The following is a 72,089-nucleotide window of genomic DNA, read 5'->3' on the forward strand; positions in this document are numbered from 1 at the left end:
CCTGAATCCTAATCACCTGTCGCTTGAAATACTCCCACATGTCTGATGTTGATTTACAATCCAACAGACGCACCCAATCCAAATTCTTCAATTCCTGTCTAATGTTATCGTAATTTGCCTTTCCCCAGTTTAGCACCTTAACGAGAGGGTTGCCCTCACCCCTGTCCAAAAGTGCCCTAAATCTTACGGAATTGTGGTCACTACTCCCAAAATGTTCACCTACTGAAACCTCAACCACATGTCCAGGCTCATTCCCCAATGCCAGATCCAGTACTGCCCCTTCCGTAGTTGGACTATCCACATATTGCATCAAGAAGGCTTCCTGGATACACCTTACAAATTCTGCCCCATCCAAACCCCTAGCACTAAGTGAGTCCCAGTCAATAAAATCCCCGATCACAACAACCCTGTTACTTTTGCACCTATCCAAAATCTCTCTACCTATCTGCTCCTCTCTCTCTCACTGGCAGTTAGGGGGCCTGTAATAAACACCCAACATTGTGATTGCCCCCTTCCTGTTCCTGAGCTCTACCCAGATTGCCTCATTGTATGAGCCCTCCAAGGTATTGTCCCGCAGTACGGCTATAATATTCTCCTTAACCAGTAATGCAACTCCCCCACCCCTTTTACATCCCCCTCTATCTCTCCTGAAGCATCTATATCCTCTAACGTTCAGCTGCCAATCCTGCCCTTCCTTTAACCATGTTTCTGTCATAGCCACAATATCGTAATTTAAAGTACTAATAAGTGCTCTAAGTTCATCTACCTTACCCGCTATACTTCTGCCGTTGAAACAAATACACTTCAAACCATTGCGTTTGAGCAGACAGGGTGATGTTGTTCTCGTATTTTTGTTCTCTATTTCCCCTTCAGTTATTACACCTTCTAAGCTAGCGCACTGGTTCCCACCCCCCTTGCCATGCTAGTTTAAATCCTCCCGAGTGACTCTAGCAAACCTCCCACCCAGGATATTGGTGCCCCTCCAGTTTAGATCCAACTTGTCCTTCTTGTACAGGTCACACCTGCCCTGGAAGAGATCCCAGTGGTCCAGAAATTTGAAACCCTCCCTCCTACACCACTAATTTAGCCACATACTTAGCTGCACTACCTTCCTATTTCTAGCCTCACTTGCACGGGGAGTTATCCTGAGATTACAACCCTAGAGGTCCTGCTTTTTTGCTTACTGCCTAACTCTCTGAACTCCTTCTGCAGGACCTGATCACTCTTTCTGCCTATATCGTTCGTACCTATGTGTACTGCGACCTCTGGCTGGTCACCCTCCCACTTCAGGATGTCCTGTGTTCGTTCAGAGACATCCTGGACCCTGGCACCAGCGAGGCAACACACCATCCTGGAGTCTATTCCCCATCCACAGAAGCACCTATCTGTGCCCCTTACTATAGAGTCTGCCTTTCTGAAATAATAAGGGAGATTTCCAACCACGTTCGCCATCAGAGAGAACGGCAACATGGGCGGAAAATCTGGAGAGAATCGGGAAACATGATATTGAAAGACAATAGTGCTGCCCAAAAATCACAACACGAGTGAAACAAAATAGTGAGGGAGCCAAACAACGACAAGGTAAATTTTATGCAAATAAGCATGAAGGACCACAGAAGGGAAAAACAAGTGGTAACAGTGATGAACAAGGTTGAAAAAGGTCCTGGATCCTTATTGTAATTAACTTTTGACATGCCAAACAGCACATCAGCAGGATATCTCAGATTTACAGTATCCACGGTTTTTGCACCAGTAGCAGCCAACATGGTGCCATAGAGCCATAGAAAAGTTACCAGGCAGAAAGAGGCCATTCAGCCCATCATGTCTGCGCCAGCCCCCCCCCCCCCCCCCCCCCCCCGCAAAGAAAACCCACTAGTCTCTCATTTTAATTCCACTTTCCAGCACCTGGTCTCGTGGCCTTGCAGTTTAGAGCACTTCAGATGCAGATCCAGGTGCCTTTTAAATGAGTTGAGTGTTTCAGCCTCAACCACCAACTTAGGCAGTGAATTCCAGTCGCCCACCACCCTCTGGGTGAAAAGAGATTTCCTCATGTCCCCTCTAATCCGCCTACCCATCACCTTAAATCTACGCCCCCTGATAATTGGCCCCTCAGCTAGGGAAAACAAGTCTTTCCTGTTTGCCCTGTCTAGGCCCCTCATAGTTTTGTACACCTCTATTAGGTCACCCCTTAGCCTCCTCTGTTCTAAGGAAAACAACTGTGGCCTATCCACTCTCTCCTCATAGCTGCAATTTTCATGCCCTGCAACATTCTTGTAAATGTTTGCAACAGGTAATTGATGTAATTAGAAAGTTACTTAGAATGGGCAGAGGTGCAAATCACAATTCCAAACATGTTTGTCTGAGTGAAACAGGCTCCCTCAACATTTGTCATACCATGTTTTTATCGAGCTGTCTTCCACAACCTGTTTTTCTTCAAGCGATTTTATTGATGGACTAGAGACCTTTGAGTAAGGCCACATTAACAGTAGTAAATTACCATTCTGATGATGTCTGCTACAGGAATTTGATTGTATATATCCAAAGATAGCTACATTTCCCACTCTGCTAGGCCACTCCAATGACATCAAAAGTAGAACTGGCTTGTTCATCCAAGGGTGGCACCATTGCAGACAGACAGTGGAAGGAAGGAAAGAAGGAAGGAGATTTCAAGAAGTTTGGATAAAATAGAAGTTTGATAATGATTCAGCTCCTCTTAGGGATTTTTGATTTGTAACTTAGCTTGGCAGCTGGGCAGCTAGAGATTCACGTAAGTGAAGTGGAGAACAATAGAGTATAGAATTGTAGGTGTTAAAACTACAGGAGGTGAGGATTCAAAGTGGAGACATAAGAATGTACATCACACATGCCTTCTGCATGTCACATGCATGACTTCTGAGAAGAGTTGTTTAGATAGGAGAAGATCGAAAAGGATAAACGATATGTCACTGGCAGGGTTGATTGTGTACTGCAGAGAGAAGTGCAGCTGATGAGCAATTAAGATCATAGCCACCCTCAGTTGCAAGAAGCATCTCTCCTGAAAGCAGGCTTCCAGATTGCAAAGCTGCTGTTATGAAAACCTCAAAGTTCCTGCGCTGAACGAGAAGAAGACTTCCTGAAATAAAAGATAAAAATTCTGCGTGGTAAGTATTTGTTGGATTTGGCTTGTAACATCAAACCTTTGGAGATGTTGTTTTAGGTAAAGGGAGTTTCTCGGAGTTTAGGAATGTTGATAGATGTGAAATAGGTTTAATTCAAATATACCGTGTGTGTGACCATTACTATAGTTTAGTATGTTTTGTACTGTGGCCTTTCTCATGTGTTTTACAGTTTAATAAACATTCTTTGCTTTGAATGATTACAAGACTGGACCTTTTCTCACTGGTTTGGTGGCCTTGCCTCACGTTACATCAGATTGAAAAATAAAGAATTAAGATTCGGTATTCCAAGTTCCCCTTCTGAGTTTGGGATGCCCTCATGCCTAACAGCAGCGGAGGTGGTGGGAAGGGAAGGGAAGAAAGGAAGGAATATTTGAGAGACAAATGTTAGCATGGACAAAGGGAATGACTCCCTTTATTGATTGAATGGTACCATGCAATCTTTACTGGTCACAAGGGAGGACAGGCAACATCAGTTTAATGTTTCAGTTGGAAGATGGCACCTCTGACAGTGCAGCATTTCCTCAGTGTTGCACATGAATGTCAGCATAAATGATAAAGTTCTTAAGTCTCTGTGATGTGAACTTCAACCCATAACCCTCTGATTGAGACAATTTTTCTATGAGCAGTAGTCTTTGCACCAAAACATATTCACCTTGAAGCTGCTCCCCTTTTAATTTAAAGAAAAAAAAGGAACTGTCAATAACGATTAAATGCTGATCCTAATACTACTGGATAGAAAAATCTTCTACCTTATTAAATTTGTTTTTGTAAGCTACAACTGATTCTCTTGGTACTTGATTTGCCACATAACAAAATTGAATCTGATAACAAAGTATGACTGGCAACATAATCCTCTTATTGTGTTCGACCAAGTCTTTGACACATGCAATGTTTCTATGTTGCAGACATCCAGAGAAATTACCTTAATTCCCATCTGGATAGAGATTTATTCTTCATCGATCCTTTTAATCCTGACCCTCTCTGCAAATTATTAAGGAAAGCTCAAGATCTTTACAGAACTCTAATCATGTACACTAACCTTGATGATTCATTATGGCAGGGTTTCGCAAACTTTTCCAGCCGCGGAACCCCTCATGACCTTCCAAGAGCATCGGGGAACCAAAGTGTTCCTATAATGTCAAGAACACATTTTAGACCCCCCTGATTTCCCTGCGAAAGCCCCCCCCCCCCCCAGTGAATCCCCTCCCAAAGTACCCACGTGAATCTCCTCCCAACGCCCCCCCCAAATAAATCCCCTGCCAGAGCCCCCCCCCATGAGTCCCCTCCCAAAGTCCCCCAATTAATCCCCTCCCAAAGCAGCCAGCCCATCCTTACACAGCATTTTGTTTATTTGTCAGGATTTACATTTTTTTTCTTGTTTTCTCAGGATGTGGCAGGTAACAATTGGTAACAAGGTAACACTGTAAAGATAACAATTTATCTTACTGAGTAAGTGTACTTACCTCCGCTGCAGCCACCGCTCCTTTGCCATACAGGCCGCTGCTCCGTTAGCTCAGGGGGAGGCGGTAGAGTAGAGGTATTGTCACTGGACTAGTAATCCAGAGACACAGGATAGTGCTCTGGGAACTGGGTTCGAATCCCACCATGGCAGATGGCAAAACTGGAATTCAATAACAATCTGGAATTAAAAGTCCAATGATGACCATGCAACCATTGCCGATTGTTGTAAAAACCCATCGGTTCACTAATGTCCTTCAGGGTTGGGAAATCTGCTGTCCTTACCCAGTCTGGTGTACAAGTGATGCCAGACCCTCACAGCGATATTGTTGACTCTTAAATGTCCTCCACTGAAATGGCCGTGAAAGTCACTCAGTTCAAGGGCAACTAGTGATGGGCAACAAATGCTGGCACAGCCAGCGACGCCCACATCTGAAAAACAATTTTTTTTTTAAAGCCGCTTTTCTGCCCAGCAATAGGAAAAAAACAAGAAATCTAATTGGCCAATCAGAGCTCTGCCTCGCCAAGCATTGGCTACTGATAGGCTCACTAGTTAGCCTATCAGAAGCCAGTGCTCAGAGAGGGCTGGTTTTGATTGGCCAATTTTAATTTTTGATCTAGTTTTGATTTGCAACATTGTTGTTTCATGTGTATTTTAGTTTACACACTTTTTTTGTGGTTTTCTAAACAAAAAGGCCTTCTCGCCATCTGGCTACCGGAACTTCCACGGACCCCCTGGGGGCCTCGAACAGAACACGGGGGGGGGGGGGGGGCGGGGGGGTTCTGCGGACCCCAGTTTGGGAACCCCTGCATTATGGCGGGACAAATATCATTGTGAACAAGATCCCCAAAAGTGAGGTAATTCCTATAACCTCTTAGCCATCTGCAAAGTAGGATTAGCCAGAGGGTGGGATTCCCGCCGACATCTGTAGCGTTTTGCGTGGCTCGCCAATCCTGTCGCTGGGGAGCCTGCTGTGGGAGGGGTAGGTGGGGGTCGCCTTCAGCGGGAGGTGAAGATCCTGCTGGCTGGAAGGACTGGAAAATTCCATCCTATAGTTCATGAAGGACCATTGACATCTGTGTCCATTGGAGAGAGTTAATAGCTTGTTATATAGCTTGAGGGACGTCACTCCACATAAAGCATGGGGCAAGGTGGGGAGGCAGGCCTCACTGAACTATCACAGTACAGGGCGAACCTGCATTGTTGGCGTCCCTCTGCCCCACACTCTGGGATGCATTTACCTTGTGCCCCAATGTCCCATGTCCCTTTTCCAAGAGTAGCTTTGTGAGATTGATTCACAATGTGGTGACCAAAATAAGACAACAAAAAGAGCAACAACTTATATTCCTGTGGCAAGCATGAATCACATATCCTGCACCTCCAGCAGAATGGAAACAACACAACCAGTCAAACTGTACACTGACATGTTAAACTGAAAAACATCATGGGAATGAGTAACATTGCACTGTTTCTATCTACTGCACAAACCACTTTTCACTAAAAGTAAAATATAAACATTAATCATATGAGATTAATGCCAAATCCAAAACCCATGTATCTGAGAATATGTTATTTTACAATTCGTGCAGAGCAGTGATGTAAAACGTAGTAATTTGCCATGTAGCACTGTTGTCCCAGAAGAAGCCGCCTAATTGTGGGGATGTGAGTTAAGTGTAATGCAGTTTTGATTAAAAGCTTTTGCCCTTTTCCCTGATGAAACCGGAAGGATGCTCCATTCTGTTACAGCAGCTTGAGTGCTACTTCTTCAAAGTCACAGGAGCTAATTTGAATAATGCAGTTTGTACCTTTAGCCTATTGACTGGGAGGGGGGCACATGGGGGCTTGTCAGTAATCAGAAGTTGCTGTAATGCGGTTTTGTTCGAGTCAGTGAGCGATGTTGCACATTAGCTGACTCCCGGGGCTCCTGGTTTCCATCATTCCCTTGATTTTGCTGTAATGCACAATACGTACCAGAGGCTTTGATGAAGTAAATAGGGAGGTACTGCATCCAGTAGCAGAAGGGTCAGTAACCTGTGGGTGATTTGTGTGTCACTTTGAGCTGGCACGACCCCGTGGCGGGGTGACGTTGCCATTATAGTCAACGAGTTGACAGTTGGATGGAAGAATAGGTGGTTTAACCTTCAGGGTCTGGAATGCTGACCATGCGAGGAGATTGGCGGAGGCACCAGTGTCCAGGCGGAATGTGATCTGGGATCGGTTGACCGTCAGGGTGGCACACCACTCGTCGTCAAGATCAATGCTGTGCACTGACAGCGACTGGTGCATTCGACTCGGGGACAGCTTGTTCTTGTTGATGACATCAACGCGGAAGGGCTCCCTGTCCTCAGTGTCATTGGTCTGTGTGACGTCAGGATCGGACTCGGTGAACGTGGGTTGAATTGCCCGAATGTTTCTGCGAGGCTGGTTAAACGGGTACGAGTTGGCAGGGTGAGCTGCTCGACAGCAGGCAGCGTAGTGGCCCAATCTGCCACAGCGTAGGCTTTGTCGTGCTTTGGCAGGACATTGCCGCTTTAAATGGGCGGAGCCACAGTTGCCACACATCGTGACGTCAGTGCGTTTCTGGCGCCACCGCGCATGTGTGGTGCAGTCTTGTGTACGTTCCTCTGCGTCAGCGTCCCCTCTTTAGGCGCGTACAAGCGCGGGAGTCCTCGGAAAGCGCGCAAAATGGCCGGCCTCCTCCAGGCCACAGACCGGGAGGTACTCGATCGTCTGGACTCGCTCCGCCTCGTGGGGCCCGTGCCCGCTCCGTTCCGGCCGCCTGGATGTGTGAGTACCGGCTGGTGGCGTTCTCATGGAGGTCTCGACGGCAGTGGCGAGTGTGAGTTGCTTGACCCGAAGGAGCTGCTGGCGCAGGGTGTCCGACATGACCCCGAAAATTATCTGGTCACGTATCATGGAGTCAGAGGTGGTCCCATAACCACAGGACTTCGCGAGGATGCGGAGGTGTGTTAAATAAGACTGGAAAGGTTTGTCCTTACCCTGCAGGCGCTGCTGGAACAGGTACCTCTCGAAGCTCGTGTTTACTTCAATGCTGAAGTGTTCGTCAAACTTCAGGAGCACCGTCTTGTATTTGGTTTTGTCCTCGTCGTCCGTAAATGTAAGGGAGTTAAAGATGTGGATGGCTTGTTGCCCCGCCATGGAGAGAAGAAGGGCAATCTTCCTGATGTCCGATGCATTCTCCCTGTCTGTGGCCTCGAGGAAGAGTTGGAAGTGCCCAATTGACCCCGAGATTGCCAGCGATTCGGAGCAGCGGCGGCGGGTTGATGTTCTCCATAGTGCAGGACGGCGGATTGATGATGCATTGCAGGTAGGTCTCACAGGCGCTGGCTTGCGTCCACTTCTGGTATCATGTCGTTTTGGGTGTTCTGGTGTACAAACGATCCAACATGGCTGGAGATGGTGTAACTCAATTTTATTTACTAATTAACTATAACAGCACACTGCTAACTTGGGTACGTGCATTACCAGCTAATCTGTGGACCCTGTCCTATCACTATCTGGGTGAGGCACTCAGCACATGGTGAATGTCTGAGTGGCAGGCTCTGAGCTCGGTGCTCTGAGCTGGCTGCTGCTGGAATCCCTGGGAACTGTAGTGTCCCCTGTTTTTATAGTGCGTGTGCTCTCACTGGTGATTGGCTGCGCTGTTGTGTGTGTGCTGGTTGGTCCTACTGCATGTCCAACAGTGTGTGTTTGATTGCACCATGATATGCTGATCTAAATATCATGACAGGTATAATTTTACATTCAGGTGGTTAAATCAGATAATTGCATTGATGTCGTGGAGTCTATTGCAGGGGTGCCTTCTTCGTACTTGTGCATTGGGCATCAAGTTGTTGAATGTTCCGTGGTCTATTCTAGGTGACCACAGTCACAACTTGGATCGTTTTTAATTTTCAATTGTTACATCAGGTATGCACATCTGTCATGGTGTGTGAGGATGTGGTAGAGGATTGCCTGTGAGTTTCATGGAGGATCGATGTCAGGAATCATCTCCTGGTGAGTAAGCTACAGCAGGATTTAGATTGTTTGGAGACTTGGGCGGAGAGATGGCAGATGGAGTTTAATCCGGGCAAATGTGAGGTAATGCATTTTGGAAGGTCTAATGCAGGTAGGGAATATACAATGAATGGTAGAACCCTCAAGAGTATTGGCAGTCAGAGAGATCTAGGTGTACAGGTCCGCAGGTCACTGAATGGGGCAACACAGGTGGAGAAGGTAGTCAAGAAGGCATATGGCATGCTTGCCTTCATTGGCCGGGGCATTGATTATAAAAATTGGCAAGTCATGTTGCAGCTGTATAGAACCTTAGTTAGGCCACACTTGGAGTATAGTGTTCAATTCTGGTCACCACACTACCAGAAGGAAGTGGAGGCTTTACAGAGGGTGCAGAAGAGATTTACCAGAATGTTGCCTGGTATGGAGGCCATTAGCTATGAGGAACGGTTGAATAAACTCGGTTTGTTCTCACTCGAATGACGGAGGTTGAGGGGCGACCTGATCGAGGTCTACAAAATTATGAGGGGCATAGACAGAGTGGATAATCAGAGACTTTTTCCCAGGGTGGAGGGGTCAATTACTAGGGGGCATTGGTTTAAGGTGCGAGTGGCAAGATTTAGAGGAGATGTATGAAGCAAGTTTTTTTATACAGAGGGTAGTGGGGGCTACCGGAGGAGGTGGTGGAAGCAGGGATGATAGTGACGTTTAGGGGCATCTTGACAAAAACATGAATAGGATGGGAATAGAGGGATAGGGACCCCAGAAGTGTAGAAGATTTTAGTTAAGACAGGCAGCATGGTCGGCGCAGGCTTAGGGGGCCAAAGGGCCTGTTCCTGTGCTGTACTTTTCTTTGTTCTTTGAACAAATTACAATATGAGATATTTGATAAAAGTCTATTTTTGAATCATAGAATTTACTGTGCAGAAGGAGGCCATTCGGCCCATTAAGTCTGCATCAGCTCCTGGAAAGAGCACCCTACTTAAGCCCACGCCTCCACCCTATCCCCATAACCCAGTAACCCCAGCTCACCTTTTTGGACACTAAGGGCAATTTATCATGGCCGATCTACCTAACCTGCACATCTTTGGACTGTGGGAGGAAACTGGAGCACCCGGAGGAAACCCACGCAGACATGGTGAGAACGTGCAGACTCCGCACAGACAGTGACCCTAGCCGGGAATCGAACCTGGGACCCTGGAGCTCTGAAGCAACTGTGCTACCGTGCTGCCCATTTTCAGCAGGAATATACATTAAACTCACAGCATTTTACTATTTGGAAGAGCAACAGAGATATCTTTTGCTTCAAATCTTTTCAATTGATGATAAAAGTGAGTTTCAGAGTACAATGTTTTCCTGGCTCAGTAATTGGAAATGCGACTTGCCACACAGCAACTGGTCGGGTCTGTCCCTATGCATGCCTTAATACCCAAACATATTTCTGTAAGTTGAGAAGTGGAAACAAAGTGGAGAAGACCCATCAGCTGTTTATCCTGACTATCCGTGACCCTCCAAGACCAATTCTCCTGTTTGCCTACTGTCCTTCGCGGAACAAGCCATTGTTGATTTTCAGCCATGTTGAAGTTTTCAGTTCAGTCCAAATCAAATACCTTTTTAACTAAATATGCCTTTGAGTTGGCCGTCCCGATACCTGCATTATGGCAGTGACGATACTTCAAAACCACTTCACTGGCCCCAAAGGACTTTCAGGCATTCTGAGGTATTGAAAGGTTCTGTACAAATGCAAGAGAGGAGACTGGGAGAACCATGACGGATCATTTGGGCTGTCACCCCTGGATTCACAGGTTGACTGGAAGTACCTCTGACACCCTATTCAACCACCTTTAAATCAACACGTTTTGCAACAGAAAGTATCGAAAGCACAGAACAGTTTCTCGCCTCCTTTCAATTCCAAGGAGAATAGTATTGGCCACGTTGCCTGTTGAGCCTATTGAAAGACTCTGTTCAAAGCTGCAGTAAACCCAAATTGTGCTCTATCGACATCGTGTTGTGCTTCAAAGCCAAATCTGCTCATTTCCAGGTGGCACTTAATGGCATAGAAATTCCCCCCTCTCTATCCTTATTGGAAATCTACCTGGTGCACAAACACAAGGCTCCAAGGAGCCCCAGATATTAGGCACCGGATTTCAGGAGATTAAGAAGGAGAGTATAGAATCATAGAATCCCTACAGTGCAGAAGCAGACCATTCAGCCCATCGAGTCTGCAAGAGCACCCCAACTAGGCCCACTTCCCCGCCCCATTCCCGTAACACATCCAGCCTTTGGACGCTAAGGGGCAATTTAGCATGGCCGATCCATCTAGCCTGCACATCTTTGGATTGTGGGAGGAAACCGGAGCACCCGGAGGAAACCCACACAGACATGGGGGGAATGTGCAAACTGACAGTCACCCGAGGCTGGAATTGAACCCGCGTCCCTGGCGCTGTAAGGCAGCAGTGCTAACCACTGTGCCACCATGCCGCCGCAGTGGAAGAACAGCACACAGGTAAGTGATGGTCTCAGAGGCAGAGCTGTGGATCTCATGTCAGAGGTGCGGAGGGATGGAGATTAAGGGTTGAGGCTGTAAAAATTATTGAAAAAGTTACACCTTGTTAAGTGAGGTGTAATTGGGTTTTTAACAACATACTAAGCTCACAATTACTGCTAAACAATGTTCACTGGTCCTAAACAAATCACTCCCTGGAGCGTCAAATTTCTCCATTATGATAGATAAATTCAGGCATTTTAAAATAATATATTGTTATGGGCCAGGGTTTAGAGAACCCCAAAGTGTATCATGGAGTTCACCTGATCCACAACTTTTAATAGATTGTGGTATGGGGAGCACACGGCCCACTCTACAGGTGTGGAACAGCAGAAATGGAAAAGTATTTTTTAAAGCAAAAGAATGTTTATTCTATGATCTCAAGTTAACCTTTTTGAAAACATACAGTGAACATCTTAGCAACCATCAATTCAAATACAACCCCAAAAGACTACAACACTAAGTAAACCTTTAAGCTTTCCTTTTAACATCCATACGACTTAAAAACAAAACCTTTATCAGAAGCACATCACGGGCAGCACGGTAGCACAAGTGGATAGCACTGTGGCTTCACAGTGCCAGGGTCCCAGGTTCGATTCCCCTGGGTCACTGTCTGTCACGTTCTCCCCGTGTCTGCGTGGGTTTCCTCCGGGTGCTCCGGTTTCCTCCCACAGTCCAAAGATGTGCAGGTTAGGTGGATTGGCCATGATAAATTGCTCTGAGTGACCAAAAAGGTCAGGAGGGGTTGTTGGGTTACGGGGATAGGGTGGAAGAGAGGGCGAAAGTGGGTCGATGCAGACTCGATGGGCCGAATGGCCTCCTTCTGCACTGTATGTTGTATGTTCTAAAGTCACTACTGAGAACATTTATAATTCTGAATTCACCAAATGATCCAGAGACAGTCTTTTCATGGCAGAGAGATCAACAGTACACCTGCTCTGTCTGGCTTCAGCTCCAACACTGAAAATAAAAATAAAACACACTCTGCAGCAAACAGCCTAAAATGAAAGTAAAAAGCTTACAGACAGCCCAGCTCCACCCACACTCTGACATCGCTGATAAACACCCATTTCTTAAAGGTACATTTCTTAAGCACCCATTTCTTAAAGGTACGCTCACATGACAATATATATTTAAACATTTGTTAATGGCATTTTGAGGGGTGGTTATGTCGGATAGCTAGACAGCTAGCATGTGAGCCAGAATGATGCCAACAGAGCTGGGTTTTGACCCCCATTGTGGCTGAGGTAGACTCAGGGACCATCTCCTTACCCTTCCTGTAGTAGTCGTGTCATAAGCTACATTTCGGCAACCTGTGAGTAATAAAGCGTGCTACCTGAGGAAGAGGAACAGTATTTCAGCATTTATCGTAATTCCATGCATTTGGTCCACTCACTTATTTCATTCTTTGTGAAATCTTAAATAAATTGAAAAATTCAGTGCGTTTTGCTTCCTGGTTTGCTGCCTGTGAGAATACTTTGACGCGATAGGCTGCTCAGCCTGTTGATGAGATTTTTCTTTCTGGATGCCTGGGAGAACCCATTGAGTTGGCAGCAGATTCAAACTGATGCAAGGATAGAAGAAATCCATGCCTCAGAGATCTGTGGGCAACTTTCCCTGAGGTCAGAGCCGAGTCTGTGGCCTTGCCACCTGCTGTAAAATCTGGGCCTATGTGCCCGGACCCTGGGAATTTGAAGGTCAGGAGTCAGGGATATCCGACCTGCAGTGGGGTGGGGATTGGTGACGATCAAGACAGAGGTTCAATGTACGGTTATCCTTGTCTGTAGCAGGAGGTCGGGTCAGTTGGCTTCCCTGGGTGCAGCTCTTGACAAATGCTTTTCATTTTTGCCAATTGACATGTGTTTCATTATCTGCCACCTATGTGATAATGCAGAACCTTAACCCCAAACGCAGAACACGATTAAAGTAACTGTCACAGCAAGAGTGCAGAGTTTCCACTTCCGTCTCTGTGACAGACGAGCACGAGAAGCTTGGTAATGGGCCAAAATGCCATTATAATCAGCAAACGATCAGCAGACGCATTGAAACAAGAGGGCACGAGTATTAATTTCTGACTAAACAGCACAAAGCAAACGTTTTCTGAATGAGAAACATGTTGAGCACCAGTCACTGAACATTTCAGAATCAACCGGTTTTAAACTGTAAACATTTCAGGCAAGAAACTGCTGTTGTATTAAATTTGCCACCTTGGTGTGCAATGACTCAAATGCAGATCGGGTCAGTGCTGCTGCATTCTCAGATCTGACTGGTGAAGAAGCACGATTCGATCCAGCAGATGTGGAAACGGTGCACTTGGTTCTGGATGTGAGGAAGCTTGCAGTGTCCTGCCAGTCTCAGTGAAGTGCTGGGTTGCTCCTCTCTCAACTGGACTCAACCCTTTATTTAAAAAGTCACAGCGTCAGAATAATACAGCACTGAAGGAGGCCATTTCACTCATTGTGCCTTGGTCAGTGTGGTATTATCATATCTGTAAGAACTACAGGGGTTAATAAAATCCCTAGAGTAGCCACTGGAGGGCGCTACAGATACAAGGCATATATAAGGTATTGATGCTAAGCCTTGTGGGGAGAGAGTAGTCCAGGAGTTAGCGAGAGACAGACATAAATATTGATAGTGTGAGTAAGAGCAGATCATAGTTTATAACAGTATTAAGTTTAGTTGTAGATGAGTGTAGTTTATATGTTAGCAATCAACTGTGAAGTATTTAGAAGTACATGTCGAATCCAAATTAGTAGTGTTAATAAATTTATAGCTTTGGTTAAGTTCAAGCTATTTTGTAGTCTTTGTGAACACTACGCCAACCATCCTGAAATAAGCAACACAAAGAACACCACAGCCAGCTCTTTGAAAGAGGTATGAAATTAGTCTCACTACCAGTGATCCATCTGTCCATTTAAATGCACAGTCCATTTCAATATGTTTTTTAGTCTAAAACCTCTACTTTTGATATCAATCACACACAACAACATGGATACCGACTTCCGGTGGCGGCCATGGTGTGAGGGTCGCACACAGAGGGCAGCTCCTGCTCGAAAGTATAGAAAAGAGCTTGTTTTACCCGAAAACGGGAGAAAATCCAATGGAAAGGTGGAGCTGAAGGTCGGAGGAGAAGCCCCCCCCCCCCCCCCCCCCCCGGTGTGGCATGTCTGCTGGTTCCAAACACAGAAGAAGAAGGTGAAAGACATGGCCAAAAGGTTGGAAGTGGCCTGTGGCGCAGCAGCTATTGGAAAGATGGCAGGTGGGGAAGGGTCAGTGCAAGTTGGAAGGCCCCAGATGGAACAGTTGATGGCTTTCATTAGGGAAGAGTTAAATCAACAAAGGAAAGAGATGTAGGAGGACAGATCAAAAGCCATCAAAGGGGCTGTGACACCCCTGAAGGGCTTGATGCAAAGGGTCGAAAAGTGTGGAGACACAGGGGTCACAGATCCGAGAGATGGAAAGGGTGATGTTGGACCACAGCGATCGGGTGGTGGCATTGTAAGCGGAGGTTTGCAAGATGTTGAGAGCAAAGATGGAAGAACAAGAGAATAAGTCGAGAAGGCAGAACCTGCGCACCGTCGGCCTGCCTGATGGAGTGGAAGGGACGAGTGCCACGAGGTACGTCTCGAGGATGTTGGCAGGGCTGGTGGTGGTGGTGGTGGGGGGCTGTACTAGACAAGGCCCCAGAGTTGGACAGAGCGCACATGTCTCTGAGGCAGAAGCCAAGAGCGGGGAACCACCACGGGTCGGGAAGGGAGGGAAATGCAACGGGGCAGGGTTGGAGGAGAAACGTGTTCAGGGGCAGATAAAAGGGCCATCTTGGATGGGCCCGGTACAGGCCGAAATTAGAGGGGCAGAGCGGATAGAGGAGGATAGCAGACGGTAGAGGGGAATGGAGGCGCAAGTCTCCGGTAAGGCTCAGTGATATGCATATCACAACAGAAACTCCAGTCCAAACCCAAACCTTCCCAGGACCTAAAACAGATATCACCTCTCCACCCGGTCAAATGCCTTCTCTGCATCCATGGGCACCACTAATAACAATAATGATAATAATAATAATCTTTATTGTCAATATCTGGATTCAATATCTGGATTTTGTTTATTGTCACATGTACCGAGGTACAGTGAAAAGTATTATTCTGCGAGCAGCTCAACAAATCATTAAGTCCATGAAAAGAAAAGAAAATACATAATAGGACAACACAAGCTACACCATGTAACTACATAGAAACTGGCATCGAGTGGAGCATACAGGGGTGTAGTGTTAATGCAGTTGTCACAAGTAGGCTTACATGAACACTGCAATGAAGTTACTGTGAAAAGCCCCTAGTCGCCACATTCCGGCACCTGTTCAGGTACACAGAGGGAGAATGAAGAATACCCAATTCACCTAACGGCACGTCTTTTGGGACTTGTGGGAGGAAACCGGAGCACCCGGAGGAAACCCACACAGACACGGGGAGAACGTGCAGACTCCACACAGACAGTGACCCAAGCCGGGAATCAAATCTGGCGCTGTGAAGCAACAGTGCTAACCACTGTGCTACCGTGCTGCCCTGGTACCCCTTGTACCCGTCCTGCCATCGGGGTAATATGCATAGTGGTATGCAGAAGCAATTGTACATGTAAATATGTTTGACCTTTTGATTTGATTTATTATTGTCACATGTATTAGTATACAGTGAAAAGTATTGTTTCTTGCATGCTGTACAAACAATGTATACCGTACATAGGGAAGGAAGGAGAGACTGCAGAATATAATGTTACAGTTATAGCAAGGTGTACAACGAGAGTAAAAGATAGAATTAGAGGGTATGCTGGGCACAGCTCGCTCCGCTCGCTCGCTCCGCTCCGGTCCAGTCGCCTCGCTCCGGAGCCATCTTTCTTTGACCACGAGGAGGCACACAAGATATACCATGTGGCAATGCAACCTAGGGGTGTCTGCAGGAGAAGTCGTTGTGGTTAGCTGTGTTTATGATTGTTCCAGTTTGTTAGTATTAGTTTCAATCCACAGCTTGATATGCAATAATGAATTTGACCGTCCCGAACTAGATAATAATAATAATAATCGCTTATTGTCACAAGTAGGCTTCAATGAACTTTGATCCCTTGTCGCCACATTCCTGCGCCTGTTTGGGGAGGCTGGTACAGGAATTGAACCCGCGCTGCTGTCATTGTTCTGCATTACAAGCCAGCTGTTTAGCCCACTGTGCTAAACTAGCCTCTGACTCAATCATTGTCCATGCACTAGAACATAACATGGTACCAGTACTGCTGATCTACAAACTGATGATCTGAACTGTGAACATTTGAAAGACACAGGGTGGGTTTCACCGTTTCCCAAAGTCGAATCCCTTCTGACGGCGAAATCGGGGTCAGCACCTGTTTGACGCAGGTTTTGTATCCTTCACCCCCTCCGAAATGGCATCATCGCATTAGCGTGTCACCTGAAGGCCCTCCCCGATGAGCTGAGTTCCCGACCGTGCGGTTGACATGTGCCACAGTTGGGAGGGAGCCATGCTGCTGGGCGGGGGCACTTCCGCGAGGGCTAGGGGGCTGGTGGGGGGGGTGGGCAGGATGTGGCTGGGGGCACTCTCTGGCAGATCGGGTCCGCGCACGGCTGGTGGCATGTCTTACGGAGCGACCGCTGCAGGTCGTCGGCGCGCACCGTGCGCATGCGCGGCCACAGACCATTCTCCGGCCATTTATGTCGTGGGAGCTGGGAGTTTTACTGCTGCTGCTAGCCCTTCACCTGTTGCAGGAACGGTGTGGGGTCGGCTCCCATTTTTTGGATGTAAAACGCCGCAGTTCCTCCGCACTTAGTCTCAAAAACGGTGAGTCCAGCTCACAGTCTTCAAATTCGGAAACGGTGCTAAAAAAACAAACAAATGTGGAACATCGAAAGAAATCTCTCAGAATACTAAACTGATAAAAGAAGAAGATGGAAAGTTCAAAAATGCCTCCGTATCTTCGAGTAACTGGTAATGTAGATAGCAATTGGCGCGCATTTAAGCAACAGTTCACGTTGTATGTGGCAGCCTTAGGATTACAAATGCAGCCAGATGAACAAAAAATAGCATTATTGTAACAGGTTCCTAGCCGATGGAGATTTACAACAGATTTGGTTTTGAACGGGAGAAAGATGTCAAAAGCTTCGAGGTCATTATTAAGAAATTTGATGATCATTGTACTCCGAAAAAGAATGAAACTTTTGAGCGGTACATATTTACAACGCACACGCAGAAGACGGGTGAGTCCTTTGATAGCTTTCTTACCGACCTCCAGTTGAAAGCACATACTTGTAACTTTGCAACTTTAAAATCCTCGATGAACCGAGATCAGATTAACTTCAGAATTAATAATGATAAAGGGCGTCATTCTCCGCCGGCGGGAGTCTCCGTTTTGCCGGCGCCCGGGGCTTTCCGACGGTGCGGGGCTGCCCCACAATGGGAAACCCCATTGACCGGCCGGTGTAACGGAGCATCCCGCCGGCGGGTCGGGGCAGAAATGTGGCGGGGCGGGATGGAGAATTTCGCCAAGGTGCGTAGAAGATGCAATTAAGATTTACCATGCAAGTGAATTCGCTGCGCAGCATATAAATACATTGAATGTAGGGAGTTTTGGCGTGAAAATTGGGAGCAATGCTGACACCATTGATGTTGTGTGTCACTTGAAACTAAACCGTGGTCTCAGCAGTGGCAGCCATTTTAAACGGTTGCCAGAAGCCACCATGTGTAAAAGATGTGGAAAACAGGCACCTACTGAGGCAATGTCCAGCAAATGGAAAAGTTTGCACCAAGTGCAAAGGCAAAAAACATTTTGCCAAACAATGTTTTACAAACAAGAAAGTTAATCCAGAAAAGTCTATTGATGATATTAACTTACAGGGCACATTTTACATCGATGCAGTCTCGAATGAAGACAGGGCCAGCGAAGACAAACAGAGTAAAATGTCGCCTCTACAAAGAAAAAGTTATAAAAATGATATTTCGATGGAAAACAAAAGATAACTGGACAGTTTCATTGTTAATAAATTAATCATTCATCAATGTTAAATTAGACACAGGAGCGAGAGTGAATCTCATCAGCATCAATGATGTTGAAGTTATTAAAATAAAACCCAGGGGGCAGCATGATGGCACAGTGGGTTAGCCCTGTTGCCTCATGGCGCCGAGGTCCCAGGTTCAATCCTGGCTCTGTGTCACTCTCCGTGTGGAGTTTGCACATTCTCCCCGTGTTTGGGTGGGTTTTGCCCCCACAACCCAAAGAACATAGAACATTACAGCACAGTACAGGCCCTTCGGCCCTCGATGTTGCGCCGACCTATGAAACCACTCTAAAGCTCATCTGCACTCTTCCCTTATCGTACATATGTCTATCCAATGACCATTTGAATACTCTTAGTGTTGGCGAGTCCACTACTGTTGTAGGCAGGGAATTCCACACCCTTACTACTCTCTGAGTAAAGAACTTACCTCTGACATCTGTCCTATATCTATCTCCCCTCAATTTGAAGCTATGTCCCTTCGTGCTAGACATCACCATCCGAGGAAAAAGGTTCTCACTGTCCACCCTATCCAATCCTCTGATCATCTTGTATGCCTCAATTAAGTCACCTCTTAACCTTCTTCTCCCTAACGAAAACAGCCTCAAGTCCCTCAGCCTTTCCTCATAAGATCTTCCCTCCATACCAGGCAACATTCTGGTAAATCTCCTCTGCACCCTTTCCAATGCTTCCACATCCTTCCTATAATGCGGCGACCAGAATTGCACGCAATACTCCAAATGCAGCCGCACCAGAGTTTTGTACAGCTGCAACATGACCTCATGGCTCCGAAACTCAATCCCTCTACCAATAAAAGCTAACACACCGTACGCCTTCTTAACAACCCTCTCAACCTGAGTGGCAACTGTCAGGGATCTATGTACATGGACACCGAGATCTCTCTGCTCATCCACACTGCCAAGAATCTTACCATTAGCCCAGTACTCTGTCTTCCTGTTATTCCTTCCAAAATGAATCACCTCACACTTTTCTGCATTAAACTCCATTTGCCACCTCTCAGCCCAGCACTGCAGCTTATCTATGTCCCTCTGTAACTTGTAACATCCTTCCGCACTGTCCACAACTCCACCAACTTTAGTGTCATCTGCAAATTTACTCACCCATCCTTCTACGCCCTCCTCCAGATAAATTATAAAAATGACAAACAGCAGTGGCCCCAAAACAGAACCTTCCGGTACACCACTAGTAACTGGACTCCAGTCTGAACACTCCCATCAACCACCACCCTTTGTCTTCTTCCACATAGCCAATTTCTGATCCAAACTGCTAAATCTCCCTGAATCCCATGCATCCGTATTTTCTGCAGTAGCCTACCGTGGGGAACCTTATCAAATGCTTTACTGAAATCCATATACACCACATCAACTGCTTTACCCTCATCCACCTGTTTGGTCACCTTCTCAAAGAACGCAATAAGGTTTGTGAGGCACGACCTACCCTTCACGAAACCGTGTTAGAACATAGAACATAGAACATTACAGCGCAGTACAGGCCCTTCGGCCCTCGATGTTGCGCCGACCTGTGAAACCACTCTAAAGCCCATCTACACTATTCCCTTAACGTCCATATGTCTATCCAATGACCATTTGAATGCCCTTAGTGTTGGCGGGTCCACTACTGTTGCAGGCAGGGCATTCGTGTTGACTATGATTAATCAAATTATTCCTTTCCAGATGATTATACACCCTATCTCTTATAAACCTTTCCAAGATTTTGCCCACAACAGAAGTAAGGCTCACTGGTCTATATTACTGGGCTTGTCTCTACTCCCCTTCTTGAACAAGGGGACAACATTTGCTATCCTCCAGTCTTCTGGCACTATTCCTGTTGACAAAGATGACTGAAAGATCAAAGCCAAAGGCTCAGCAATCTCCTCCCTAGCTTCCCAGAGAATTCTAGGATAAATCCCATCCAGCCCAGGGGACATATCTATTTTCACCCTTTCCAGAATTGTTAACACCTCCTCCTTATGAACCTCAAGCCCTTCTAGTCTAGTAGCCTGAATCTCAGTATTCTCCTCGACAACATTGTCTTTTTCCTGTGTGAATACTGACAAAAAATATTCATTTAGCACCTCTCCTATCTCCTCGGACTCCAAGCACAACTTCCCACGACTGTCCTTCACTGGCCCTACTCTTACCCTAGTCATTCTTTTATTCCTGACATATCTATAGAAAGCTTTAGGGTTATCCTTGATCCTACCTGCCAAAGACTTCTCATGTCCCCTCCTGGCTCTTCTTAGCTCTCTCTTTAGGTCCTTCCTAGCTAACTTGTAACTCTCGAGCGCCCTTACTGAACCTTCATGTCTCATCTTTACATAAGCCTCCTTCTTCCTCTTGACAAGTGTTTTGACTGCCTTAGTAAACCACGGTTCCCTTGCTCGACCACTTCCTCCCTGCCTGACAGGTATATACTTAGCAAGGACACGAAGTAGCTGTTCCATGAACAAACTCCACATTTCCATTGTGCCCATCCACTGCAGTTTTCCTCTCCATCTGATGCATCCTAAGTCTTGCCTCATTGCATCATAATTGCCTTTCCCCCAGACATAACTCTTGCCCTGAGGTATATACCTATCCCTCTCCATCACTAAAGTAAATGTAATCGAATTGTGGTCACTATCACCAAAGTGCTCACCTACCTCCAAATCTAACATCTGTCCCGGTTCATTACCCAGGACCAAATCCAATACGGCCTCGCCTCTCGTTGGCCTATCTACATACTGTGTCAGGAAACCCTCCTGCACACATTGGACAAGAACGGACCCATCTAAAGTACTCGAACTATAGTGTTTCCAGTCAATATTTGGAAAGTTAAAGTCCCCCATAACAACTACCCTGTTGCTTTTGCTCCTATCCGGAATCATCTTTGCAGTCCTTTCCTCTATATCTCTGGAACTTTTCGGAGGCCTATAGAAAACCCCTTACAGGGATACCTCTCCTTTCCTGTTTCTAACCTCAGCCCATACTACCTCAATCGACGAGTCCTCATCAAATGTCCTTTCTGCCACCGTAATACTGTCCTTGACAATGCCACCCCTCCCCCTCTTTTACCACCTTCCCTGAGCTTACTGAAATATCTAAACCCCGGCACCTGCAACAACCATTCCTGTCCCTGCTCTATCCATGTCTCCGAAATGGCCACAACATCAAAGTCCCAGGTAGCAACCCATGCCGCAAGTTCACCCACCTTATTCCGGATGCTCCTGGCATTGAAGAAGACACACTTTAAACCACCTTCCTGCCTGCTGGTACACTCCTGCAACTTTAAAACATTACTCATGACCTCGCTACTCTCAACCTCCTGTATACTGGAGCTACAATTCAGGTTCCCAAGCCCCAGCTGAACTAGTTTAAACCCTCCCGAAGAGCATTAGCAAATTTCCCCCCCAGGATATTGGTACCCCTCTGGTCCAGGTGTCGACCATCCCATTTGTAGAGGTCCCACCGATCCCAGAATGAGCCCCAATTATCCAGAAATCTGAAACCCTCCCTCCTGCACCATCCCTGTAGCCACGCGTTCAACTCCTTTCTTTCCCTATTCCTCGTCTCGCTATCACGTGGCACGGGTAACAACCCAGATATAATAACTCTGTCTTTCCTAGATCTAAGTTTCCACCCTAGCTCCCTGAATTCCTGCCTTACATCCCTATCCCTTTTCCTACCTATGTCGTTGGTACCTATGTGGACCACGACTTGGGGTTGTTCCCCTTAAGGATCGCGAAAACACGATCCGAGACATCGCGCACCCTGGCACCTGGGAGGCAACACACCAACCGCGAGTCTCTCTCATTCCCACAGAATCTCCTATCTATCCCCCTAGCTATGGAGTCTCCAATGACTAATGCTCTACTCCTCTCCCCCCTTCCCTTCTGAGCAACAGGGACAGACTCTGTGCCAGAGACCTGTACCCAATGGCTTACCCCTGGTAAGTTGTCCCCCCCAACAGTATCCAAAGCGGTATACTTGTTACTAAGGGGAACAACCACAGGGGATCCCTGCACTGACTCCTTCCTTCCAGCTCCTCTCACCCTCACCCATCTATCTTTATTCTTCGGAGTAACTACATCCCTGAAGCTTCTATCTATGACCACCTCTGCCTCCCGAATGATCCGAAGTACATCCAGCTCCAGCTCCAGTTCCCTAATGCGGTTTCTGAGGAGCTGGAGATGGGTGCACTTCCCACAGATGAAATCAGCAGGGACACTGTCGGCGTCCCTCACCTCAAACATTCTGCAGGAGGAGCATTGCACTACCTTCCCTGCCATCCCCTCTAGATAAAAAAAAAGAAAAAGAAAAAGAAAGAGCTTACCTGTTATTCACTCCTCTTCTCAGCAAGCACTCACTCAGCAACCTCTGCGCCCTGCACGATAACACCTGAGGGAAAATAAAAGAAAAACTACTTACCAGTCACCAGCCAATGCCTTGCCTGCAGGCTGTGGCATCACGGTTCAACTTCTTTCTACTTCTACCTGACCCCGAGCCTTCCTCTTGATCTTTACAGTGGTTGGGTTTTTTTGGTTAGAGGAGGGGGTAGGGAGGGAAACACTGAAGAAGTGTTTTGGGTTTAAGTGTCACTTGACAACAGCTCCTCCACAAATCACCTTCAAGTTAGGGTGACCACAATGGAGGTATACAAATTTCCCTTGCAACAGCCAATCAGCAGCTCCGCTCAACTGCCCTCTGCTGGATGCTTGTCTTCACTTGAACAGCTAGGGTCTCTAGCTCAGGTACACCTTCAAGTTAGGGTGACAACAACGGAGATATGCAAATTTCCCTTGCAACAGCCAATCAGCAGCTCCACTCTACTGCCCTCTGCTGGATGCTTGTCTTCACTCGAACAGCTAGGGTCTCTAGCTCAGGTACACCTTCAAGTTAGGGTGACCACAACGGAGGTATGAATATTTCCCTTGCAACAGCCAATCAGCAGCTCCGCTCTACTGCCCTCTGCTGGAAAGATGTGCAGGCGAGGTGAATTGGCCACGCTAAATTGTCCCTTAATTGGTAAAAATGAATTGGGCATTCTAAATTTATTTTTAAAAACCTAGAATAGTAAACAAGCCAGTCTTCTTGAAGGACTATGATGGTCAGAAAATTGACACATTAGGCAAGTGTGAACTCGAATTCCAAGTAAAAGTTCACAAAGTCAAATTCTCCATATGAAAATGAAAATGAAAATGAAATGAAATGAAATGAAAATGAAAATCGCTTATTGTCAAATGCAGTTACTGTGAAAAGCCCCTAGTCACCACATGGTTTGTTTTCAACTATGTTTTCAACCTCAAACAAACCATTGTTTGCAGCAAACTACCCAGCCTTCAGAACAGTGACCACGGCACCATACAACCCTGCCATGGCAATCTCTGCAAGACGTGCCAGATCATCGAAATGGATACCACCATTACACGTGAGAACACCACCCACCAGGTACGCGGTACATACTCGTGCGACTCGGCCAACGTTGTCTACCTCATACGCTGCAGGAAAGAATGTCCCGAAGCGTGGTACATTGGCGAGACCATGTAGATGCTGCGACAACTAATGAACGGACATCGCGCGACAATCACCAGGCAGGAATGTTCCCTTCCAGTCGGGGAACACTTCAGCAGTCAAGGGCATTCAGCCTCTGATCTCCGGGTAAGCGTTCTCCAAGGCGGCCTTCAGGACGCGCAACAACGCAGAATCGCCGAGCAGAAGCTTATAGCCAAGTTCCGCACACATGAGTGCGGCCTCAACCGGGACCTGGGATTCATGTCGCATTACATTCATCCCCCACCATCTGGCCTGCGAAATCCTACCAACTGTCCTGGCTTGACACAATTCACACCTCTTTAACCTGGGGTTACCCCATCTCTGGATCTGTAAAGATTTAATCACCTGCTAATGCTCGCATTCCAAGCATTGTCTGGCATCACGGGCAGCACGGGCAGCACGGTAGCCTTGTGGATAGCACAATAGCTTCACAGCTCCAGGGTCCCAGGTTCGATTCCAGCTTGGGTCACTGTCTGTGCGGAGTCTGCACGTCCTCCCCGTGTGTGCGTGGGTTTCCTCCGGGTGCTCCGGTTTCCTCCCACAGTCCAAAGATGTGCAGGTTAGGTGGATTGGCCATGATAAATTGTCCTTAGTGTCCAAAATTGCCCTTAGTGTTGGGTGGGGTAACTGGGTTATGGGGATAGGGTGGAGGTGTGGACCTTGGGTAGGGTGCTCTTTCCAAGAGCCAGTGCAGACTCGATGGGCCGAATGGCCTCCTTCTGCACTGTAAATTCTATGATAATCTATGATAATCTTTGAATTTGTCTATATATATGTTTCTGGAACATACCTCTTCATTCACCTGAGGAAGGAGCAGCGCTCCGAAAGCTAGTGACATTGAAACAAACCTGTTGGACTTTAACCTGGTGTTAACAAACAAAATAGTGATCTCAGGATATGCATGGATCCTAAAGACCTCACTGCAAACATAAAAAGGGAACACTATCCGATACCTAAGTGAATGGAGATCACATATTTCAGCAAACTTGATGCTTCACAAGGATTCTGGCAACTCAAATTAGACAAAGAGAGGACTGAGTGTTGTACGTTCAACACTCCGTTTGGTAGATTTGCTTTCTTTGGATCCCCTTTGGCATTATCTCAGCATCCAAAATTTTCCACAGTGCCACGGAACACATAGTTAAAGGCATTCAGGGTGTTTGAGTGTATGTCGATCACATCATCATTTGGGGTTCCACACAAGAGGAACACAATGAAAGGCTAATAAGAGTACTGTAGAATGTCAAGAAAAATGGGCTATGTTTTAACAAGGCCAAATGTTAATTTAGTGTGAAGGAAATAACGTTCTGAGGAGACAGGTTGCCTGCCCAAGGAGTAAAACCGGATGACATGAAAATACAAGCCATTATGAATATGCCTCGACCAACAGACAAAAAGAGAGTACTGAGAATACTAGGCATGATTATTTTTATTGGTAAATGTATTCCAAACCTCTCAGAGAAGACTGCATGTCTTAGAGAAGTTCTGAAAAGAGTGAATAACTTCACTCGGACAGACAAACATGAACAAGAGTGGATCACATTAAAATCAGCTCTAACGACAACTCCAGTTCCAACATTTTCCTCGACCCGACTAGGAACGCCAAGATTTTGACAGATGCATCGAAGAATGGTTTAGGTGAAGGTTTGCTAAAGCAGGAAAATGGTGGTGATTGGAGACCAGTAACATATGCATCCAGATCGATGACAGAGTCTGAGTGTCGCTATGTTCAAATTGAAAAAGAATGTTGAGGATTAGCCAACAGATTAGAGAAATTCCACAGTTACGTGTATAGCCTACCTACTTTCATTGTAGAAACAGATCACAGACCATTGGTGGCCATACTCAAGAAACACCTGATGTGAAATGTCATCTCACACATAAAGGATGATGATGAAACTTCAGAGATCTGACTTTAAATTGATCTATAAATCGGGAAGCACATTGTAGTAGCCGATGCGCTAACCAGAGCTACAGCAGCTCTAGATGACAATTCCATGGGATAGCATGTGCAAGTGCATGTAGATATGATCACAGAGACAGCACCAGTGTCAGATGCAAAGTCAAAACTGATTGTGGCAGAAACAGAAAAAGATGAAGTTCTGCAAATGATGATACACAATCTGAACAATGGATGGCCGAAAGATTCATGCTCCAAGTATCATCATATATGATCAGAGCTGATTGTAGCAAATGGTTGGTTACTAAGACAACAGAGAATTGTTATTCCACAGTCTCTGCGCAAAGAAATACTGCAAAACATTCATGAGGGTCATCTTTGAATCGAGAAATGCCAGCGAAGAGCGTGAGATGTGGTATATTGGCCAGGAATAAATAAAGATATACAGACAATGGTGGAAAATTGTATCACTTGTCAATGATACCAATATCTGCAAGCCACGGAAGTGTTGGAGATGGCTGAAATTGTTCCTTGGCAAAAGGTGGGGACAGGCTTATTCTACCTTGAAGGTAAATAATATTTGCTGATAGTCGACTACTATTCAAACTACCCTGAAGTGGCCCAGTTGTCAAGCTCGTCAGCCAATTGTGTTACTATGCACACAAAGGCAATTTCCTCAGGTCGTCATGAGTGACAATGGTCCGTGTTTCAATTGTAAAGAATAGAAGGCATTTGCACAGCATTATGACTTCAGACATGTAACATCGAGTCCATTGTCTCCTCAGTCTAATGGCAAAAGTGGAAAAAAGTGTGCAGATAGTCAAACAACTACTGAAAAAATGGATGGACAGTCAAGAAGATCTATACCTGGCATTGCTCAGCTACCGAGCATCACCTTTAAGCAGTGGTTTGTTGCCATCAGAACTGTTAATGAGTCCAAAGCTCCCAACAACTCTGCCATGCCATCCAAAACAGCAAGTAAATGACAAGATAAGGAATCAGTTGCAATCTCAAAAGAAGAAGCAGAGAGGCACTATGACAAGTCAACCAGGGCTCTGAAACCTTTAAATCCAAATGATGTAGTGAGGGTGAAGGATCCTGATGGTTGGTCAAAATGTGCAAGAGTATTACAGAAAATAGGTTCGAGATCTTACACTGTAATCACGGAGCAAGGTACTAAAATGAAACAGAAGAGTTAAACCTAAAATTAAACAACCTGTGGCTCAACTGCAAGTAGGCGATGTCGATGAAAACTTATATTCTTCAAAGTCGACACAACGAGAGGACGAATCAAATATCATTGTACAGTCTGAAGTTCTGAACAGTGATGTGGTCGTACCAGTTGCACCTACAGAAATGAAAGACTGTCAAGCAGTTTCATCAGATCTAGCGAAGCTAAGAAGATCAACAAGGCATAGACAGGAACCTCAAAGACTGTATCTGTAATTGAACAATATAGCTGTACATGATATAAATTATTGTGCTATGCATAATGTTCTGGGCCAGGGTTTAGAGAACCCCAAAGTGTATCATGGAGTTCACCAGACCCACAACGGCCCACTCTACAGGCGTGGTACAGCAGAAATGGAAAAGTATTTTTTAAAGCAAAACAATGTTTATTCTATGAACTCAAGTTAACCTTTTTAAAACATACAGTGAATATCTTAGCAACCATTAATTCAAATACAACCCCCAAAGAATACAACACTAAGTAATGCGTAATAACTTCCCAAACAACATCCAGAAGACAGAAGAAATACCTTTCAACAGAAGCACATTAGGTTAAAGTCACTACTCAGAACATTTATAATTCTGAATTCACCAAATTATCAAGAGACAGTCTTTAGATTACAGAGAGAAACTCATACACCTTCTGGCTGTGACTGCAGCTATCCAGCTCTGAAAACGAAACTAAAAACATACCCTGCAGCCTGCTCAAAAACGAAAGTAAAAAGCTGACAGATAGCCCAGCTCCACCCACACTGTGACATCACTGATAACACCCATTTCTTAAAGGTACATTTCTTAAACACCCATTTCTTAAAGGTACTCTCACATGACAATAACAAATATAATATTTATTGAAATGATGTACGTATGTTTTTGTTCAAAATCTCAAGGAAAGGGGATGTAGTGATCTGCATAAGCAATTGTACATGTAATTATATTTGTCCTCCGCCCACTAGGTGGCAGATAAGTTATACCATGTGACACTGCAACAACTGGGGCGTCTGTAGGAGAAGTCGTTGTGGTTAGTTGTGCTTGTTCCAGTTTGGTGGTATTCGTTTCCAACCCACAGCTTGTTATGCAATAATAAATTCCACTAGTTTAGAACTAGATGTTCATTGGATTGGGTTGGATTTGCTTATTGTCATGTGTACCGAGGTACAGTGAAAAGTATTTTTCTGCGAGCAGCTCAACAGATCATTAAGAACATGATAAGAAAAGAAAAGAAAATACATAATAGATACAAGAAGGTACATAATAGTGTATTTGGTGCACTGACTCAATCATTGTCTATGCACTGGATTCCCGGCTTGGGTCGCTGTCTGTGCAGAGCCCACACGTTCTCCCCGTGTCTGCGTGGGTTTCTTCCGGGTGCTCCGGTTTCTTTCCACAAGCCCCGAAAGACGTGCTTGTTAGGTGAATTGGACATTCTGAATTCTCCTCTGTGTACCCGAACAGGCACCGGGATGTGGCGAATAGGGGCTTTTCACAGGAACTTCATTCCACTGTGACACTAGTAAAGATTATTATTATTGTTGGGCACCTGAGACACCCCAACCTCACAACACACTGACTTCCCACATCCGAAGGACAATGGACATGAGCCCTGCCCCCCATTGTCAACAGTACCATAATTTTATTGGCTAATTGTTCCAAGAAAATGAAGAACAATACTATTTTTCAAATCATTCCCCCCCCCCCCCCCCCAGAGTTTCTCACAGCACTGTTCTGGAGATTCCTCCTCAATTCCTGGAGATTGTTGCTCCATTCTGGAGGGTTGAAAAGAAAAAGGAAGACTTTCATTTATAAAGCACCATTCACATCCAACAAACATTTTAATGTTTCTTACAGTCAATGAAGTACTTTTTGAGGTGCATTCACTGTTGCAATATAGGAAAGACAGCAGCCAATTTGGGCACCGCAAGCTTCTCACAAGCAACAATGAGATAATCAGCGGACAACCTGATTGTTTGTGATGTTGATTGAGGAATAAATATTGGCCAGGACACTGGGCATAATGCCCGTTTTCTTCTTCGCCACACACCATTTTCACTTACCTTTAACGTGACAGGTGAGCCTTTTTGGTCTTCACGATCTCACTTGCTTTGTCATTCAATGTTACATTTCTGCTAAGGACTTCAGCTGATGACTTAAGTTCTCTTTGCATCCTTTGAAAAAAATCAAGAGGTTTGTCCTTGAACTCGTCTTCAAATGCTTTTGAAGTTTTGAGGGTATTAAACTTTCATTTGCCAGAATTCCCTGCATATAACACACATGATGTGGAGATGCCGGTGTTGGACTGGGGTGAGCACAGTAAGAAGTCTTACAACACCAGGTTAAAGTCCAACAGGTTTGTTTTGAATCACTAGCTTTCGGAGCACTGCTCCTTCCTCGGGTGAATGGCTTTGCACCATGATTTGCAATGTTACAATTAACAAAACCATACCTCAAGCAATCATCTTTATACTGCTTTGTTCCCGGTTTCAATTTAGTTTTTTCTTTGTTTAAAATGATCCAACTTCAGTTGTTCTCATTCCTGTTTCTTGCTTGCTCGGTGTTAGAAAATGGAGGAGTTTCTCCATTGATGGCAGTGTACATGTCGGACACGTGACCTGCTCTCTGCCGCCGCTCCTGGCCAGAAGACCTCAATGTTCTATTTACAAGCCGGCCGCGGCCTACATTCTCAATTTAAAAGCCTATCGCGGCCATTGGGCGCTTCTCCCACGATCGGGAATGCCATGACCGATCGCGCTGCAAACCTCCCAACTCCCGCCCATGACCCACACGCCAATTTTACGAGACGGGTATCTGCCTCGAAAGAGGAAAGTGCATTTCCTGCGCCAAAGAAGTTACAAACTTGGGGTACTGCGTGGATCGGGATGGACTGAACCCAATAAGAAGAATGTGCGGACAATGGAAGCCCTGCTCCGGAAAACGTGACAGAGTTACGGTCATTCTTAGGTCTCATAAAATATTACGAGAAATCTATCCTGTCCTCACAATCATTGTCGCCCCACTGCACGCATTGCTAAAGGAACACCAAGATTGGGCATGGAGATCATCTCAGGAGGAAGCTTTTGCCAGGGTGAAGCAGCAGCTAATGTTGTCCAGATTATTGACACATCACAACCCCTCCAAACCTCTTTTGGTGATGTGCGACAACTCACTTTATTGTCCCATCACATGGCTGGCAGAAGAGAGCGGCCAATAGCATTCATGTCAAGGACATTGTCCATTGCAGAGCACAATTATGCCCAGATAAAAATAAAGAAAAGCTGGCTGTGTATTCACGGTGGCGAAATTTGATCAGTACGAGTATGAGTGCTGATTCACCATTGTGACTGACCACGAGCCACTGCTAGGGCTTTTTGACAAGGACAAGCCGATCCTGCGAATACCGTCCGCCCAGATACAGTGATGGGCCCTGTTGCTAGCAGCGTACAAGTACACCTTCAAGCATTGCCCAGGCATGCAAATCGCAAACACGGACGCATTGAGCAGGCTCTCACTGCCGACGGACTCCCGTCTCCACCGCGAGCTGACTAAGTTGTTTTGACACCTAACTTTATGGACACCTTGCCGGTCACCGCTGTCCAGATAGGCAACTGAATGCAGAAAGACTCCGTATTGGCGAAAGTATGCCACGTTGCCTCGGGGTCAACAAGGGAAGCTACCCGAAGAACTATGGGCCTTTGAAGCCAAAATGCAGGAGCTCAGCACGGAAAACGACATCCTCCTGTGTGGGGCTCGTGTTGTGGTCCTAAGCCAGGGCAGACACCCCATCCTTCAGAATCTGCACAATGGATGTCCAGGGGTGTCGAAAATGAAGATGCTGGCCCGCAGCTATATGTGGCAGCCAGACCTGGATGGCATGATTGAATGACTGGTCCAACAATCTATAAGTTTGCAGATGATACGACTGTGGTGGCCGTATCTCAAACAACGACGAATCAGACTACAGGAGGGAGATAAATCACTTGGTTGCATGGTGTACCGAAAAGTCAAGAAAGCCCAACAACATCTCTCCTTCCTACGGAAGCTGGTGAAATTCGGCATGTCTGCATTGACTCTCACAAACCTCTACAGATGTGCGATAGAGAGCATCCTATCCGGCTGCATCACAGCCTGGTATGGCAACTGCTCGGCCCAAGATAGCAAGAAACTGCAGAGTGTGGTGAACTCAGCCCAACACATCACACAAGCTGGCCACCCCCACGTCGATTCTGTATACACCTCACGCTGCATCAGGAAGGCAGACAGCATTATCAGAGATCCCTCCCACCCAGGCATTGCCTTCTTCCAGACCCTGCCATCAGGCAGAAGGTACAGAAGTCTGAAGACGCGCACATCCAGGCAAAGGAACAGCTTCTTCCCCAAAGCTACTAGACTCCTGAACGACTCCCCCTCGGACTGATCTGTTCCCTGTAAGAACACTATTTTGGACGCCCTATGCTGCTCTTGCTCATGTATTTGCTTTGCTTGGACCCTTGTTCCGCACTGTAACCAATCACTGTTTGTCAATGTACCATTTGTCAATGTTCTCTGTTGATTATTCTTTTTGTCTACTATGTATGTACTGTGTACGTTCCCTTGGTTGCAAAAAATATTTTTCACTGTACTTCAGTACATGTGACAATAAATCAAATCAAAATCAAATCAAATTAAATGCACCACATGCCAGGAGCAGCAGATGCCCCGATGCATCCATGGGAATGGTCAGGCCGGCCTTGGCTACTCCTACATGCCGATTTCGCCGAACCTTTCCAGAGTTCAATGTTTCTACTCATGGTTGACTCCCATTCCAAGTGACTGGAAGTCAGCCAGATGTTGTCCACCATTCTGAAGCCTATGATGGAGAAGCTACGACTCTCCTTCAGCACCCACGGCATTCTGGAGGTTCTAGTCACAGACAATGGCACTCTGTTCACCAATGACGAGTTCAAGAGGTTTATGAAGACAACTGGGTGCGGCACATCCGCAAGACCTCGAATGGGCTGGCTGAGCGAGTGGTGCAATCCTTCACGACAGGAATGAAGAAACAGACCACGGGGTCCTTGTGGACGCGACTGGCAAGGTTTTTGTTCAGCTATTGGACCACGCCACATGCCGCGACCGGCATAGCACCAGCAGAGTTGTTGATGGGTGGGAGGCACAGGACCCACCTCAGCTTCATGTACCCCGATACTGGCGGAACGTACAACATGGCCAGGACCTGCTCAGAAAAAGCCAAGGCAGGTGGACGGGGACCAGGAGTTTCAACCTGGGGATGCAGTATATGTCCGAAACCTCGGGATGGTGCCTGATGGATCCCAGGACAGTGTTACAGCAGTCTGAACCAGTCCCATACCAGGCACCAACGCAGCACCTTGACCACCTCAGGAGCAGGTGACCAGCGTTAGACCACACCCCACTAGAGGAACCATCTTCCAGCTGTGTCACCACGGCACGTGGGGTCCTGGGTGTGTCACCCGCCCGGGGGGCCCCGACACCGAGATGTGAGCAGCGATAGCCTCCGACTCAGAAATGGAGACCCAGGTATTTGAGGGTTCCGACGACGACCTGGCCAGGGACCAGTCGCCAGCGGTGGTACACCCCAGACGGTCATCTCAGAAATGGCGTTTTCCCCGACACGCCATACGCCCCCCGACCCAGCCCCACAGCCACTGGAGGTGCAACCGCGAGCAAAGAGGAGCAGATGCCCTAAGGTGTGACCTTCTTCAGAGTGACTCACAGACTTCGGCGGGGAGGGATGTTATAACCCCCACCAGACCCACAGGGATGACCCGATTAATCTCCCCATGAGCCTTGTGGTGTACAGCTCCTCTGCTGAGGCCATCAGTCGGATAGTTAACACAGGATCATAAAAGCTAGCCCAGGTAGGAAGCAAGCTGCAGAGTAGTCCTGGCTGGGACTCAGACGCTACGTGAAAATACTTTACTTTTGGTCATAAACCATTCACTTGAATCTCATTTCTGGACACCACAGTGATTACTGAAGTAGGTTTGAATATAATTCTCCAGAAAAAGTGGAAGGACTTTTTCTGGCCCAGTCGCACATGTACAAAAATGCCATCTTGGCATTGCCAACCTGGCACCATGGCAGTGCTCCTGCCAGCTGCAAGTGCCACTTGAGCACCTTGGCAGTACCAGGATGGCCCCAAGATGGCATGCCAGGGTGCCAGGCTGGCACTGCCAGGGTACCCAGGTGGCAACAGCTGTGCCAGGGCACCATCCTGCCCAAAAGGCATGCGGCTGGGGGCCTCCTATCCCCTTGGAGACCCCCACGCGTGCCATTCTATCAGGTCCTCATTCGTGGGGACCAGCACCAAACGTCGCTCGCCCAAGGCCCCCGAGGCAAAGGGATTGAATCCCAAAGCCTCAGGTACCTCGGGAATCTGCACATTTGAGTAAGGCTCACAATCTCGCTTTAATATGCGACTTTGCTAAAAAATTGCGTTGAATCGCAAGAGGTTTTCCGAGCCGGGTTGATCCCGGCAGCGGGGTCTCCCGAATTCCATCGGCCACGTTGCACCCCGGCGAGATGCTTTTCTGGTGCAACGTGGCCGGAAGATCTCACCCATAGTGCCTTTAAAGTAGAGAAACATTCTAAAACACGTCATCAGAGCATTAGCTGGGGAACTCACCAATGATCCATAAGCAGCAACCTCCAAACAAATAAGTGCTACTGTAATAGCCTACACAGGGCCTACAGGGGGGAAATTATTATCTGCCCTGTGATCGTTGCGGGGTACGAGCTCTCCCACTAGGGGCAGGGGATCTCTATTACCCTTTGTGGAAAAGGTCGGCCAATAAGGTACCAACTTGAACAGTAACCCAGTAGGGATCTACTGGGCAGTGTACATATGATTATAAATAAAATTATGTTCTTTTATTTTACTTGGTGTGGACTCCCCGTGCCCTTATTAAGGCTACCATCGAGGACAAGACGAGCAGGGAAGACAGGAAGTTCCGCTCCAAGTCACTCACCATCCTGATTTGGAAATATATCCCCATTCCTTCACTGTCGCTGGATCAAAATCCTGGAACTCCCTCCCCATGGGTACACTAAGGGTGCACTTACACAACATGGACTGCAGGGGCTCCAGAATGCAGCTCACCATCATCCTCTCAAGAGCTAATTGAGGATGGGCAATAAACCCTGGGCCCGCCAGCAATGCCCACATGCCAGAAATGAATTACAATTTTTTAAAATTGACACTGAATCATGCAAGGAGATTTTGGGACAGATGGCCAAAGATTTGGTGAAAGAGGTCGAATTTAAAGACCATAGAATCATAGAATCCCTACAGTGCAGAAGGAGGCCATTCGGCCCAGTTGGGTCTGCAACGAGCCTCTTCAAAGGAGAGACAGAGAGGTTTAGGGAGGAAGTTCCGGAGTTCAGGGCCACGGCGGGGGCGGGGGGGGGAAATGTGTGGCGGGGGGGGGGGGGGGGGGGGTGGGGGGGGGGGCGGATGTGCGAGCATCCATAATTGTAGGAGTGCAGACAGATAGCTATGTGCTTGGTAGAGATTCCAGAGGCGAGGAGAGCAAGGCCATGGAGGGATTTGAAAACGTGGACAGGAGTTTTAAAATCAAGGCCTTTCAGAACCAGGAGCCAAAGTGGGTCAACGAGCACTGGGGTGACAGTTGAACAGGAACTTGTTTTCATTCTGCTCCCTGTGTTGCATTCAAGTAGAAGGCGAATGCTGAGAAAAGTACCCCGCCAGGCAAATCACTCCCCTTGCTCCTTCAGGAGTGGCCATTTTGTCTTCAGGATTCACCAGGGATTCATCAAAATGGCTTCTGCGAAGGAGATGTGTGTGGGATCCAATGCAGATTAGCATCACACTCAATTGCAGAGGAAACATCAGACAAACTGAAAATTCAACACTGGCAAAAGAACATCTGCACCAAACGTGAAGCGATGAAAAAAATGAAACATCTGCCCTTAGCAACCAGTTCTTACTTTTATATGTTAAAACATTCATTGCTGGTGCATGACCCCATTGCTTTCTTTTTCACTATTAGCTATTTGTTGATCAAATCCACAATATTATATATTAATGAAATTCCTATTGACTGAGAAGTTGAATAAGATGCAGCAACCGGCCCTCAGTATCTTTGATGAAATCTAATAGAGAGCTCTGGTAAGGGGCTGATTATATGCGGGAACACACAAAAAACCAATGAAGCGTTTGTTCAGGGGCTCTGACTAAGCTGATGTCCTGGGATTTGCCAGATCCCGGTCCTCATTATTTAGTCACAGCAGATACCAGGCTGGGAGCTCGCGCAAGTGGCAGGCAAGGGGAGTGCAGGCAGCGGCTACCCTTAAAGAGCTCCTGGGAAAATTAAAAGGAAAGTGGCCACTTAAAGGTATACAGCAGTAAATAGGGACCGAACAAATACATCCTTCAATAAGGCTTCTGTAATTTTGAGCTTTCTGTAGATTGCTTTGGGAAACATAGAGTGGCTGGAAAAACCACCAGCAAGAAAATAAATCGGGAGGACTGAAACCTGAATCTGTAAGTGACGGAAAACTGAGTCTGTAAGTGAGGCACGGCACGGTGGTTAGCACTGCTGCCTCACAGCTCCAGGGTCCCGGGTTCAATTCCGACCTCGGGTGACTGTCTGTTTACACTTTCTCCCCGTGCCTGAGTGGGTTTGCTCCGTACTTTGGACTGTGGGAGTAAACCGGAGCACCCGGAGGAAACCCACGCACACATGGGGAGAACGCGCAGACTCCGCACAGACAGTGACCCAAGCCAAGAATCGAACCTGGGACACTGGAGCTGTGAAGCAACTGTGCTAATTGTGGTGATATACATCACTGTAAGTACACAAAGGGTTAATGTACATACACTACACCTAGCTAGACACTAGAGGGAACACCAGAGACATGACACACAGGCAGTCAACCAATAGGTCAGTAAGATAAGACACAACCAATGGGCAGTCACGATACACACAGAGGTGCCACTACCACAGGAGGGCATTACACCAACCCATATAAAAGGACACATCACACATGCTCAGTCTCTTTCCAGTGGAGACACTCAGTGAGTACAGACACAGGGTTGATTGAACATCACTCCCACCACGTGGATTGTAGCAGACTGGTTCGTCAGTCTGAGTAGCTATAGCAGGGTTAACAGTAGCGTCGGATCCAAGTAGCAAAATTGTTAATAGTTTAATAAGCGTGTTAAAGCTATCTCCAAGTCTGAACCTTCCTTTGGCAGAGTGCACATCAAGGAAGCAGTTTATGCTACGACAAGAGCATAACAAAACACTAACCACTATGTTACCATGCTACCCTGACTCCAGACCCACAGTAACGTGGTTTACCCTTATGTCCCCTCAAGGGCAATTGAGGGTGAACAAATGCTGGTCTTGCCAGCGCTGCCCACAAACCATGACGGCGTACATTTTTTCAAAAACCTTCATGACTTTGAACACTTCTATCAAATCCTAAACATCTCTCTACGAAAGAAAATAGAGACTGGGTCATTAACCATGTTCAAGGCTGAGATAGACAGATTTTTAATCACTGAAGGAACCAAGGGTTATGGAGATAAGGCGGGAAAGTGGAGTTGAGGTTTGTCATATCGAATCAGTCATGATCTCATTGACTGGTGGAGCAGACTCGATGGGCTGAATGGCCTATTTCTGCTCCTACGTCTTGAGCCTTATGGTCTTGGGAAGAGCCAACGGTGGCACCTTAAAAGGAAGGTATATTGAAGATCAGGAATACTAGGAAGCTGGACTTTGGATCGGCAAGCACCATGCTTACAGAACCTGCAGCAAGCAGGTAGAAAACTGGGGCAGCCTTTAGCTGCATGGGCAACTCCATTCAGCTTTCCCCCGGAGCTTCTGAGGATCGCTTTAAACATCACTAAAAATAGTTAAGTTAACTTGGACCATCTGGTTTTTTAAATAATCTTTGTATTGTCACAAGTAGGCTTACATTAACACTGCAGTGAAGTTACTGTGAAAAGCCCCTAGGCGCCACATTCCGGCACCTGTTCGGGCACACAAGAGGGAGAATTCAGAATTCTCAGCTGGTACGGGAATTGAACCCGCGCTGATGGCCTTGCTCTGCATCACAAACTAGCTGTGTAGCCCACTGAACTAAACTAAACGGGTTATGGCTGTCAAATGTGTCCTGTTTATGTTTATTGCCAGTGGTTTTGTTCAAGCTGCAATGGATAACATCAGTAACATTTCACAGTTCCCAATTCATTCTGTTGTAATAATAATAATAATCTTTATTAGGGTAAAAAAAAGTAGGCTTAAATTAACACTGCAATGAAGTTACTGTGAAAATGCCCCTCGTCGCCACATTCCGGCGCCTGTTCGAGTACACAGAGGGAAAATTCAGAATGTCCAATTCATCGAACAAGCATGTCTTTCGGGACTTGAGGGAGGAAACCGGAGCACCCGGGGGAAACCCACACAGCCATGGGGAGAGCGTGCAGACTCCGCACAGACAGAGACCCAAGACGGGAATCGAACCAGGGTCCCTGGCGCTGTGAAGCAACAGTGCTCTTTACCCACGAAGAAACATCCAAAACTCCTTCCTGATGGATAGAGAGAAGTGAGATGAAATCATAGAATTTACAGTGCAGAAGGAGGCCATTCGGCCCATCGAGTCTGCACCGGCTCTTACAATGAGCACCCTACCCAAGGTCAACACTGCCACCCCATTCCCATAACCCAGTAACCCCACCCAACACTAAGGGCAATTTATCATGGCCAATCCACCTAACCTGCACATCTTTGGACTGTGGGAGGAAACCGGAGCACCCGGAGGAAACCCACGCACACACGGGGAGGATGTGCAGACTCCGCACAGACAGTGACCCAAGCCGGAATCGAACCTGGGACCCTGGAGCTGTGAAGCAATTGTGCTATCCACAAGGCTACCGTGCTGCCCCAAAGAGGCAATTGGTGTTACAGTGCATCAGATTTCCCTTGGGTACAAGGTGGCAGAGACTGCGCTCACAATGCCAGGATAGTTCCTGATCAATAGCCTGCCACCTTTGCCAACAGTAACAGATTCCCTTAATGTGCGTTGGTCTGCAACTACATATCCGTGCCCAATATCATGGCACCAGTCATGCTCCTTCGTCCTGTGCCAGTCCTCTGAGCCTCCTTTTGTTTCAATGGCAACGCCATGTTAACAGGCTGTCGACTGGATGAGAAGAGCTGATAATGCCTCTGGACATGGCTCCTGATCTCAGTGTGGAACCTGCAGACGTGCTGTCACACAAAACATCACCAAGCAAACAATCAGCGTGCCCATACAACGCTTCCTTTGTCCTTATGTTCACCTGCCATCCCCAATCCAAATGTGTCCCAACCCTTTCCAGTGTCTTTACCATCACCATCTGATAGTCTTGGTCAGTGTGGCCCTCATTTCACCAAAACGTGAAGCAGCATCGGGCACAAAATAGGTTTAAGAGCTCGACTGAGAAAAAGTACCTGGGAAATAAAACCAGAAAGTGCTGGAAAAACCCTGAGGTTCTGGAGGAGAGTCACATTGGATGTTAGCTCTGTTTTCTGCTCTCCACAGCTAGTTTGGGCAGCACGGTAGCACAAGTGGCTTCACAGCACCAGGGTCCCAGGTTCGATTCCCCGCTGGTTCACTGTCTGTGCGGAGTCTGCACATCCTCCCCGTGTGTGCGTGGGTTTCCTCCGGGTGCTCCGGTTTCCTCCCACAGTCCAAAGACGTGCAGGTTAGGTGGATTGGCCATGATTAATTGCTCTTAGTGACCAAAAAGGTTAAGACGGGTTATTGGGATAGGGTGGAAGTGAGGGCGTTAGTGGGTCCGTGCTGACTCGATGGGCCGAATGGCTTCCTTCTGCACTGTATGCTCTATGTTCTGTCAGACCTGCTGAGCATTAGCATAATTTTCTCCTTTTATTTAAGAGCCTCACATTCTGTCATATTAGACTGATGGGACGATCCTTTAAAACAGAGATGAGGAGGAATTTCTTCAGCCAGAGGGTGGTGAATCTGCGGAACTCTTTGCCGCAGAGGCTGTGGAGGCCAAATCACTGAGTGTCTTTAAGACAGAGATAGATAGGTTCTTGATTAATAAGGGGATCAGGGATTATGGGGAGAAGGCAGGAGAATGGGGATGAGAAAAATATCAGCCATGATTGAATGGCGGAGCAGACTCGATGGGCTAAGTGGCCTAATTCTGCTCCTATGTCTTATGGTCTTATGTTGTTTTGCATGACTCATCCGCCGGCGTCGACTACGGAAGGACCAGAAAGTCCCGCTGATAGGAAGGCTATAAGGTCCCATCCAATAGTGGTTAGACTTTAAACAGTAACTCAATGCACATAAAATACTTTAAGGCATCCTCACGCTGTTCAAGGCAATGGCCAGGATTTTCTCAGTTTTTACTCCGTGTCAGGTCAGGCAGGAAAAGCGATGTGCTGCCCATTGGCTCTACTGCCGGCATTTCCCACCATGGGCTGGATTCTCCGCCCCCGACCGGCCAAGTCCCGACAGCGTGGATCAAACATGGTCCTGCAGGTCGGGATACTAGCGTGCCCTCTAGACTCAGTCCGCGGTCGCCTGGTCGGGGGCGGGCCAATTGGAGGGCAGGGGGAACCTTATAGGCGGTCGGACAATTTTTGGGTGGGCGGTCCGTGCCGGGTGTGCAGCCAATCGGGCCACTCTCTTTAAGGTCCGGCCCTGCGGTCTGAGTTCTCCATGGAGCACGGCACGGCCGCCGCCGTGCGCACGCGCAGCCTCTGACCCGGAAGTGCGGGGGCCCTTATCTGCAGCAAAAGCTGCTAGTTTCACATTGGTTCACCGCTAGCTCCCTGCAGGGCTTGGAATATGTGGCCTTTCACGCCAGTTTTTCTGACTTGAAAGTCCACAGTTTTTACAACAGCGTGGGGACATCGTCCCACAAACAGAGACTCCAGCCCCATATTTTCAAACACATAGTTAAAAGAAATCCAAGGCAATTGCAACTGAAACCCCCCGCCCCGGCAGTGCCCGGGCATGTTGGTGGGATCGTGAGTGGGGAAGTCTACCAATGATATGTCAGTGTATGGTAGTGGGGTTCTCCTCCTTTCTGGGTGGGAACACCATTGCACCGTTGCTGGGGTGCGGGAACAATAGGAATGGTAAATCTCCTCACCGTGAAAGCCATTCGGAGACTCCCATCGGATTCTTTGCCCGAACGGCTTTCCTGACCATCGAGGGCAGAGAATCCTGGGTTCTGTATAAGTTGGTGTGGGTTCAAGTCAGGGACTTACAAAAAAACCTAGGCCGACAGCCCCAGTATTGACAGAGTGCTGTCCTTCAGGCGAGGCATGAAACCAAGGCCCAGCCTGCTCACTCAGGTGGATGTAAGCGATTCCATGAAATTCTTTCAAAGAGGATCGGAGTGGGGATGAGAAACATATCAGCCATGATCGAATGTCGGAGCAGACTTGATGGGCCGAATGACCCAATTCTGCTCTTATATCGTATGGTCTTAACTTAACGCTGGTAGCATCCTCAATTACTTGAAGGTGGATCATCCGCCACTAGCTCACGAGGAAGTGCCACCTTAGAGAACTGCCAAACAATCAGATGGCCGGCAGCGCTGTCGGGAGTATAGAATCCTGCCGTCAGCAGATGGCACGCCTCTGAGAAACAGGCAGCTGTGTGCTAGAGGGTGGAAGTGACCATTTCTGGAACAACAGGTAATCCCAATGGAAAGGAATTTAAGGTAAACCCACTGGATCCTGAGCTTGGTAATCCCATGGGTTTACCTTAAATTCCTTTCCATTGGGATTACCAAGCTCAGGATCCAGTGAAGGGGTTAGGGCCCAGGTTTGAGAGCGTGGGTAGTGAGAGAAACCACCTCCAAATGGCAGAGGGGAGCCGTAAAGGAGATATCTCCCCCCCCCACCCCACCCCCCACCCCCCCCTCCGCCCCACGCCGCCTTATCTGACATGCTTCCAAGCAGCAAAAGCTGCCGAACTTCCCATATGGCATGGTCATACTTCACCACGGGCAGGTCAACAGTATTAACTGTGCCACCGTGAGCAGGGTGAAGGTGCATTGATGTTTGGGCGCCTGCGATGATTGGTAAGTTGGGTCTGAGGATGTTGGGCCCAGGCAGGTAAACCCCGGAGATTGGTGGAGGAGGGTCACTGTTGGCAGGCTGGGTGCTATTCGGACAATCATTACCACCAGGTTCCCTCTCTGTGAAGTCCCCAAATAGGAGGGACCCAATACCGGTGACCTTGCTCGGATGTCACCAGGCCAACTTCAAGAGAATACTGCCACAATTCCACCAACACATCTGCTACACCAATGTCCTTGACCACTGCTACACAAACATCAAAGGCACCGATCAATCCATCCCTCGACCGCACTTTGGAAAATCGGACCACAAAACAGTGCTTCTTCTACAGGCATATAAGCAGACACTTAAGCGGGAGATTCCGTTTAAGAAGGCCATGCAATGCTGGTCCGAGGCAACAGAAGATCACCTACACAACTGATTGGAGTCAGTGGACTGGTCCATATTCAAGATCTCAGCGGCCAACCTAAACGAGTATGCCACCACCATCACAGACGTCATCAGTGAGTGTGTAGAAGACTGCGTGCCAATGAAATCTAGGTACCACCTTCGCAAAGCTACCAGGGATGACAAGAGACAATACCAGACTATGCTAGACACAACTCTCATTGGTTGTGGGAAGGCTTAAACAATATAACGGGCTACAATGCAAAGCCGAGTAGAATCTCTGGCAAACCTCCCCGATGAACTCAGTGCATTCTATGCTTGTTTCAAGCAGGAAGCCAACAAACCGTTGTCAACTGCCCAGCAGCCTCGGATCACCCATACCTACCGTCACAGCCTCAGAAGTCAGGTCGGCCTTCGTAGAAGTCAACCCTCGGAAAGCACGGTGTCCTGATGCACTCAGATCCTGCACAGAGCAGCTGACGGATGCGTTTGCGGATATCTTCAACCTCCCCCTACTCCATTCCATTCCGAGGTTCCCTCCAGCACCAAGACCACTAACCACTCTGTGGCAAAGAAGAACCAGGCAAAAGTACCTCAATGACTACCATCCGGAGGCCTTGATATTGATCATTATGAAGTGCTTCGAGAGGTTGGTCATGAGACATATCAACTCCATACTCCCAGAATGCCTTAATCTACTCCAATTTGAATACCGGTACAACCAGTCCACAGCAGACAGCATCACTCTGGCCCTACACTCATCCTTGGAGCATCTCGACAACAACGACTCCTACATCAGACTCTTATTCATTGACTATAGCTCTGTCTTCAACACCATAATCCAAGCCAAGCTCATATCCAAACTCCAAAACCTAGAACTTGGCTCCTTCCTCTGCAACTGGATCCTCGACTTTCTGACCCATAGACCACAATCAGTAAGAGTAAACACCTCTTCCATAATCAAGGACAGTAGCAGGAGATTGTGTATTGAGTCTGAAGAGATAGGAGAGGTCTTGAACGAGTACCTTCTTCAGTATTTACAAATGAGAGGGGCCATATTGTTGGAGAGGACAGTGTGAAACAGACTGGTAAGCTCGAGGAAATACTTGTTAGGAAGGAAGATGTGTTGGGCATTTTGAAAAACTTGAGGATAGACAAGTCCCCCGGGCCTGACGGGATATATCCAAGGATTCTATGGGAAGCAAGAGATGAAATTGCAGAGCCGTTGGCAATGATCTTTTCGTCCTCACTGTCAACAGGGGTGGTGCCAGGAGATTGAAGAGTGGCGAATGTCGTGCCCCTGTTCAAAAAAGGGAATAGGGATAACCCTGGAAATTACAGGCCAGTTAGTCTTTACTTCGGTGGCAGGCAAAGTAATGGAAAGGGTACTGAAGGATAGGATTTCTGAGCATCTAGAAAGACACTGCTTGATTAGGGATAGTCAGCACGGATTTGTGAGGGGTAGGTCTTGCCTTACAAGTCTTATTGAATTCTTTGAGGAGGTGACCAAGCATGTGGATGAAGGTAAAGCAGTGGATGTAGTGTACATGAATTTTAGTAAGGCATTTGATAAGGTTTCCCATGGTAGGCTTATGCAGAAAGTAAGGAGGCATGGGATAGTGGGAAATTTGGCCAGTTGGACAACGAACTGGCTAACCGATAGAAGTCAGAGAGTGGTGGTGGACGGCAAATATTCAGCCTGGTTCCCAGTTACCAGTGGCGTACCACAGGGATCAGTTCTGGGTCTTCCGCTGTTTGTGATTTTCATTAATGACTTGGATGAGGGAGTTGAAGGGTAGGTCAGTAAATTTGCAGACGATACGAAGATTGGTGGAATTGTGGCTAGTGAGGAGGGCTGTTGTCGGCTGCAAAGAAACATAGATAGGATGCAGAGCTGGGCTGATGGCAGATGGAGTTTAACCCTGAAACATGTGAGGTTGTCCATTTTGGAAGGACAAATATGAATGCGGAATACAGGGTTAACGGTAGAGTTCTTGGCAATGTGGAGGAGCAGAGAGATTTTGGGGTCTATGTTCATACATCTTTGAAAGTTGCCACTCAAGTGGATAGAGCTGTGAAGAAGGCCTATGGTGTGCTAGCGTTCATTAACAGAGGGATTGAATTTAAGAGCCGTGAGGTGATGATGCAGCTGTACAAAACCTTGGTAAGGCCACATTTGGAGTACTGTGTACAGTTTTGGTCGCCTCATTTTAGGAAGGATGTGGAAGCTTTGGAAAAGGTGCAAAGGAGATTTACCAGGATGTTTCCTGGAATGGAGAGTAGGTCTTACGAGGAAAGGTTGAGGGTGCTAGGCCTTTTCTCTTTAGAACGGAGAAGGATGAGTGGCGCCTTGATAGAGGTTTATAAGATGATCAGGGGAATAGATAGAGTAGACAGTCAGAGACTTTTTCCCCGGGTGGAACAAACCATTACAAAGTGAATGGTGGGAGATATAGGGGGGTTGTCAGAGGTAGGTTCTTTACCCAGAGAGTAGAGGGGGCATGGAATGCACTGCCTGTGGAAGTAGTTGAGTCGGAAACATTAGGGACCTTCAAGCAGCTATTGGATAGGTACATGGATTACGGTAGAATGATATAGTGTAGATTAATTTGTTCTTAAGGGCAGCACGGTAGCATTGTGGATAGCACAATTGCTTCACAGCTCCAGATTCCCAGGTTCGATTCCGGCTTGGGTCACTGTCTGTGCGGAGTCTGCACATTCTCCCCACTGTGTGCGTGGGTTTCCTCCGGGTGCTCCGGTTTCCTCCCACAGTCCAAAGGTGTGCAGGTTAGGTGGATTGGCCATGATAAGTTGCCTTTAGTGTCCAAATTTGCCCTTAGTGTTGGGTGGGGTTACTGAGTTATGGGGATAGGGTGGAGGTGTTGACCTTGGGTAGGGTGCTCTTTCCAAGAGCCGGTGCAGACTCGATGGGCCGAATGACCTCCTTCTGCACTGTAAATTCTATGATAATCTATGATTAATCTCGAACAAAGGTTTGGCACAATATCGTGGGCCGAAGTGCTGTATTTTTCTATGTTCTATGTTCAAAGAGGACAATGGCAGCTATCTTGGACGGCCCCTGGATAAAGGGGATCCCTGGTGTTCAGAGGCACGTCCACACGGTGAGTATTGTTGAACCCGAAGGAGGCGAGGACAGAAACCCCCCATCAGAGCAGTCACCTGGAATGTCAGGAGGCTTAACAGCCCGGTGAAAAGATCTAGAGTCTTCACCCATCTAAACAGCCCGAAGGCCGACATAGCCTTCCTCCAAGAAGCACACATGTGGGAGAAGGACCGACTGAGAGTAAAGAAAGGAAAGGTAGGACAGACGTATCAAGCGTGTTACCGGACGAGGGCTGGGAAGTGGCCAGACTGTTCAATAAGACAACAAGCTTTACAGCAATGAAGACAGTGGCAGACCAGGCGGGATGATACGTCATGGTTAGCGATGTCCTGGAAGAGGCAGCGGTGGTACTGGTAAATGTGTACGCCCCTAACTGGGACAACGCAGCCTTTATAAAAAAGACCACGGCAGAAATCCCAGAACTAGACTCCCACCGACTCATCTTGTGGAGGGGTGGGGGGACTTCAACTGCTTACAGGACCCATGGATGGACAAATCCATCCCCAAATAAACTATACAAACGGGCATGGCGTGAGAACAGAACACTATTATGGAACAGACGGGCAGGGGATCATGGAGGTTCACACACCCAAGGGAGAAGTAGTTCTCCTTCTGCTCCCAAGTCTATAAAGTATACTCCTCGCCGATAAGGCATTCTGCGAGAAAATGGCACAAGCCATCGAGGGATTCGCACCTTGCAACCAGAACGGGGAGGTCTCACCCTCCACATTCTGGGAGGCACTGAAAGCAAAGAACAAAGAACAAAAAAAGAACAAAGAAAAGTACAGCACAGGAACAGGCCCTTCGGCCCTCCAAGCCCGTGCCGACCATGCTGCCCGTCTAAACTAAAATCTTCTACACTTCCGTGGTCCATATCCCTCTATTCCCATCCTATTCATGTATTTGTCAAGATGCCCCTTAAACATCACTATCGTCCCTGCTTCCACCACCTCCTCCGGCAGCAAAGAGACGCGGTGATAATGGGGGAAATAATCACATATGGGGCACTTAGGGAGAGAAAGGAGAGGGCGGCTAGGCAGCAACTGGTCGACTGCATGTCGATGATACTCCACGGCCCCGACCATGGAACAACTGCTGGAGAGGAAAAGGTTACAAGTGGAGTTTGATCTGCTCTCCACTGGGAAAGCAATGAACCAGCTCTGTCAGACACGGGGGGGCTTTGACAAACATGGCGACAAGGCCAGCCGCTTGCCAGCTCACTAGCTGAGGAAGCAGGCCACGAGGGAATTAGCTCAGATAAAAGATAAGAAAGACGGACTACCATGGACTCTGACAAGATCTATGAGGCATTTGCGACCTACTAGCGGGAGCTGTACACCTCCGAACCCCAGAGGGAACCTCAAAGACGAAACAGTTCCTCAACGGACTGGACATGTGGGGGGAGGGGTGGAAAATAGAAAACAGGGACTGGAAGCACCGCTATCACTGGGGGTGGTCCTGGAGAGCATCAACTCCATGCAATCAGTGAAGGACCAGGTACGGACAGATTCCCGGGTGACTTCTATAAAAGAATTGTGGCAGTGAACATCAGGCACCTGCTGAACATGATCATGACCCCACCCGGGTAAGAGACTGCGGAAGTGATCATCTTCTTTGATGCAGAGAAGGCCTTCGACAGGGTCGAATGGCGGTATCACATGGAGGTAATGGAAAGTTTGGGTTCGGACCAAGAGTCACCTCATGGGTGAAGCTACGATTCGGCGCTCCCATGGCGAGCGTACAGACGAATGCAACCAGAATGGGTACTTTTGGCTACACCAAGGCACAAGGCCCTTGTCCCCATTGCTATTTGCCCTGGCAATCGAGCCATTTTCATCACCCTCAGGTCGGCAAATGGATGGAGGGGCATCCAGAGAGCACACGAGTATCGCAGATGACCCACTCCTCTACGTCTCAAACCCCCTAGACAGCGGGGAGGGATAATGGATCTCTTAAGAGAGTTTGGAGCCTTCAAGGCTACAAACTCAGTCTGAGTAAAAGCAAACTATTCCCCATGGACCCCTGGGGAGGGGACGCAGCGCTGGGGGAAATGCCATTCAAGCTGCCCCAATGCAAATTTCAATACCCGGGGCTCCAAATAGCCCACGGACCCACATCGAGTCTAATGGAGGATGTAAAGAGGGGCCTGCTGAGGCGTGATGCACTCCTGCTCGCCCTGGCAGAGAGTAGACAATTAAAATGAACATACTGTCCAGGTTCCTCGTTCTGTTCAGATCTCCCCCCATCTTCAGATCCAAGGCCTTCGTCACCAACCTTGACATAATAATCATGCCATTTATGTGCAGGAAAAAGAATCCAAGGATCTGAAAGAAAGTCCTCAAAGAAGGGGAGCCATGGGGGAGGGGGTGGTGGGCTTGCCTTCCTGAACTTCCAGCTCTATCACTGAGCGACCACAGCAGAGAGAGTACGAGGCTGGGTCAATGGCACGGGAGCAGAGTGGGTGCAAATGGAAGATAGCTCCTGCACGGGGACATCTCTCTGAGCACTGGCCACGGCCACACTCCCATTCACCCCAACAAAATACCCGATTGGTCGTGGCAGAACATGGAACCAACTAAAACAACACAATGGATCGGTGGCAAGGTCCACTATGGCCCCCGTCTGTAAGAACCATAAATTCACCCCAGCAACACTGGACGCCTCTTTCAAAAGCTGGAGACAGGATGAGGGACACTGACTGTAGGGGGCCTCTACATAGATGGAAGGATAGCAACCTTGGGGGAACTGACGGACAAGCTACAGTTTCCAAAAGGGAACAAGTTGCAATACATGCAACTGAGGAACTTCCTCTGCAAGGAGACTGCAACGTTTCCCCAACGACCAGGCCACTCCCTACTGGACAGACCCCTAACCACAGATGACTACTGGAAGAGACAAGGTCACCATTGGATGAGGCAAGGGAAAAATGGGACGAAGAACTGAGCATAGAAATAGGAGGAGGACTCTGGATCGAGACACTGCACAGGACAGGCTTCACCTCCTTATGCGCAGGGCTGTGCCTATTGCAGCTGGAGGTGATGCAGAGGGCGCACTTGTCAAGAGGTGGATGGCAAATGCGAACGGTGCCAGTGAGGCCTGGCTAACCACACCCACATGCTCTGGTCATGTCCCAGACTTGTCGGGTAATGGACCACCTTTCTCGAGGCCATGTACAGGGTTGTGGTGATGAGGGTGGAGCCGTGCCCAAAAGCGGTGGTCTTCGGGGTATTATAACAGCCATAACTCTTCACAGGGTGAGGGGCAGCCACCCCAGCCGTTGCCCCCCTAACTGCCAGTCGGAGAATCCTGCTCACCACCTAAGGCTGGATCCGGGGGAAAGTCGTTACCTCATTCTGAGCTGATGAATGATGTAATGCAGAGTGAGGGGCATGAGGAAGAACACAACAGAAAAGTGGAGTGACTGGGCTGGGCGGTGGAGAGGCTGAGTGCAGCTGAGTAGATTGGAAGCAACGTCCAGTAGGGGAAGAATTGAGAGCGGGAATGAAGGACACCAGGGAGAGAGGGAATAAAGGGTAACAAGGAGACAGGGAATAGCATACAACAGGAAGACCGGGAATAAAGAACAATCAGAGAAATGGGAATAACGGACAACAGGGAGAAGCGAATAATGGGTGTGTGGTGCTACCTGTAATCGAGCAGTTTGTCACAAAAGCGTCGGCAAGAATCATGCTCGCTTGGCATGAGGACCAGAGTGATGCCCGTGGATCTGTACCCCAGCAAGACAGCACCCATCAGAGTGGAAGGTAGACGGGACAATATTGGCAACAGAAGTTTAAAAACAATTCCCACTACCAATTCTACATGCTGCTCTTTGTACCATGAAGTATAAAATTGCATTCATTACTTCAACTTAGAACAAAATGGATGAAAAGGGGTGATTTGAACGGTATTCCATGCTTTCCAAGTGAGACTAGAATTCCTAATTAAAATGTAGATCAGTGTTTGAAATTAAAACTATCAGGAATAAATTTAATAAGTCACGCACCTCATATTTTATTCTGTTCAGTTGTAATATTGCAAATACTTATCACTGAGATGACAGCCTTATTTATATCATACATAACCCTGCACTTAAGTTATTCGATAATGATTACACAGACACAGTAACTGCAAACGCTTGTGAAGCAGCAATCTCAAGGGGGTACTTTTAAAAGTAATTAATGACTACACGGGAACAGGGAAATTAAGAAGCAAATACTAACACCAGATCATCAATCTGATGCAAGAAAAAGGGAAAAGTAGAAATGATGTGTAAGGATAGGGTGGAGGGCTGGCAGTAAAGAGATAAATACACAGAACCAGGCAGAAAAAAGCAGAGTGTGGAATGAGCAGAGTGTGCAGTCAATTGTTAGTCTGGTTAAAAGCAGAGTACAAACCACCAGAATCATCCGCGAACCTGTTACATTACTGGTGCTTGCTTGCTGTGCCGGTTGTGTGTTTAATGGGGGATGAGCTCAGAACATCGCAGTTAAAGTGCCAATCACAACAACACTCAAGAAGTTTGACACCATCCAGAATAAAGCAACCCGTTTGCTTGGCATCCCTTCAACAGACATTCACTCCCTCCATCGCCGACGCACAATGGCATTAGCGCATATCATCTACAAGATGCACTCAGGAGCTCACCAAAGCTCCTTGTACGCACCCTCCAAACCCATTATCGCAACCATCCAGAAGGACACAGACAGCAGACATACGGGAACACCGCCCCCTGGAGATTCCCCTCCATGTTGTAGCAACGGTTTCAATGTCTGTGTATTGAGTCGGTTTCCACGTGGGCTTTTCCCTTGTGGCTCAACTCAGTACAAAGAGCAGCAGACACATCAACAATCTGCAGACGGTTTAATTTTCTACAAGCTGGCTTTCATGTACATGAGAGATAAGGCCTGGAAAGCTGCCAAGATCCTCCTACAGAACAAAGACACAAACTCAGCACATATACAACATTCAGAAATCAATAGCCCTCCCCAGTTGGATGTGATCCAATCCCTGAATCTGCTATGTTTAAACTCACCCAATAGAATTGCAAGCAATGTTCAAGCTTCACCCAATAGAATCGCAAACAGTGTTTGAACTTCACCCAACAGAATCGCAAGCAACCCATGATTGATGCCAGGATCCTCATCCTGACAGCTATGTACAATCGCAACATCCTGTGCTGTTTGTTTGTGAGAAACAGAACAACAGAACCAGCACCCTGGATTGTTTCACTATCGATTACTTATTACTGCTATGTCCTAAAAATACATGTTTAATGGTTAATAATGATTACTCAGTACTCTTCCTATAATTAATCTCAATCATTAATACAGTAACTTATGTAAAGTTACTCGTGGCATGATATCTATTTAGTTTTAAGAGGTATCATCGCTGAACCCCCTCCCCCTTCACATGTCACTCACCATTCTGACATTTGATAACAGTTGTTAGCACTGTTGCTTCACAGCGTCAGGGACCTGGGTTCAATTCCCGGCTTGGATCACTGTCTGTGTGGAGTCTGCACGTGTCTGTGTGGGTTTCTCCGGGTGCTCCGGTTTCCTCCCATCAGTCCCGAAAGTCGTGTTTGTTTGGTGAATTGGACATTCTGAATTTTCCCTCTGGGTACCCGAACAGGCGCTGGAGTGTGGCGACTAGGGGATTTTCACAGTCACTACAGTGTTAACGTAAGTCTACTTGTGACACGAATAAAGATTATTATAATATATCGCCGTTCCTTCACTGTCGGTGGGTCAAAATCCTGGAACTCCCATCCCCTTCTACACTGTAAATTCTATGTCTAACAGCACAGTGTGTGTACCTACACTTCAGGGACCGCAGCCATTCAAGAAGGCAGCTCACCATCACCCTCTCAAGAGCAACTAGGGATGGGCCATGCATGCTGACGTAATCAGTGATGCCCACCTCCTATAAATGAATGAAAGAAAACTCTCCCTCTCTTTAGCCCTCATTTCACTTTCCTTAAAATCTATCTCCTTCCCCAAGCCTTTGATCACCTATGTCAGGTTTTGTTTGATAATGTTCTTGTGAAGGACCTTGGGGCATTTCCCTATCTTTTAAAAAATATATATTTTTATTCTCCTTTTTCACATTTTCTCCCACATTTACATCCATCAACAATAAACAATAATCAGCAAGATATGTCAATCCCCATAATAACAACAATCCCATCCGCCCACCAACCCCCAAACATCAGCCCGCATGTTTACATAAACAAATGACAAAAAGGAATCAGGGATTACCCATAGTCACCCTTAATCTACACATCCCCCCTCCCCCCCCCCACCCCCTCACCCCCTCACCCCACCGCCCCCACCCCCCCAACTAATGTTCGATGTTATCCAGTTCTTGAAAGTGCATAATAAATAGTGCCTATGACTTGTAGAACCCCTCCGAGCTTCCCCTCAGTTCGAACTTAACCTTCTCAAGGGTCAAGTATTCCAACAGGCCTCCCCGCCATGCCAGGGCACTGGGTGGAGAGGCTGCTCTCCATCCCAGCAGGATACGCCTTCGGGCGATCAACGAGGCGAAGGCTAGGATATCTGCCTCCGCTCCCGTTTCCAACCCTGGCTGGTCCGACACCCCGAATATGGCCTCCTGGGGACCTGGGTGCAGTTTCACACGCACCACCTTGGAAATTACCCTGAACACCTCCTTCCAGTACTCCCCTAGCTTTGGACAGGACCAAATCATATGAATGTGATTCGCGGCCCCCCCACCGCAACGCTCACACACATCCTCTACTCCTTCAAAAAATCGTCTCATCCTCGCCCTCGTGAGGTGTGCTCTATATACCACCTTCAGCTGTATCAGCCCCAACCTCGCACACGAGGTGGAGGCATTCACTCTCCGGAGCACCTCACACCAGACCCCCTCCTCTATAACCTCTCCCAACTCTTCCTCCCACTTTGCTTTGATCCCTTCCAGTGGTGCCTTATCCTCTTCCAGAATAGCTCCGTACACCGCTGACACTGCCCCCTTCTCCAGTCCCCTTGTTGTCAACACCTCCTCCAGCAATGTGGAGGCCGGTTCCTCTGGGAAGCTCTGTATCTCCTTCCTAGCAAAATCCCGAACCTGCATGTCCCTAAACACTTCTCCCTGCTCCAGCCCATACTTCGCTTCCAGCTCCCTCAATCCTGCAAACCGACCCCGAAGAAACAAATCTTTTAGCGTCTTAATCCCCTTCTCTTCCCAGTTCCGAAAACTTCCATCCCACCTCCCTGGCTCAAATCTGTGGTTCCCCCGAATCGGCATTTCTCTTGACCCTAAACCCAACCCGAACTGTTGGCGAAACTGCCTGCAGATTTTCAATGAAGCTATTATTACCGGACTCCCTGAATACGGTGACCTGGTACGCGATCGAGGCCAACTGATCTGCGGGCGGGCTTGTTCCGTGGGGGCACTTCTTCCTTCCGCGCCAGGCCCCTGTAGGGCTCCACCATATTGCCCGGAGACACAGAGAAGAGAACTTCCCGCGAATGTGTGAGAATATGCCGGCCGATCCGTGCATGCGCTGAATCACACCGGCCATTCCACGCATACGTGAACTCGCGCCGTCCCTTCGCCCCTGGCTGGAGTGGCGCCAACCCCTCCGGCGTCCACCTAGTGCTCTAGAAAGGTGAGAATTCCTAGAAAGGTTGACACCGCAGTCATTGGCGCCGGTTTTACCGCCGGCGTGGGATCTTAATCCCCAGAAGGGAGGATTCTGGCCAGAGTCTTCGGGGTCAAAGCACAGAAATCTTTCGATGCGGCCTGTTAAGTTATAATAATAATAACAATCTTTATTGTCACAAGTAGGCTTGCATTAACACTGCAATGAAGTTACTGTGAAAAGCACCTAGTTGCTAAATTCTGGCGCCTTTTCGGGTACACTGAGGGAGAATTCAGAATGTCCAATTCACCTAACAAGCACGTCTTTCGGGACTTGTGGGAGGAAACCGGAGCACTGGGAGGAAACCCGGCAGACACAGGGAGAGCGTGCAGACTCCACATAGACAGTGATCCAATCGAACCTGGGACCCTGGAGCTGTGAAGCAACAGTGCTACCCACTGTGCTAGGCGATTAAAATGGCATACAGAATCCCTGGCTTTATCAATAGCGGTGTAGCGTACAGGAGCAAAGAAGTATTTCCAAACCTTTCTGGCTGATTGGTTATAGGCCTCAGGTAGAACATTGTGCCCGATTCCAGGCACCACACTTCAGGAAGGATAACCGCTTCTTGGATGGGGCCCAGGTTAGATCCATTGGAATGGCACCTGACCTGGGACGCATCATTCGCACGTTTAGGCTTGAGAGGCTGGGATTGTTTTCCTGAGAGTAGAGAAGGTGAAGGGGTGATTTAATAGCCTGTTCAAAAATCATGAAGTGTTCCGATAAGAATATAGAAGGAAAAACAGTTTTCACGAGGCAGACGGGTCGGCAGTCAGAGGATCAAAGGTATTGACAGACCAGCCAGACTTGAGGCGAAGAGATTTTTTTTTCTCACGAGTCCTAATGATCTGCTATTCACTGCCTGAAAGCGGGTGGAAGCAGATTGAACAGTAACTTTTCAAAGGGAGTTGAATATATACCTGAAGGAGAGAAAAGCGGCAGGGCTGTAAGAAGAGAGCAGGGTGCTAGACCAATTGAAGACTTCATTGAGGGAACACAGGCACAGTGGGCCCAGACAAGACATAAGACGCAGGAGCAGATGTAGGCCATTCGGCCCATTATGTCTGCTCCTCCATTCAGTGAGATTATGACTGAACTGGCGCTGGATTCTCCGCTCCCCCCAGCCCCGTGTTTCTCCGCGGCGCTCCGATCCCTGGCGGTGGGATTCTCTACTCCCATCGCTTGTCAATGGGATGTCCATTGAAGCCACACCGCGCGGCCTGGAAACCTGTGAATGGGGTGCGTGTCGGTGGGGACAGAGAATCTCAGCGGACAAAATATTCTGGCCCTGATGTGATAATCCTTAACTCCACTTTTCCACCTTATCCCCATAACCCTTGATTCCTTTACTGATTAAAAATCTGTCTACTTCAGCCTTGAACATACTTAATGACCCAGCCTCTACTGCCCTCTGTGGTAAAGAATTTCTCAGACTCACTACCCTCTGAGAAAAGAAATTCCTCCTCATCTCTGTCTCAAATGGACGGCCTTTTACTCTGAGATTATGCCCTCTGGTCCTGGACTCTCCCACAAGGGGAAACAACCTCTCAGCACCTACAAGTCAAGCCCCCTGAGAAACCTAGGGTCGCCTCTCATTCGTCTAAACTCCAATGAGTACAGGTCCAACCTACTCAACCTCTCCTCATGATAAAATCCCTCCATACCCGGAATCAACCGAGTGAACCTTCTCTGGATTGCCTTCAGTGTCAGTACCTCTTTCCCCCTTCTATACTGTCACTTCAATTGGGAGGAAACCTGTTTTCATCGCACCACTTCTAGTCGTAGTACCCAGAATTATGCCAATTCATCACAGCAGGCATCCCCGTGGGCTACTATCTGTGTGGGGCACATGGTTTTCTCCAAAGTTATCCATTACCCGTCGGACCAGCCACTCCATTGATTCATGAGCCTGCATTTGTAGGACCCAGTACAATGACAACAGCTGGAGTCCATCTGACTCATACCCCACCTCTGATTGCCAATCAATGGAGTTTATTTATCCTTAGAGTGCCTTGTCAGACCAAAATGGGAAATGGGACAGGTTAGTGAGGCATTTCTTACAGTGATAGAGGCAGCAACGCTTTCCTGCCAGGAGCAAGATGCCGATGAGAACCAAAGGCCAACTCAGTTCCAAATGTTCAGAGGCTAGATCTTCAGAATTGAATACTTGAATCCCCCAGTGAGGGAGACAGTTTTAAGAAGAATCTGTAGCTCACAGTGGACACTGACGTCTGGGTGGGTTGCTGAGGAATCCATGAGATCTGCCTTGGTTGCATCTATTGCATTGATTGTGCGGTGTAGTGTGTTCAACCACAGTCTGCCTGCTAATTCACATGTACCTCATGTTAATTCTGAATGTTCGAATTGTCAGAGGGAGGTCACGCCTAACAAATGTGATTACATTTTTGAGGAGGTGATCGGGTGTGGAGGTAAGGGCAGTGCAGTTGGTGTAGTTTGTATTGATTTCATCGAATCATAGAATTTACAGTGCAGAAGGAGGCCATTCAGCCCATCGAGTCTGCACCAGCTCTTGGAAAGAGCATCCCACTTAAGCCCACGCCTTCACCCTATCCCCGTAACCCAGTAACACCACCTAACCTTTTTTTTGGACACTCAGGGCAATTTATCATGGCCAATCCACCTAACCTGCAGATCTTTGGACTGTGGGAGGAAACCGGAGCACCCGGAGGAAACCCACGCACACACGGGGAGAACGTGCAGACTCCGCACAGACAGTGACCTAAGCCGGGAATCGAACCTGGGACCCTGGAGCTGTGAAGCAACTATGCGAACCACTGTGCTACCGTGCTGCCTACACATTTCAGCAAAGTCTTTGACAAGGTTCTGCATGGGAGACTGATAAACACATGGGATCCAGAGTAACTTGGCAAGTTGGATCCAAAATTGGCTCAGTGATAGAAGACAGAGAGTGGTGGTAGAAGGCTGTTGTGTGATTGGAGATTGGTGTCCAATGGTATTACGGAGGGATCAGTGCTAGGTCCCTCATTGTGATATATACAAAAGATATAGATAAAAATGTGGGGGAGGGGATGATAAATAATACTAAGGTAGGCTGGCTGATTGACAGTGAAGAAGAAGACCTTAGGTGGCAGGATGATATAGACAGATTGGCCAGATGGAAGATGGAATTTAACCCTGAGAAGCGTGAGGTGATGCACCATGGAAGATTAACATGGGATGAAGGATTACGGGATCGAATGGCGGAGCAGACTCGATGGGCTGAATGGCCGAATTCTGCTCCTACATCTTATGGTCTTATGGAAGGAGTTACGCGACAAGGGCATCAATGAATGGCAGGACACTAGGCAGCTCAGAGGAATAGAGGGATCTTGGGGGAGCTTGTCCACAGATCCCTGAAGGTGGCAGGATAGGTCAATAGGGTAGTTAGGAAGGCATATGGACACTTGCTGTTGTCAATCATGGCATAGGTTATAAGAGCAGAGAGGTTATGTTGGAGCTATACAAACCTTTGGTTAGGCCACAGCTGGAGTACTGTGCTCAGTTCTGGTCACCGCACTATAGGAAGGATGTGTTTGCACTGGAGAGGGTGCAGAGAAGATTCACCAGGGTGTTGCCTGGGTTGGAGCATTTTAGCTATGAAGAAAGACTGGGTAAGTTCAGGTTGTTTTCGAGAAGGCTGTGAGGAGACATGATTGAGGTGTGTAAGATTATGAGGGGCAAGGACAGGGTGGATAGAAAGCGGTTGTTCCCCTTAGTTGATGGATCAGTATCAGTGGGGCAGCACGGCAGCATTGTGGATAGCACAAATGCTTCACAGCTCCAGGGTCCCAGGTTCGATTACGGCTTGGGTCACTGTCTGTGCGGAGTCTGCACATCCTCCCCGTGTGTGCGTGGGTTCCCTCCGGGTGCTCCGGTTTCCTCCCACAGTCCAAAGATGTGCGGGTTAGGTGGATTGGCCATGCTAAATTGCCCATAGTGTCCAAAATTGCCCTTAGTGTTGGGTGGGGTTACTGGGTTATGGGGATAGGGTGGAGGTGTGGACCTTGAGTGGGGTGCTCTTTCCAAGAGCCGGTGCAGACTCGATGGGCCGAATGGCCTCCTTCTGCACTGTAAATTCTATGATTCTATGATTCTAACAAGAGGGCATAATTTTAAGATGAGGGGCAGGGGGCTTATGGGGGATTTGAGAATTTTTTTACACCCAGAGGATTGGGGGAGTCTGGAATGCATTGCCTGGGGTGGTGATAGAGGCAGGAACCCTCACAACCTTTAAAACGTACATGGATGAACACTTGAAATCTCATAGCATTCAAGGTTATGGGCCAAGAGACGGAAAGTGGGACTGGTGCAGATTTAGAGTAGTTTTTGTATAGGTGCAAACTTGATGGGCCGAAGGGCTTGTTCTGCACTGTATGATTCTATTACTCTACGAAAATAGATATTGTAAATTATTTTGCTTTATTGATTTTGCATAGTAAAGTTTATTGTGTTTTGAAACAATGGAATCTTTTCTCTAAGAAGCACCTGGGATTTTAAAGTTTGTGTACTTCAAACATAAAGTTACTGGTCCCCAACCAGACTATAACAGATGTCAATTTAAATTCAATAAATTCGGTACCAGTGACCATGAAAATATCATCGGTCGTCATGAAATCCAATCTGGTTCGCGAATGCCCTTTAGGGAAGGAAATCTGCCGTCCATACCTGGTCTGGCCTACATGTGAATCCAGACCCACAGCAATGTGGTTGTCTCTGAACTCTGCTGTGAAATGGCCCAGCAAGCCACTCTGTTCAGGGGCACTTTAGGGTGGGCAAGAAGGGTTGACCTGGGCAGCAGCGTGAAAGGAGAAATAAAAGGAATTGTGACATACCTGTGTGGTGAGAATTGCAGTAAAATGCTGCCCGAATCTGTACTTTTCTCATCCCATGACCCTCCACCGAACTCCTTGATGATAATAACAACAATTGCATTTACATAGTGGGTGGGATTTTCCCGCTCGCCCGCCGTGCGTTTTCCGGCAGAGGAGATGGCCCGCCAGCGGGATCTACCAGTCCCACCGTTGTCAACAGGATTTCCCGGTGACAGCACCCCTCGTCGCCAGGAAACCCATGCGTTGGCGTGGGACCGGAATTTCCTGCCAGCGTGACCAGCCAATAAATCCCACCCAGTGTCTTTAACAAAGTAAAACATCCCTCGATTCTTCGCGGGAGCATTCTAAAATAGAATTTGACGCTAAGGTACATAGGGCAGGGTTTTCATGGCTGGAACTGCAGGTCAAGCGGATCCAGGGTGCACTGGAATATTTGGTTGACGTCTGTTTTTCACCACGATTCCAGGAAACATTTGCTGAAATGTTTTGCAGGAGTGGAGTCTGAAGAGATTTTCTTTTTGAATGAAGGCGGCCCAAATGAGTTGCGATATCTTTGTTACTTCGGGTCCAATAAATCGTAATTGGCTATAATATCCTGGCAGATGGATTGATTAACGAATGCACAATTTATTAATGGAAGGAACTTAACACAGAGAGTGAGATAAAAGCTATCATGTTCCAAGACATCAAACTCCTAACAGTCTGGAAAAACAATGCTCCACCACCAAGCTTCCCGTGTTCCGCTCTCATTGGCCGATTGGGTCACATGATCCTCTGGAACTCTCACCCTTAAAGGGGTATGCTACCACATTCCTTCCCCTTTGGGTCCCTGATTAACATTCTCAAATAACAAAGGAATTATTTACAAAAATGTACAACACGTGGCTCTCAAAACAGTCTCTTGCAGAGTCCTTCGTTCAGGGTACTTTGTAATTCTTTGAAAACAAGGCAATTCACTGACGGGCGCTTCAGTAGCAGAGGTGTCAGGTCTTTGACCCTCAATGGGCTGGCTCTCGCTATGTGGAGATGTATCCATACAGGTAGTTTCCTCAGGTCCTCCTGAAACAATACTGGGTTGGTCCTCAGGGTAGCTTGCTGCGCCGTTACTTTAATCCGCATCTATCTCACTGACAAATCTACGAGTGCCAGGTTGTCTCACTAGTTTGGTCTGTGAATCTCTCCTCCTTCAGTGGTCCAGGTATTGTTTTAACCTCCCTTGAACCCCTACCTCACACCGACAAAGGACCTGATTTGGCCACGAGCGTTCTGTGGGGCCCAATTTGGGCCAGCACCGAAATTCTTCACATAAACAAAAGCAACCACCACAAATGTTCCTTCAACTCTCTTTGAGTCGTAGTGCGTGTTCTGTTCATTCTGTTTAGCCTCCATCCTCTCCACCAAATTTGGAAGTGTAAGGTCTAATTGTGTGCTCATGAGCCTGCCCATCATCTCCCCTGGGGCCCTTGTCATCGAGTTGAAGTTGCAACACTGCATTCTCACAAGGATTGGATGAGGCCAAGTGCATCTTTTAAAGGGAAATTTCTTAATTATTTGAAATAGAGCAAAACATGATGCCGTGCGACTAGTTCTGTGTTGCTCCAACAAAGAGCTGGCCCAAACAGGGAGGACCACACTGCCTCTGGCAATGCTGTAAATCCCTACGGTGCAATGCATGGGGAACAATACACTGGAGACGGTGAAACTTTAATAACCATACCCTGAGCCTGATTTCACTATAGTTTCTGCTTTGTTCTTTTCTGTTCGATTGATTTGCTCAGCACCATTCCCAGTCAACCCTACCACCCAAACAGATGGAAACAAAGACTGGAAGCAGAAGTTTAAAATTGATCCCCGCTCTTGAATGGGTTCTTCGAGTGACACTCCCAGGTAGCCTGGAATCTGCCGTATGATGTTGTCTGCGCCAGCGGGCCATTGTAATGTAAAGGTGATCGGCACAGCAAACGTTAACATGGGACTGAAGAATAGCACCACCCAGGGCATGATGTATAGAGTTACATGGTAATATACTGAGAGAACAGTCTAGAGACAATGGGCGGGATTCTCCAGGAATTGGCGGGGCAGGGAGAAACGGCGCAGTGGAGTGGCGGGAACCACTCCGGCGTCGGGACGCCCCAAAGGTGCAGAATCCTCCGCCAGCTGGCGCAGGTTTGCGGGAGCGTCAGCGTCTGCTGAAGTCATCTCCGCGCATGCGCAGAGGGGTTCACCTTCGCGCCGGCCATTGCGGAGGCTTATACGGCTGGCAAGTAGGAATAGAGTGTCCCCACGGCACAGGCCCACCCGCGGATCGGTGGGCCCCGACTGCGGGCCAGGCCACCGTGGGAGCACCCCCCCGGGGCCAGATCGCACCACGCCCCCCCCCGAGGACCCCGGAGCCCGCCCGCGCCACCAGGTCCTGCCGGTAAGGGACCAACTCCAATTTACGCTGGCGGGACCGACATAGAACGGGCGGGACTTCAGCGGGGGGAGGCCGCCGACCGGCGTGGCGTGATTCCCGCCCCCGCCAAATCTCCGGCGCCGGAGAATTCGGCAGCCGGCAGGGGCGGGATTCACACCGCCCCCCGGCAATTCTCGGACCCGGTGGGGGCTCGGAGAATCCTGCCCAATACTATAGAAGTAGCCTACTTACATGGTGAGCTGCATTGTGCAAGACAGTAACCAGGGGCGAAATTCTCCAGAAACGGCGCGATGTCCGCCGACTGGCGCTTAAAACGGCGCAAATCAGACGGGCATCGCGCCGCCCCAAAAGGTATGGAATGCTCCGCATCTTTGGGGGCCGAGCCCCAACATTGAGGGGCTAGGCCGGCGCCGGAGGAATTTCCGCCCCGCCAGCTGGCGGAAAAGGCCTTTGGTGCCCCGCCAGCTGGCGCGGCCGCTGACAGCTTCCCACGCATGCGCAGTGGAGGGGGTCTCTTCCGCCTCCGCCATGGTGGAGACCGTGGCGGAGGCGGAAGGGAAAGAGTGGCCCAACGGCACAGGCCCGCCCGCGGATCGGTGGGCCCCGACCGCGGGCCAGGCCACCGTGGGGTCACCCCCCGGGGCCAGATCGCCCCACGCCCCCCCCCAGGACCCCGGAGCCCGCCTGCGCCGCCTTGTCCCACCGGTAAGGTAGGTGATTTAATTTACGCCGGCGGGACAGGCATTTTAGCGGCGGGACTTCGGCCCATCCGGGCCGGAGAATCGCGGGGGGGGGACCCGCCAAACGGCGCGGCACGATTCCCGCCCCCGCCGAATCTCTGGTGCCGGAGACTTCGGCAGCCGGCAGGGACGGGATTCACGCCAGCCCCCGGCAATTCTCGGACCCAGCGGGGGGTCGGAGAATCCTGTCCAATACTATAGAAGTAGCCTACTTACATGGTGAGCTGCACTGTGCAAGACAGTAACCTGAGATCTATAAATAGTTAAACAATAAACGGTTCATGTTTAATGATACAAATGTCAGACCTCATCATGAGATGAAGAACCAATAATACACTTGAAGCGAATCGCAAACACAGTGTATAACAAAATGCTCAGATAGACTGATAGACATTCAGTCCTTAAATTCATGTGACTGTTTATTTACAAATGTTTTGTTTTTAATTGATAATTTTCTGATAGCAAGTTAAGATGATAACACTGTCAATGTTGCTGCTTCCTTTTCCTCCCGAACAAAGTACAATTTGCATGTACACAGTGCTACATTTAATCAACGTAGCAAAAAATGTGGCTCACGTAATGTAATAACACTGAAATGAGTTCATTGCATTCCCCCCAAACTGTCCTGTTCGAAGAATTTCTGTGCAGCACTTTCTTGCCAAGATAAGAACATAATTTATGCCCTGTGACCTTGCTGAAGAAATCCATCCCGTTGTTTTCCTCCGGGGATGATGAGAGGACCACCAGATGCTCCCTGCCTTATCTTGTCTGAAAATGCAGCAGTGCTCTCCGCAATCCGTGTCGGGGTTGGATTCAAAACGCTGCTCCACTTGTTTTGTTGCTCTTCACGGGCCATCCGTGTGCTCTCTCCGGACCTTTGGAATTGTGGAACAAGCTTTTCTCACATTCTGAAACGTCACTAATCTGCTGAGATATCTATTGTGACAGATAAGTTTACTTTTGGCGGGGGCGGTGAAATTCTCATCCGACATGTCATGGAGAAAACTCTGAGGCCTTATCAGTTGGAAACGTGGATTGGTGGTCAGGCAGTAGCACTGGGTGCATTTAATCATCATAATAATAATAATCTTTATTATTGTCACAAGTAAGCTTACATTAACACTGCAATGAGGTTACTGTGAAAATCTCAGAGTTGCCACACTCCGGCGCCTGTTTGGGTACACCGAGGGAGAATTCAGAATGTCCAATTCACCGAACAAGCACGTCTTTTGGGACTTGTGGGAGGAAACTGGAGCACCCGGAGGAAACCCACGCAGACATGGGGAGAAGGTGCAGACTCCACACAGACAGTGACCCAAGCCAGGAATCGAACCCCGGGCCCCTGGCGCTGTGAAACAACAGTGCTAACCACTGTGCTACCGTGCCACCTTTGGCTCCCTTCCGCTGTTTTAACTAAAGAGTTAACCTCACCCAAAGAACAGCGACATCCCAGATTATGTAATTTAACGGCAAGTTACATTTTTTAAAATTTCCATGAGGGTCGAAATTACTCTCAGTGATGCCTGTAACAAACGCTTCAGTGCATTAATATTAAGTTCTCCCGTGTGCTAATTCGAGGCCTCACCATTTAAAATTCCAGGGTTAACAAGAGGTATTAAAACAACGCACGGAAGAATTCCATGTCAGACTACTTTCAACCTTTTGATCAACGATGCAATAAAGGAAGCGCAGGTAAGAATTATTCTTGTAGCTGTGCACTATCATCATCAATTTATTCATGAAGATATCTTGTGAAATTGCTAACTCACTGGAAATAATATTTATGATTTCAATAGAAATGCCAAATAACAGATTCCTGCATATAAATATATATTTACATTGTACTACGCAGCACCAAGAGGAATGTGCACCCCTTACATCAGCCATTATTTCCTTGTCCAATCCTATTTGATATGGTATTTGTGTCATTTCTCTCCGATGAATTTAATTTGCCAACATCATTTCAACTGCATTTGGCTCTTACAAATGCAAATCGTATAGGTTTCCTCCAGAAGATAATGGAATAAATTTTGCTTTCAAAATAACAGTGAGTCTAATGACACTCACAGTTATTTATTGCAGCAAATTCTGGCAGTTGCATTCACAATCAGAAAGGTTCTGTTTGAGGTTTGCCGCTAATTTAGCAGCTGACCTGGCTGATGTGATCAAAAACTTGCCACGGAATGCGGAGTCGGTATGTTGAGTCTAATCAGCCTTTTGGCAATGTGATAAATATTCATGACTGCCAATCAACTTCATTTAAGGGGCATCTTGACAAATACATGAATAGGATGGGAATAGAGGGATACGGACCCAGGAAGTGTAGAAGATTGTAGTTTAGTAGGGCAGCATGGTCGGCACGGGCTTGGAGGGCCGAAGGGCCTGTTCCTGTGCTGTACATTTCTTTGTTCGTTGTTCTTTGTTGTTCTCTGGCACTAGAAATTACTTTTTTTTTCAAAAATACTTTAATTCAAATTACAACACTTGAACAATTAAACATATGAAACACAAAATAAAACTGTCCCCAAAACAAAATCAAACCCCAACCCTCCCCTCTAGCCTAGCTATTGGCGGAAACCAGGTCCCCAAAGTGGTGTTCAAACAAAACCCTGGGCTGCATTCTCCGATATGGAGACGATGTCCCCACGCCGGCATGAAAACGGTGGAATTTTACGCCAGGAAAACTGGCACAAAACGGCCACGATTCCCCGTTTTGCTGGGGGCTAGCAGGCAGGCAGCGTAGAGCACCCGGCTCTAGCTGCCGATATGGCCTGGAGAATTGCCGTGTCTATGGCCGCGCATGCGCACGGAGGCCGCCTGCAGCGGCCACGTCGTACTTCATGGCGGATGCCTCTCGCGGACCCAGCCGTGAAATAGTCCCCCCGTTCGGCCGGCTCGCACGCCCCAGACAGTGTCCTCAGCCCCGAATATGTCCATCCATGCCCGCGGATCGGCCCTCCCCCGACTGTGGCGGCGCTGCACTGAATCTGCAGCTGCCACGGGGCTGAGCCGGGGGGACTTCGGAGAGGGCTAGGGGGACTGGTAGAGAGTGGTCCAGGGGTGGCGAGGGGGCTTACAGGGGGACACTATCTGGCAGGCTGGGTCCGTACATTGGCTGTCGCCTGCCCCCCGATCCGCCGTCCCTGACCGGCCGAGTTCTCGACGGCGCGGGACACGTGAAGCAACAGTGCTAACCACTGTGCTACCATGCCGCCCTAGTTGAATGATTGCTAGTTGATTGATTGCAGCTCCTGATTTGATTCCTGACGGCCGGGATTCTCCGCTGCGAGTCCGATCTGCTACCACTGCTCGTGAGGACGGAGAATTTGATGCCAAGCCAAATCGGCCATTCAACACAGCGAGACCGGACCATCACACAGCCATAAACAGACGGAGAATCCCACCCACAACTGGTCAATCATTCGGTAAGGTCTTTTTTAAGCTCCCCCTCCACCACTATGCTGCCACTTAGAACTTAAACGTGAAATGCTTTTCACCTTCAAATTTAATTGATCAACATTCAAACTTATTAAACAGGATTATTGATGAGGAATGGTCGCAAACGGTTCGATAGCACCTCTTGTATTTCAATTTTAATATTGCAAGGTAACTGTGAAATTATATTGATTGATTAATAAATGCAGATAGCAGAATGTGACTGCCCATCAATTCTGGAGGCACTCTGTTCAAACATTGAAGCTAATTCTGATGAATGGGATAAAGTTACTGACATGTTCCATGTTTTCAGAGTAACATTGGACAACAATAACTTCGTTATGTGCTTGACGTTTGCATCGGGAGGAAATATGGATGGATTAATGATACTCAATTTCTAAATCCAAGATTTATATGATATGCCAGAGTAAATAAGGAAAAAAGACGGGGTGAAATTCTCTGGTATCGGCGCGATGTCCGCCGACCGGCGCCAAAAAAGGCGCAAATCAGTCCGGCATCGCGCCGCCCCAAAGGTGCGGAATCCTCCGCCCCTTCACCGGCTGAGCCCTCACCTTGAGGGGTTAGGCCCGAGCCGGACTGATTTCCGCCCCGCCAGCTGGCGGAAAAGGCCTTTGGTGCCCCGCCAGCTGGCGCGGAAATGACATTGCTGGGCGGCGCATGCGCGGGAGCGTTAGCGGCCGCTCACGGCATCCCCGCGTATGCGCTGTGGAGGGAGTCTCTTCCGCCTCCGCCACGGTCTCCACCATGGTGGAGGCGGAAGGAAAAGAGTGCCCCCACGGCACAGGCCCGCCCGTGGCCCTGATCGTGGGCCAGGCCACTGTGGGGGCACCCCCCGGGGCCAGATCGCCCCGCCCCAGGACCCCGGATCCCGCCCGCATCGCCTTGTCCCGCCAGTAAGAGAGGTGGTTTAATCCACGCCGGCGGGACAGGCATTCTAGCAGCGGGATTTCGGCCCATTCGGGCCGAAGAATCGCCGGGGGGGGGGGCCCGCCAACCGGCGCGGCGCGATTCCCGCCCCCGGCGAATCTCCGGTGCCGGAGAATTCGGCAACCGGCGGGGGCGGGATTCACGCCAGCCCCCGGCGATTCTCCGACCCAGCGGGGGGGTCAGAGAATCTCGCCCCACGGTAAGCGCGGGTGGAATTTTCCGGATGTTCTCGCCAGCGGGATTTACCGGCCCCCCGAACGGAGACCCCCCACAGCGGCTTTCCGGGCAGCAGGGTTGGATTCAATGGGAAATCCCATTGACAGGCGGGACCAGAAGATACGCACCGTGGGGGCATGTGGGAAATCCACTGCACCCCCCACCCCGGGTACTGAAGGAGATTTGGTACAGAGCCAAATCGGGGAGTTTGTGGGTGAGTAGTAAAGTCGCTCGACGAGTAATAGAGAGAAATCAGGGACATGGGCTCAAATCCCACCAGTGGTGAAATTTAAGTTGAAATAACAAATCTGCAATCGAAAGCTGTGTGCGATTCAGCCACCGTGCCGCGCCCCCCTCGAAGCTGGGCTCAATGGGTGAATCAGGCGAGAGCCCCAAATTGGGCTTTGCGCTGGTGCCGGGCTGATCATGAGTCACCCGACTCGCTTCGCCCACCGCAGCCTGGGTATCATCCTCACTGGGCGTGATCCACATCTGCATATTTAAATGAGCCACTCATCTCATTTAAATGGCTGTACGCCGTATGTGCCCAGTGCCTGTGAGTCAATGGCCACCCCTGAGAGACCGCGACAGGGCGCCATTTAGCATGGACCAGGCATGACGTCACCTCAGAGCGCGGGGAGGTGCGTGACTCACAGGCCATTAGAGACCCCCAGATGCTCGGGGAGCGTGGTTGTTACCCTCGCACTCAGCCTGTAACTTGGGCATGTTGGCACTGCCAGCCTTGCACCCTGGCAGTGACAGGGGGCCAGGTGCCAAGTTGGCACTGTCAAGGTGTAGCCCAGGGGATCCTTGTCCATTGGAGTGGGGGGGGGGGGGGGGGGGGGGGCTTCCATAGATCTTGACAAGGTTGGGAGTCCAGAAAGTGGGGGGGGGCCTGAAAGAGGTGGTGGTGTAGAGGATTGACTAAAGTATGGCCTCGGCGGGGAGGACCTCCCCGAGGCACAAAAAACCAGCAGAGTGCCGGTGAATGGGGGGGGGGGGTGAATCCCGGCACTGCGGCTGCCAAGAAACACCCTGCCAAACCCGCCCAAAAGCGGACTTAAACTTTTTTCCGCTGAGTCGCACACCCTACCTCTGTGATGGTGACCAAGAAATAATTGTTGTAAAAACAATTTGTTTCACTAATGCTCGTTGGGAATCTGCCATCAATACCTGGTCTGGCCTGCATGTGACTCCAGCCCTGCAGTCAACGTGATTAACTGTCCTGTGAAATGGCCCGCCATTTCACAGGACAGCTGTGGGAGCTCCATGAGGGGCGCATGCGGTCGGGATCGGTCCTCAGAACTCCGTTCTGGACCACGTAGCCGAGGATGGCTAAGCGGTTTGTGCGGAACACACACTTCTTCTTGGTATACGTGAGGTTGAGGAGAGTGGCGGTGCGGAGAAATTTAGCGAGGTTGGCTTCGTGGTCCTGCTGGTCATGGCCGTAGATGGTCACATTGTCTAGGTGCGGAAACGTGGCCCGCAAACCGTACCGGTCGACCATTCGGTCTGTCTCCCTTTGGAAGATCGAAACCCCATTGGTGATGCCGAAGGGGACCCTGAGGAAGTGATATAGCCGGCCGTCTGCCTCGAAGGCGGTGTATGGCCGGTCCGATTTATGGATGGGGAGCTGGTGGTAAGCTGATTTCAGGCCCACCGTTGATAAGACCCGGTACTGTGCAATCTGGTTAACCATGTCAGGTATGCGTGGGAGGGGGTACGCGTCGAGCTGCATGTACTTGTTGATGGTCTGGCTGTAGTCCACGACCATTCGGTTTTTCTCCCCAGATTTAACCACTACCACTTGAGCTCTCCAGGGGCTGTTGCTGGCCTCGATGATGCCTTCCCGAAGCAGCCGCTGGACCTCGGACCTGATGAAGGCCTTATCCTGGGTGCTGTACCGTCTGCTCCTGGTGGCGACGGGTTTGCAATCTGGAGTTAGATTGGCAAAGAGGGAAGGAGGGTTGACGTTTAGTGTCGTGAGGCTGCACACAGTGAGGGGTGGGAAGGGTCCGCTGAATTTAAGGGTCAGGCTCTGGAGGTTGCACTGGAAATCCAGGCCAAGGATAAGTGCAGCGCAGAGGTTAGGGAGGACATAGAGGCGAAAGCCATGGAACTCTACGCCTTGGACTGTGAGCCTGACCGTGCAGTAGCCCCAGATCGCTACCCGATGGGATCTGGAGGCTAGGGAGATTATTTGATTGGTAGGGTGTACCTTAAGGGAGCAGCGCCTTACCGTATTTGGGTGTACAAAGCTCTTGGTGCTCGCGGAGTCCAGTAGGCATGAGGTCACATGGACGTTGACTTTCACGCTGGTGGATGCGTTGGTCAGGTTATGTGGTCGGGACAGGTCGAGTGCCATGGAGGCGAGCCGTGGTTGATCGTCGGGTAGTGAGGCGGCCGTTGAGTTGAGGTCCTGGAACGCCGTTGGTGTCCATGTGCTGCGGGGTAGACAAGATGGCGGCGCCCGGAGATACTGGGGGTTACAAAATGGCGGCGCCCATGGAACGTTGCGGGGGTGGAGCAAGATGGTGGCACCCATGAAACTCCCGTGTTGCGCGGAGGAGAAGATAGCTGCGCCCATTGGTCACACATGGCCTGGGGAGGAGAGGAGGATGGCGGTGCCCATTGTCTGTGACCGGGGGGGGGGGGGGGGGGGGGGTGGGGGGGGGGGGGGGGCGACCGCGGCCGCTGAGCGGGCCTGGCATACCGCAGCGAAGTGGCCCTTCTTCTCGCAGGCCTTACAAAGGGCAGCGCGGACCAGGCAGCATTGACGGGGGTGTTTTTACTGACCGCAAAAGTAGCATCGAGGCCCCGTGGGGATCGCTGGCTGGCGCGTAGCGTAGGCGTATTGGGTGGGTAGCGCCCTCGCTGGGGCGGCTGCGTGTGGGGCCCATGAAGCATAGGAGGAGTGAGCCGCGCGGTTGGGGGCGTAGGACTGGACATTGCGCAGGGCGACCGTCATGGAGAGCGCTAGTGTTTTAGTCTCTGCGAGGTCGCGGGTGGCCCCTTCTAGGAGCCGCTGCCTGATAATATCAGGCCCAATCCCAGTTACAAAAGCGTCCCGGAAAAGGAGATCTATGTGCTCCTTAGCTGTTACGTCCTGGCAGTCACAGTCCCGAACTAGTGGGATCAGGGCCATCGAGAAGTCCTCGATTGACTCACCAGGTAGTTGAGCACGAGTTGCAAGCGCGTGTCTGGCGAAGAGCGTGTTCGTCTTCTGCTCATAATTTTCTCTGAGTCAAGTCATGGCATCAGCGTAATTGGGCGCATCCTGGATCAGCGGGAAGATTTTGGAGCTGAGTCTGGAGTACAAGATTTGAATCTTCTGAGCCTCTGGAACAGGTGTCGGCGCCGCGTTGATATACGCTTCAAAACAAGCTGGCCAGTGCTGAAAGTCCTTTCTGGCGTCGCTTGAGTGTGGATCCAGCTGCAGGCGATCTGGTTTAATCCGGAGGTCCATCTTCTGAATCTGATACTAATAAATTGAGGCACGATCAATTTGACTGGAGACGAAGTTGAATCCAAACTGAGGCTTTATTAGTATCAGATGTGTGGCCTCCCACAGCAGCTAGCGAAATGGCTGCGAGCTGGAGGCCACGCATATTTATACCCCGCCTCCTGGGCGGAGCTAGCATGCAGGGCCACAGGTGAACCTGTAGTGCAGGTTCTACCGTACAACCTCTAATATCAGAACACAGTGATTTACCACAGGAGCACCATCACCTTCAGGTTTCCAAGCCACAAATCATCCTGACGTGGAAACATTTCACTGTTCCATCAACTGTCCCAGCGTCAACATCCTGGTGCTGCCTCCCTGATCAGCAGTTCTGTGTGTCCCTGATGGGGGACTGCAGCAGCTCACCGCTGTCTTGTCGAGGGTATCTATGAACCTGCAAAAATGCCGGCTATAGCGATGCAGAGGAGGTTGGCGGTAAACGTAAGATTGATTTATTTACAAGTAATTACATCGGTCTGCATAATGCTGTCATGATATGCAAACATGCACATAATGATATACAGACAGGCAGCTAATGAACACAGAGAACAGGACATGACCAATGAGCAGGCAGGACACTCAGGGGTGGTATCTCACTATAAAAGGCACGAGGCACTCACACTCCGCCTCTTTCCACTGATGAACATATACAGAGTGAGTCAGGGTGTATGTACAGTCTCACACCTCCACCATGTGGCTAAGAGCTAGTCTGGTTCAGTCAGACAGAGTAACCACACTTAGGTTAGCAGAGAGTCGAACTCACAGAGAACTGTGCTAACTGTGCTACTGGTTCAATAAATCAGATTGAACCAACTTCAAGGTCTGGAGTATCTTTTGGTCAAAGCTGCATCCAGTTGCAGCCTGTGTTATCCCAGAGTACATAACACATCAAATATAGCTCCCAGTGCAATCCTAGCTGGGAGGACGTATCACCCCAGACCCTGATCCAGGCCTACTTTTAACTTTTGCTCCATTACAAGCATCAGGTGGTTGGCCTCCGCCCCCTAGCTGGGGAGCTTGTACTCCACGAGTCTCACGGAAAGACCAATGAAGGTTTCCCCGTGGTCCTCATGGGGGTTATGACACAGATCTAATCAGTGATGCTCATATCTCAAGAAGGAATTCAAGAATCTGAAATCTCTTTTTAATATCTATTTATGGCATACGGTTGCTTACTTTAAATCTGTTGCACGTTTTTTAATGTGAAATTCACTTCAAGTGTCAGCGTTAAATGAATGATAGCAACGAGTGTAGTTTATTGCTGATCCACCTTCAACCCTCGTCTGATATCCCTCCCACCTTCCCCCCAAACCTATCTGTGGGCAACTCGTGGATCAGAATTTATAAGAGCCCACTGGTGAGCAACACTGGGGCCCCTTAGTGTCAACTTTAGCCTGTTCGAATTATAATCCAATGGTCCGAGGACAAGTCTGTTCCAGCAAGCATCACTAGGTGCTGTTTGTATTGTATCGCGAGTGCTAAGGGATTTTGCTGCAGTGTCTCTGGGTTCAGCTATGAGCATTCAAAATTGACTGGCAGAAGAAAATACAGCGGGTCAGAAATAATAGCGGCACAGTGACACAGTGGTTAGAACTGCTGCCTCACACCGTCAAGAACCCAGGTTCAATTCTGGCCTTGGGTGACTGTGTGGAGTTTGCACGTTCTCCCCGTGTGTGCGTGGGTTTCCTATGGTGCACTGGTTTCCTCCCACAGTCCAAAGATGTGCAGGTTAAGTGGATTGGCCGCGCTGAATTGCCCTTTCGTGTCAAAAAGGTTAGGTGGGATTAAGGAGATGGGGCGGGGCAGTGGGCCGAGGCAGGGTGCTCTTTCAGAGGGCTGGTGCATACTCTTCGGGCAGAATGGCCTCCTGCACTGTACGGATTCCATGAATGACAGTGGGAAAATTATGATTTCCCCCTATTCCACCCTGTCAAATGTCTCCCCTTATCCCGCAGCCATGTAATCTCCTGGAGAGGAAGCAAATCAGAGAAAAAAGAAGAGCCAAAAAGAGAGAAAAGGACTCTGAAAAATTACTCCTTGTCCATTGTAGTGATCTCTGTACATGTAAATACATGAAGGGTTAATGTGTAGCCAGTACAGTCAGGTGATCACTAGAGGGCAACACTAACAAGGGGTATATAAACAACCTCAATCTGTTTACCTGCTCTCTTCGGATGTGTTGCAGCTAGAGAACAGAAGCATAGCGAGCTCAGAGTGTAAAGTGTAATATTCATTGTTAATCTAATCTATCTTGTTTAATTTGACTACCAGTAAAAGTATTGAAGAATCAAACTCAAAGTAAATTGATTAGTTACTCAATGAATAATTTGTTATCACTGGACGACTTCAAGTATTCATCATCAAAGTTAAGTTCAACTCAGTATAAACAAATGAGTAACAAATATTACTCCCAAGAAATATACATCTCAGGCAATCAGAATCAGGTCAGGGTATCCCATGGTCAAGTATGATCTACAAAGATATTCATGTTCTGTCTAATGTAATTTATGCCCCACTGATGCAGGTTCATCTTAAAGACATACAGAGCGCTGAATTGTCAGGCCCAGCCAGGGGTTGGTAACAAAGGCAGGCAAGACCTAAAATTACCGGTGCCAGCCAGCGTGTCAGTTCCCGATGCCATTTCCAATGTTGGTCACATTGATAGTGGCAGGATTGTGCTGATAGGTCTACCTGCCTGCACGCAGCTGATTAGACTCATTAAAAGCATTGTCAAGCCCAATTATAGCAGGCCAACTGGGATTTCTCTATCCGCCTTCAGAGTCCCATAGCAAAGGAGACTAGTTTAGGTTGCCGAAGATGGGAAAGCAGCAGCGTTCTTGAGGGCCAGCACTCCTGGCAGACCTAAAGGTCTTACCTGCTTCCCTAGGTGCGGGAGAAGCCACACTGGAGAGAGACACTCCCTCCCACAGTGATGGCCCAGCTCCATCAACCATTCTGCCTTAAAGTCTTCAGTAATTGGTGAGAGGGTAACTCCATGTTGAAGCGATCTTTCTCTCCCTTACCAGCCAATACAGCTTGCTGCTCCTCTTAAGCTGCAAGGCCTCATATTGGCCTTCAAGGTTCCAGAGTCTGTCCACTGCACTTAGTTAAACAGAAAACACCCCTGTGAAAATCAAAATCGGCGATTGTGCTCTGTACATACCCGCTTCCCGCCCCCACCAGGGGCCGGTTCGGGCCTTGGAAACAGTTCTGACTCTATTCTCCTGCACACATTTGGGAATGTTGTTATGGGCCAGTGTTCAGAAAACTCCAAAGTATATCATGGAGTTTATCTGACCTGCAATTTTTAATAGATTTTGGTTGTGAGGAGCACAAGGGCCTACTTTCCAGGTGTTATGCAACAGAGGTTTTAAGTATTTTTAAACAAAATAATGTTTATTCTATAAGTTCAATTAACATTTTATAAACACACAGTAAACATTTTATCAACTACCAACACAACTACCCCCCACAGATACAGTACTCTATATGTAACCCTTAATAACATTTCTAGCAACATCCCAAAGCCAAACCCTCTTTTTAACAAAGCCGTAGGTATCAATTCTTTACACAAGACAGTTATCACTTTTAAATTATCAAGTGATCTGGACACCATTTAACATACAGAGAGGGAGACAAAATGAACCTTCCTTGTCTGAATTCAGCTTTCAACTGCCTAAAACAAAAGCAAAACACAAAGCCACAAACTGCTTCCAGCTCAAAACGAAAGTAAAAGCCAGAGACACAACCCAGCTCCACCCACACAATGACATCACGGCAGCTATTTGATAAACACCCATTTC

General features: G+C 48.3%; 1 long non-coding RNA gene across 1 annotated transcript; it reads right to left on the minus strand.

The window, feature by feature from the left end:
- Nucleotides 1–15,267: 15,267 nt before the first annotated feature.
- On the minus strand, nucleotides 15,268–57,247 carry LOC140425700 (uncharacterized). The gene is made up of 6 exons (XR_011947929.1): nucleotides 57,030–57,247; nucleotides 52,662–52,836; nucleotides 22,557–22,621; nucleotides 18,065–18,138; nucleotides 16,932–17,051; nucleotides 15,268–16,120 (listed from the first exon to the last, which is right to left on the minus strand). It is a non-coding gene; the product is annotated as an uncharacterized lncRNA (long non-coding RNA).
- Nucleotides 57,248–72,089: the final 14,842 nt, after the last annotated feature.

Source organism: Scyliorhinus torazame, chromosome 6 (assembly GCF_047496885.1).
Source record: "Scyliorhinus torazame isolate Kashiwa2021f chromosome 6, sScyTor2.1, whole genome shotgun sequence".
NCBI classification, from domain to species: Eukaryota; Metazoa; Chordata; class Chondrichthyes; order Carcharhiniformes; family Scyliorhinidae; genus Scyliorhinus; species Scyliorhinus torazame.